The 60948-nt window shown below is 32.4% G+C and overlaps 3 protein-coding genes across 5 annotated transcripts in view; all 3 read left to right on the forward strand.

The window, feature by feature from the left end:
* LOC145314787 (uncharacterized) overlaps positions 1 to 139 on the forward strand; it is a 2891-nt gene extending 2752 nt beyond the window's left edge. The window contains exon 4 of the mRNA XM_080154866.1: positions 11 to 139. Within this exon, the coding sequence (XP_080010992.1) occupies positions 11 to 139 (129 nt within the window). The remainder of the gene's footprint in view (positions 1 to 10) is intronic.
* A 29367-nt stretch (positions 140 to 29506) lies between these two features.
* On the forward strand, positions 29507 to 44894 carry LOC145313483 (leucine-rich repeats and immunoglobulin-like domains protein 1). Of its 2 annotated transcripts, none has more exons than XM_080152920.1 (12): positions 29507 to 29923; positions 35575 to 35653; positions 37110 to 37236; positions 39050 to 39129; positions 39243 to 39336; positions 40876 to 41010; positions 41441 to 41528; positions 43048 to 43079; positions 43316 to 43414; positions 43875 to 43961; positions 44314 to 44391; positions 44757 to 44894. In XM_080152920.1, exons 2-12 carry the CDS (start codon positions 35592 to 35594, stop codon positions 44877 to 44879), a joined length of 1005 nt encoding a protein of 334 aa, XP_080009046.1. In that variant the 5' UTR covers positions 29507 to 29923; positions 35575 to 35591; the 3' UTR covers positions 44880 to 44894. The 2 variants fall into 2 exon arrangements, with proteins under 2 accessions (XP_080009046.1, XP_080009045.1); XM_080152919.1 differs by having other exon boundaries at positions 43316 to 43410; positions 43871 to 43961.
* Positions 44895 to 45110: 216 nt separating this feature from the next.
* LOC145313482 (leucine-rich repeat neuronal protein 3-like) lies at positions 45111 to 58231 on the forward strand. 2 transcript variants are annotated; one of them, XM_080152917.1, is made up of 13 exons: positions 45111 to 45238; positions 45627 to 45759; positions 46030 to 46136; positions 46529 to 46595; positions 46922 to 47032; positions 52663 to 52783; positions 53628 to 53749; positions 54150 to 54283; positions 54735 to 54754; positions 55281 to 55404; positions 55691 to 55757; positions 56670 to 56757; positions 57084 to 58231. In XM_080152917.1, exons 1-12 carry the CDS (start codon positions 45150 to 45152, stop codon positions 56685 to 56687), a joined length of 1113 nt encoding a protein of 370 aa, XP_080009043.1. In that variant the 5' UTR covers positions 45111 to 45149; the 3' UTR covers positions 56688 to 56757; positions 57084 to 58231. The 2 variants fall into 2 exon arrangements, with proteins under 2 accessions (XP_080009043.1, XP_080009044.1); XM_080152918.1 differs by lacking the exon at positions 54735 to 54754 and having other exon boundaries at positions 54150 to 54284; positions 55283 to 55404.
* Positions 58232 to 60948: the final 2717 nt, after the last annotated feature.

The following is a 60948-nucleotide window of genomic DNA, read 5'->3' on the forward strand; positions in this document are numbered from 1 at the left end:
ATTATTTTAGATGCCATTTCGACGGATATCACTTGAGAAACGCTATGGAGTTAACAAATGTCTCCTCTTTCTCAATAATGATATTTGTACAGATAAATTTGAAGTAAAACAGGTAGTTTATGCTATTAGCAACACATAATTCTAATCCTTAAATTAGTTTATTGTTTATTGTCGCTGTTGATATAATTATAATCAAATGCTTTGTTATAATCAAACTGACATTAATTTAAATGTAGGGTAGGGAATCTCCACCCAAATTAAGTCTTGGCAAAAAGTGTTAATTGTTATATCACTGTTATGTCAGACACGCAACATTAATAATAAGACTAGGAGGAATGCCTCGGCTCAAAACATGTACAACCCCTTATTATTCATTGTTAGAACTTTAAGTCCAGGATAGTGCCATCAATATTGTTGCTTATTAAAGCTAGCTTATTTATATTTTGTAGATTCATATTAAAAATTAATTTCGAATATGATGTTTTTTTAAAGTACCCCTTTAAACGTACAAAAAAACGCAATAAAAATATATTTTGTTTGTCATCATTCATTGTTATGAAAAATATTTGTTTAGTATTAAACAAGGATAAAAACATTAATGAAAGCGCAGATATATAAAACAGACAAACGCTATAGATATTTTTAAAGCAATAATTAATGAGATGAAATGTTAGCAAAATTATGCATAATTTAAAATATACATTTTAAAAATAATTAACAAGATATTAATATTGTTTTTAAATGTTGTATGAATTAGCTTTAAAAAACTCCCTTTGTAATAATAATAAACTGACCAAGCTAAATTTGCTTGATTCACTTCACTAAGAGACAAAATGAATTGAAAATGATTGCTAAAATCGAAATATATCTTCATGTCTTAGAATAGTGTATTTTTTTAAAATAGGTTGAAAAACATACCAACTTTAAAATAATAATTCTAACTTGCATTAATTTGCTGTAACAGCGATTGGTTGTTTCCCACAGAATGTCAGTTGAGCATTCAAACCTTATTCCTCATTTTTTAAATAAATAAAAATAAAGGGTTTGAGGCTAGTTTTTGGTTTGTTTGTTTATTACTTAAAGGCAGATTGGGCTATTTTGGGCAATGGGTAACCCTGCAAGGCACCGCTGATAAAGTCCCGCATAAGAAAAAATTCTTATCCCTCCACTTCTTTTAAAATTATTAGAAAACTAATTGGTTGAGGTTTCGGGGCCTAGCACCTAGCTATCCGTTTCGGACGCATAACCTCAAACGAAGAAAGTCTTTTCTTAAAAAAATATTATTGAAATGTGTAGGATCCTTTGTACCAGTAAATATATTTGTAAATGGCAGGTCTTTAAATATGTCTGGAGCACGTATTCTACACAAAATATTTTCATTTTATTGAAAAACAAATTTTAATAATTTTCAGTCGACTGAAAAAAAGGATCTAAAAATAGATTGAACTGAAAGGAACAAACAGTTTTAATTTAGTTGTATTTCTTATCCTATTCTATAATTCTTATGCAAAGTATTAAGTTGCAAATGTACGACGTATATGTATGTTTTGCCTCTTAAACGGCTAGACTGATCATTCCAAGTTTTCCCGTTAAGTTTCTTCATGGTCATGGGAAGGTTTTAGGATTTATAGTTACAGATATATATATATACTAGCGGCTACGCCCCTAGAGGCCTCTAGTGGCACTTTAATTGTGTTTTTTTATATTTAAAATATGTCTATGTTGCGTTTGACGATTATGTTTACGTTGAACTCTCTTTCTAAAATCGAGAACGTAAAAAAATTTTGATTTTTTGTGATTTCTCTTGGGAGGGTGGTGGTACCCTCCCCCAAAATAGTTAATAATCTTCCCGGGACATATGATAATCTATCCCTTTAAGGAGAACCCGATCGGTTCAGCGGTTAGCGAGATCCTTCGGTACAGACACACAAACATACAAACATCCTGTTACTTTAGTATAAGGATATAATATCTACATCATATCTACATCATAGCTTGTTGTATAATATATTTATAGCTAAAGATTAAAATTCTTTTTAAACATTAAAATTTTTTCAAAATATCTCCTCCACTCCATGTTAACTTATCCAATGCAAAAATATTCAATTTGCCATTTCATAAAAGTTTCGAATTTTATGGACTATTACAGAATTTATGATTTGACCAAATTGCCAGTTTACTGGGCTAGGTAGGTAAACTATTGCATAAGATATTATATTACAGTGATTTTTTTCATTTTTTACTGTGCCAGGATCTATGTATAGTCTTTGTAAAAAGGGGGAAATCGACCTAAAATCAACCCGGGACCTTGAAAAGGAGAATTTAGTTATCGATAACTTAACGAACAAATTAAAAATCTTAATACTTTATACAATAGGACATACATAAAGCTTTCAAAAGTAGCTTTGTGTTAAATTAAAATAATCTATTTTTAAGGAATATAATCAATTAAGAAATTGGGGTCAAATCGAGGATTTTGTTAAATTATATGCAGCTGAAAATACAGCTGTTTTAAAGGTATTTATCATAATTAATAAAAAATCATAAAAATAATAATTCATTTTTATCCAGAAGACGTTGAGTAATATACACAGCTTTCTTTCTTATAATATTGCCTTATATATGTTATTGTATGCTTTTTTTCAGGTATTTTATCAAGATCCGTATTACACTTTAGTAGTGAAAGATAGAGAAATGAATAAAATTACACTTTTAGGTGAGTTATTTCATTAATTGAAGGTGTATGGGTTCTTTTAAAAGTCAACCATAACGGAAATCGGAAAATATGTGTCAATTTGTTATATTCATTTCATTAAAATTAAGCTATGGGCCCTATGCCGTCTCTAACATTCCCTACGCCATTTGATCTAAGTTTCAAGATAAATATATAAAAAATTAGGGATATGGGAGAGGTGGGGGTGGAAGACTTAAGATATCTTTAAAATATATGATTTTATGTGATGTGAGAAATGTTACCGTCTATTTTAATAGCTCACAGAGGTGCCAAAGATCAAATTTACTTTCCATGTCATTTAGAATTTTCTTATATGTATAATTATATACTTTTTTGTATTATAAACACTATAAATAAAGCTATTTAGTTTTGATTTATTTAGTATACAAATATAAAATATTATAAAGCAATGAATAATATCATGAACAAGTAACTTAACAATTACAAGTTTATAAAAAAATAAAGAACTAATTGGCTGACTTATAGATAAAAAATTCAGGGGTCCACCGTTTTGGCTTTAGCTGGCTGCGGCTGATAGAGGCTGCCCAATAGCAGCCCGATAAACTACATTTTACCCACAGTTATATTAGATAGACCAACACGTAAATTTAATCCTTGATTAACTTTTAATTAATCAAAAGAACACGAACAATTAAAGCAGGTGAAAAATTAGACCGACTTACATTAAGCAGTATAGAGCAAACTTTGCTTCTAAAAACACACAATTTCCTTAACTTTACTGAAACAAGGATAGGGATTTTAGAGTTAATTTAAAATGAAGAGCTAATCTTTACCTTTAAATTATATTTTACAATCCTATTTATCAAAGCAGTAATATTTATATATGTATCTATCTATGCTTGCATGAATGTTTGTTCAGTAAGTTCTCGGAAAAGTCTGGACCAATAGTTGCATATAGTTGTCAAAAAAGCTTAATGTTTCTACATATAAATTTTATGGTATTTTGAAGAAGTTTGGGCACACACCCATCACAAGATTGAGAATTCTTAAAAGTCAAATTAGGAGAAATTATGAATTATCCCCCTCCCTGTAAAATAGACGAAGTGTATAGAATACAAACAATGTAATTATAACAAAGTTTATACACTAAACTAACATTCTACAAATCGCCAAAATATGCTAATTAAATTCAAATTGTAATTTGAAGTTTTATTATTATGTAGAATACATTTCAATTAATTCATATCTTATTATAAAAGGTAGTAAGCTTTACTTTGTCGTTAGCGAAGGATCTCGCTGACTGCTAAACCGATTTGGTTTTCCATTACAAAGGAGACGCTTATAGATCCAAATTTTTTTTTACTTTATCTTTTTAAATTAATTTTTATTGGGGTTGGGTTGTTTTTCCCCTTCCCACCTTAAGTTCCCCTAGAGGCTTCTAAGGCGTAGCCGCTAGTACATAACTAGATTAAATAAAACTTTTATGAAAAAAAACCTAATTATTTCTTTACATTTTCTATTTGATTATTTTTTAGAGGAATTCTTGAGTTGTTGTTTTAAATGCAATTGTTACAACTTACTCATACCTTAGGTCAATACTGAAGTAGTTATGCCATGTATGCAATACAACATTTTAGAATTATAAGTCAGAGTAAATTCAATGTGATTATATGAATTCAGTAAATCTAAAAACTGCCTCTAGGATATTTGAGTATTTGAATGCAATTTAGTTCCAGGGTTCAGAAAAATTTCTTAAGATCATCAAAAAGTACGAGCAACTTTTAAGTCTTAATAGTTTACTTATTTTCTGCTATATATTTAAATTTACTATTCTTTCTTTAAATACTTTTTATTTATTCATTTCTAAAGTTCATGGTTATCCTTGTTTTTAGTATTTTTTTTTTAATTTTGAATACTTTAAAATAAAGAATTTCTATGAAAACTAAAGATATAACTAAAAGAAATGCAGTATATCTAAGATACAATAGAAGATATTTATAGTTAAAGTTTTATCGATTTATTGGCGGTTAGAAATGTAGAAATGGTTTCCTTAGTGCATCTCAACATTAAAATTTAGTTAGGATGTTAAGAATTTACTTTTTTATAACTTGCTTTGTGGGTTTTTTTGTTTGTCCTTGTTAACATAGAACTTTCTTCGAGTATTTTGTCAAAATTTCGTGTTGTTATTTGAATAACATTGTTTTGTATATGGTATATAACTGTCTAAGTTTTATAATAGCTTAGTTTTTATTATTAAACCAATACCCCAAAAAAACAAGATATTAAAAAGAACTACGTCTTCTTTTTCTTCTCATTAAGGTAATCCTCCTGTTCACGACATTGATATAAAGTGGATAATCTTTGAAAAACCAATTAACCAAGCCAACCCAATTAAATGTATTTTTTCTTTAATAATGATCAAGATTGCTAACAATGAAAAGGATGCCAATGCAGCCATTCCATTAGGACTTGATTTTAGAGATTACAATAATTTTGTCATTCAAAAGTTGTTTCAAAAAGTTTAAAACACATCATGCTTCATGCTTAAAATGGACTTATTCGAATATAGAATTGCTACGCTTTATAAATCGAACTTAATCTTGCAGTAATCATAATGCAAAGGTTATAATCGATAGGACATGCCTAAATTTACACACAAAAAAGAGCTTTTCGTTATGTAAGTACGTTCGGATGGACGTGCGTACAGAAAGCTTCTCTTTTGAAAACTAATTGATATTAGTAAACTTTCAGTATGTTTATCTAAATAGGTATCTACTTGTAAAATAAAGTTTGGTTGTTAATAAAACTAAAAGTTGAGTGCATTGTTTCATTGTCAATGCCAAGGTTATGGGTAATATAAATTAACAAGAATAAACTTATGCCAGGGATATGTAAGTTAGGGAAACAATTTCGCTTAGATTTTTTTTAGTTAAATATAGTTTCATAATATCTATTTTCAATTTAAATTAGCACATAGAATAAAAAAATCATTATCTTTGACTAGAAAAAAAAATCTTCATAAACCCTTCTTAAATAAGGTAGTTTCTACGCGTATGCTCCTAACTTTAAATTATTCTCTTTCTTAAACTTTTTTGAGATGATCGAATGCATGTCTTAGTCCCATCGGGGCATGCTAACTGGACCTTAATCTTGGAAAGAATTAAATATGCATGTCCACATCAAACACATTTAAAAGCCCAAGCTTGACTTTCTAAATTTAAATGGATTGCTATGCAAATCTTTTACTATAATGTGCACAAAAGTTTTTTAGAAAGGTTAATCATTAAACCTCATACTGACAGAAGGACAAACTGCTGGTTTAGCATTTTTACTTACTAATTGTTTTGACATTATAGTTATCTTAATAATCTATTTCGACATTATGGCAATAATAAAATTTGTTTGACATATTATTCATAATGGATTTAAAAATTTTGTTAAAATCAATTTTGAAAATGGGATTTTCGGTATTGTTTTTTTTTCATACGTTTTTATTTCAGGTAACATAGGTGGTTTTCTTGGCCTACTACTTGGTTGTTCTCTCCTATCCATTATTGAAATTGTTTATCATTCAGTTGCAAATATTTTCACCTGTTATAAACCTCATTGTAAATTGTGCTAACTTAGTTTTGCAAGGATTAGTTTATGATGGATAATTATCCCCCCCCCCCCCAAAAAAAATTGTTGCTTTTATGTTTTTCAGGAAAATTGTTTTTTCAAATAAATGTAAATGAAGCGATTCACAATATTTTCAATCCCAACTAGATATGCATACAACTTTCCAATATGAATGTCAGTGTATCTCACATTGACATATCCCTTATAATTCAATAATATTTTTAAAATATATGTATATTAATTTAAATATAATTGTTTGCAGTTTACTTCAAGTGAACATTTCAAAATAGAAATTTAACTTTACAGACGTTTTGTTTGATTTTTCAAGTGTATTTCAATTTTTATTTGTTTCAAAAAATATCTTGAAATACTTAGGTATATTTGTCTATATTTGCTTTTATTTCGAAAAAGATCTAGAATTGACATGAATGAAAATTAATGCAAAATCAGAATAGTTTTCTGAAAATATAGGTATAACAGATTTTAAAAATCTAACTCTATATTTAATACTTACTTTTCCCCCAGGACGGATGAAGTAAGTTACAGAATACTTTTCACAATATGAAAATTTAGACAAAAAAAACAAAAATCCCTTTTTTAAAATGAATTTAATGTATAGACAAAGGGAAAAAGTGATCTTTACAACCAAAAAAGTCTGACATATATATTTATAACAGATAACAAGATAACCTACCATAACTTTAAGTTGTTTTATGTAATATTATTTGAACATGTTTACAGTTTATATTACATATGTTTTCATTTTCAATTTAACATATCCAAAAAATCAAATTTGTTATCAGTGTAGTGGTAGGAATTTGAATTTTCTTCCTTTCTAAAAATCTCTCTCTCTCTCTTTCACTATGCATGCCATTGTATTTGCAAATAGATTTACTACTATTGGACATAATCGTTCTTGTATCCTGTATATCTCTCTAATCGGGATGACCCAGCACATTTTTAAATTTATTATATTCATTACACACAGAGAAAAGTATTCAAAAAAAAATTAATAAAGTTACAAGGAAAACAAAGGTTTAAATATAATTTTACAAAATCCCTCATAAGACGTCATTCGGGATACTTTTTAAAATTTATCTAATTCTTTATAGGCAATATACAGAGCTTCTAAAATACAATTTTTTCTATTAGCAACACTTATGATTTAACCAAATATTTTTCAACCTTTTCTTATAACGGTTTTCCAGAAAAAAGTCCTCCTCTCTGATTTTGATAATATCATGAAAGATTTATTATAATTGTATTTCCATCAAAGGTTCCAAACAATTTAGATACGTCCTCATTTTTTAATTCATACTACAGCGAAGAAGCTACTCTATAGAAAACTGGTGGTTGCGCCCTCAGCATCTTAGGGCTCTCTGATTTCGAAGGAATGGGCTTAATAATAATAGCCTAGAACAATACAAAGACCAAAAATGTAAAAGTAGAATAACCTACAACCCTTACAGGACCCTTGAGAATCTTCCTAAAAATGTTGAACTCAATCGGCTTAGTAGTTATCAATTTCTTAAGCTACAGACAAATAAACCTTAGTACTATACTTAATACTAGCGGCACTTAAAATTTTGTTTTTTGGGAGTGTAGTGGTTCCTTCCCCCAAAATAGTTGTAAACCTTCCCGGGACCTATGAGAAGCTACCCTGTTAAGGAGAACCAGATCGGTTCTGCGGTTTGCAAGATCCTTCGGTACAGACACACAGACATCCTGTTACTTTATCATAAGGATAAAAGGATTTTTATGTTTTGTCGTTGGATGTAGTGGCTTGCACAGCAATTCTACAAGGGTGAAATTTTAAAGGAGTTAAAAAAGGGTAAGTCAGTTTTTTTCCCTTCAAACTTTTTACCGGCCATTTTTTGTGTGTGTGTGTGTGTGCGTCTAACCATTGTTCTTTTTATGTTATATTTTTCTGATCTTATTAACTATTCCATTACCTATTACCTATTGCCAATTTTTGTCATCTTTAGAAAAACATTATACACTGATAAAAGAGAAAAAAATATCTAAATGACAAAAAGTTTTTCTTTATTAAAAGTATGCAAAAGAATGTAAGAAGGTATTCAGATCATTGGATAAAACTTTTTTGGATATTTCCTTGAAGAAGTACAAATCAGGAATATAATACCTACTAATAAAATGATTCGCTGTAGTCCTGTAAAATTAATAATAAGTAGATTGGAAGTATATCTTCTTTTAAAGTTATACACTGGGAGGGAAAGTAAATGTTTGGTTAAATAAATGTACATACATTTTACTCTAAAGTTTACCAACTACATAAGAATAAGTAAGGTTAGAGTATTTATCTTACCTTCTTTTATCCCTCTAACGCTGAAAAATACCACATACATACACTGGTTCTTTGAATGATTTATTATTATACTTAACAATAATTAAATGCATTTTTCTTAGACTATCCGGATTTGACTATTGACTCTTGGTGACGCTTCGGGTACAAGTCCTCTCCACGTCACCTTTGAACATACTCTGCATTTTTTAAATTGCAATGTAACGTGCTTAATCGCCTTGGGTATCAACATCCACCAGACAACCAACCCTTTTATTGAACGACCTTTGTCTGAGAAGTCCTTACTGTGCAGGGTAATAAGTTGCGCCTATTTTGGGCCAAGGCATTTCCCCTACTCTAATTATTTATGTCGTGCATCTGAAGGAACCATTTTTAACGTCTTTAGTTATAATGACTGAGATTCGAACCTATCACCTTCCTGACGACAAGCTGATGTGCTACATGTTGAGCCACGGTCGCGGCTACCCGTTTAGTTAAGATCTAGAAATTTTGGTTCCTTCAAGGCCAAATTTTATGTGACTATGATTTCTGGTCCTTGGGTAAGAATTGAATTAACACCCATCATAAAACAAAATCTTTAATTGTAAATGTACAACCTATGTATTAAGTTACTTACAGAGCATTGATATTTGAGTTGGTTGTCTGCAAAAGTTAGTGCGTTATGACCAGCTTTACAGGTCTAGGTAATTATCAACAATAGCCTGATTCATTGATAAGATATATGGGAATGGGTTTTGCCTATATGCGTCTATATTAAGCGCATTATTTGGTGATCCTCGAGCCCGACACCTCACATAAACATCCTTTTCTAAGCCAACATGGTGTGGTGTTGTTATTTTTTAGTTGGAACAGTCTTTAGAATCTTTCGATAAGAAAATACCAAAACATTGTCCTCTTTGTTAGACAAATTAGTTCTTGCCTTTGCCAAGGGCAGAGACAATCATTCAGAGAAATACTTAAGTAAAAAAAATATATATATTTTATCACTTTGCACAATATAACAATATTTTTTTCTTTAATGAAGTAACATTAGTCAATGAGGTTAAATCTTTCGCATATAATTAATGTTTTTATGTCCGTTAAAAAACATACAATATCATTTATGGATCTATTTCTAACTTTCCTCATAAATGTCTAAGATTAGTGTTTGTTTAAGCGGAGACAAAGGGAATTCTGTCTATGTATATTCTTTCTTTTTTTTATTTTGTGACCAACAATATCTATAATACAAAGTAGAACGATGTCTATCTGTCTGTTTGTTTGTTTGTTTGTTTGTTTGTACCGAAGGATCTCGCTAACTGCAGAACCGATTGGGTTCTTCTTAACAGGGTAGCTTATAATAGGTCCCGGGAAGGTTTATAACTATTTATGAGAAGGGTACCATCACCCTCCCAAGAGAAATCACACGTAGAAAAAAATTAACCCCGCCCCCCCCCCAAAAAAAAAAAAGTATAAAAGATAATATAAAAAATGTGGTTGTGGATGGGACCACCCCCCTCCCCCCAAAAATTTAATTTTACTTTTTTTTAAATCTAAATTTTAAAAAAAAATGGGTTCTGGGATTCAACTTCCCCCTCCTCAAGTGCCACTAGAGGCCACTAGGTTACACGACATTAATAGTCAGAGTAAACTGATTCGATCACGGGTTTCATTGACTTTCAGCCAAAGGTTGTGCAATCAAAGAGTTGGTTGGCTATTGAGTGTTTTAAGGGAAAAAGAGAGATATGCCCCCCCCCCCCCCTCTAAGTTATACCGGGTTGTTGGATCTGACATTAACGTGTCATGGGCATTAGCCTCGCCCGTATGAGGTAACCCCTATTTGTACGCCTTAAGTATGTCAGACTAATGAGTGGATTTTCATTTTTTATTGACCTCTGTATTTGACGCTAAAATAAACCAATCATGAGTCTGCTTGTCAAATATAGTTTTAAAAGTCCGTTTAAAATCGCTGGAGGAAATAAGTTTATTGTTTGCCTAGCAAATTAATAATTTCTAATAATAGATTTTGTAAATTTCTACTATACATTTCTTAACATAACTATTAATTTTGTCTATTATAGTTTGTACACAATGATTAACTGATTGTTTCTGAGCTGCTTCTTTTTGATTGATTAGATCGAGGAAGAGTCTGTCCGAGGTGCAACTACCTGGAGCCGCCACACCATCAGCAGCACCAGCAAAGTCTTCCACTCTACTCTTGAAGGATCTCAAGTCAGCTGCTTCTTTTCACTTTGGTTGGTCTCTCACCAGCTATGATGTCATAAAAAATGTTCCTGTGTCTTTGCTGTTGTATAACTCATTAACGATAACATTAGTTATGTAAATCAGTATGTTTCCCCAAGTTGGACCACTTATAACCAGTCCTAACCTAAATAAATTGAAAATAAGTGAGGGGGGGGGTTAGATATGATTTTTTCCTATGCAAATTCTCTGCAAAGGGTCCTAACCCTCACGGAGCTACCAAGTAATCAAATAAACTAACCCAGCCAACCAAGTAAAAAACAAATAAATAAAATACATTCAACAAGCATTAATGCCTATTTATTAATTGTATTTTTTCAAATGATAACTATAAGTATTAGTAATAATAAAATATCTTCTTTTTATAGTATTCTCATTAAATCCTTTTCTTATATAGCAGGAATGATATATTCCAAAATTAGCAATTTATGTACACACGATTCACTTAATCCAAAGTTTGAAAAGAAAAGAAAAACAAGATCAGATAAAAAAAAATAGTGAAAGAAAGGAAATAAGACCAAAACATTGTAAAAACACTTTTATTAGATAAATTTTCCCATCCAATCAATAAACATTTTTAAAAATATAAAAATCGCCCCTCACTACAACTAATTGTTGATGTAATTAATATAAATATTCATTTGTTCAATGATGGTTGATATAATAATTATCATTTAATGATAATCTTAATCATTTTCTTGTCTACAAATCTTTTTATAAATCTATTATGTACTAAATGTGTATACTGTATATTAATGAAGTGTACATTAAAACCTTTACAACAGAAAGGGTTCATTCTACCAAATATAAATGTTTATTGTGGTATCCGCCGAGGATAAATGGCAGACACCGGAGTTCAATTAGATTACGGCAGTGTGACAGACGTGGACACCTTACTATAGAGAAGCTACGCTTCTCTAGCATTCACTAGATAATAATCAACATCTATTTCAGTTGTCACTTTATTGAAGGTTTAAAGGATACTAAAGCTATATACAACAAACAATAACTACATGGATAGGAATAAATAATCATAACATAAAAGCATTATAATACATATACAATGGTCAGTTTGGGCAATAATGATCCCCCATCCCTGAAAAGGGTGGGGGAGAATTAAGAATACAGTTAACCATAATAAACATGACAGATTCAATCATTAATTTTAAGCATAGGGAGGGGGTTGTCAGACCCCTTCCCCAGGACTCGGGGGAGGGCCATTGACCCTCCACCGAACCCTAGTTCAGGGGTGCCATAGGCATGGCTCACGGTTGCCGAATACCACAACTCTCCCCTCGGAAGGCTGGGAGAGGGTTTCCCTACCAGACTTCCGACAGTGGTTGAGGCCTTCGGTCCGCTCCTTAGGGCTAAGATATATACAAACGATAATGATTCAATGGAATCCTAGTGGTGAGTGTTTTCTCAGGGTTGATGGGCTCCCAGTGTGGGATAGAAGGCAGAGGCTGGCTTTGGTTGGACACGTTGTTCAGCGCCGGCAGGTGTCAGGTTGGCAGGTGGCACAGTTGTTGCTGGGACGGTCAGCAGTGGGGCCTGCTGGTTGTTGTTGGCAGCGGCTGGGGCGCTGGCTGCCAGGTTGATCGTCTGGGCAGCGGCCTGTCCTCCTGAGGGGCCGCGGGGTCTGCCAGAGGGCGGTCCTGGCCTACCTGGGCGGTCATGACCGCTATCAGCTGATTGCATGGACACCATCTCCTCGGCTGCTTCTCGGCCGATGGGGATGGCATCCCAGTCTACTGAAAAGTCCCGGGACTTGGCATGGGTGAGCCTGGCTCTAGCCAGAGCTTTCCTATATAAAGCTGGATGGTACAGGAACACTTGTGACATCGCATTCATGGCTGCTCGGATGCCTCCTTGTGCTGCTGCCAGAGAAATGATGGTTAGGTCCCCCAGCAGTTTGAGGATCAACAGCAGCAAGCACAGTATGGCTGCGCCATCTCCCCACTCGTGGATAGCTTGTCTAAATCCAGCCCAGACATCCAGGGCGGCCTCTCCTTCCTCCGCCAGTCGGTCAATGTTGTAGGACACTATCCCATGGTCTCCTGTGGCCGAACAGCTGCCTTGCTGAACGCAGGAGCCATAGGATAGGCCGGTCAGCATGGCGCTCTTGTATGCTGGGAACGCCAGCAGTTGTTGCCAGTCGTTCAACTCAGCCTGCGAATACAAGCCCCCTGAACTGAAGTCATCCAAGGGCTCTGTCAGCAATTGCTTAGGTGTATCCAGCGGGGGTGGCCTCTTCTTAGGAGCGGGGGTTAACTCTATCCAGCCTTCTTCCGCGTGCACAGTCAGGGGGTAGGTTGAGGAGCAGGGAATCTTGGTGGCGTGGCTACTATATACTCGTGTCACGGCGTCTACAAATCCTGTGGGTTCTACTGGCACTTTGTCCCAACACTCCTTGTGTTCGCGGACAACGTATTTATTGCGTTGGCAGGTCAGCTGCAGCAGGATGTCTCCCCTCAGTACCGAGAACGTGCTCCCCTGGACACGCACCGGGTGGGCCGGGTCTAGTTGCTGGAGCTTCCAGCAGTTGGCCGCTACTTCTTCTGCTGCTGTGCTTTTCATGCTTGTTTCCAGGGTAAACCCAATATAACCTGCATGTATTTGGGCTTGGAGGGGGACGTCAACATCCCTGGCCAACACTCTGGGCAGCGCAGCCGCGGCTGGGTCAGCTGCCACGAACAACGCTGGATGATTGGTGGCATGGGCCTCGAAGTTGCAGTTCACGATCGAGGTGGGGTTGGTCATGTTGATGAAAAACTGGGCCTGATGGTCAACCAGGTATGCATCCATCACTAGGCTGGGCTGGAGGCTGCGGATCAGCCTCAAGGGGCAGTCTCTCCCCAGGTGGTCCCACACGTAGGTTGCTTCCCCAGTGATGCAAGACAGCTCAGAATGGGGACACTCCAGGGTCAGGTGGTCAGATTGGGACTCCACCCGTCCATCCTCTACCACGTAGGTCTCTTCCTTGACCAGCAGCCGTCGCTCCTGGAGCACTAATTCATTGCGGTACAGCTGGCCCTCGAAGTGGACGTCCTCCCCTTCACAACCCACCCCCTCGGGGCTGCTGACGAGGGCGCCCACCATGTCGATGGTGAAGAACAGGGGATGGTTCAGCTGGAACGTCAGTGGCTGGGTCTTGCCTGGCAGCGTGTAGACTCGGTTCCTGGCCAGGTCTCGGCACGCTTCTGGGTCTATCTTGGTTGGCCTCATGAGGGTGGGGACCGAGGTCACCTTGAGGTGACCCCATACCCCACACCTGAACGTCCACTGGGACACGGTGAGCTGGCAACTGTACCCGGTTGTTTCCCTCACCTTGACTTGCTGTAGGACGTGCACTTCATGGCCCAGGGGCACCTCCTGGTGTAGGGGCTCCGTGTTACACATCTTTTCTTTATTGTAGGATGTGACGTGGGTGGGGTTGGCACAATCCCATCCCACCAGGACGTAGCTGGTTGTAGGCCACACGGCTGCCAGCAGGAGGCCCCACAGGACCATCCACCAATGGGAGAAGCTTCCAGGCAACCATCTACCTCGCACGCGCGGCTGGGGATCTTCAGCTCTGGTCACGGCTGCTTCTTGTGGCTGGACACGGCTGGGCTGCTCCTGGCTAGATACAAGTTTCCATTGAGCGTTATCTTTGTGCGGCCGGGGCACCCCGATACCCTCCCCAATGACAGACTGGCAAGCGACTGGCACTTGCCTGGGTGTCGGCTCCCCTAGCCCCAAGTGCTTCCTTCCCTTGTCCAAGGCATGCCCAGTGGCATGGGGCTGAAGTGCATGTGGCACAGGCTCGCCCTTACTCACTCCCCTCCCCTGCCCTAGGAACTCAGGTGCATGTGGCACAGGCAAGTCCTTATTTTCCCAAATTTCAATCTCCCCAGCCTCTGGTGCAGGGGGCACAGGCAAGGCTGGGGTTTTACAATGGCTTGGATACAACACATCTAACAAATTCAACTTATCCTGGTGTTGAGCAGCTGGGTTCCTTCGGCTGGCAGGGGGCTCTGGATGGCATGTAGCTGGGCTCTCCCTGCAGACTGGTGGCGCTGGCTGACTGGGGGTGACGGGTGTCACCCCTTCCTCTGGGGTTGCTGGCTCGTTCCAGGACTCAGGTCTCTCGGTGGCGGCAACGGTTGTCGCCCTAGACATCAGGTTGGAGGCTGGCTTGTTCCAGGATCCAGGTATCTCGGTGGCGGCGACGGTTGTCGCCCCAGGCACCAGGTGGGAGGCGCTGGATAGCACCCCCCCGTCATCCCAGGTGGCGACGCCGGGTGGCGTCCCATACATCGATGCTGAGGCGCTGGCTAGCGCCTCCTGCCTCTCTCGTTCAGCGGCTGCCAGAGCCTCCCCGTACACCGTCTCAGGGACGCTGGGTAGCGCCCCTCCACTCTTGCTGGGTAGGCTCAGTCGGGCAGGTTCCATCATATTGAGGCTAAAAGGCTGGGGCCTCAGAATCTCTGGCTCGGCGATGTTGTTGGGTTGTATCAGCTCTGGCCCCAGGTGATTGAGACTGAAGCCTAGGCCAACCCGGTTGGGTTCAGCCGCGCCGCCCAGTACGTTGATCCTGGCTGGGACAGTCCCAAACTGCGGCATCCCATCGGCTCGGTCCGCAGCTTTGGGGGCGGCTGCTTGCTGCGGTGGTGCTGGGGGCGCGTTCCCTTCCATGTGGGCCACTCTGCTGGGCTTCCCTGGAGGGGCACCCTTATCGGCGGTGCGCCTGCGGCTGGCTACCTGGGCCCAGTCAGCTCTACAATCGGCCGCCGTGTGACCGTCATAGTGGCAACGCTCGCACTTGGCAGAACGGTCACGGCGTGGCTGGGTGCGTCTCTCCTCTAGGCTAACTTCCACAGGCGTCGGGCAGTCTCGAGCTCGGTGGCCTCTCCCCTGGCAGCGGAAGCAGCGACCTGGAACCTTGTCATCTGGAGCGACCTTCCCCATCTGGTGGAGACCCGGAGCCAAGGCGCCAATCTCCATTGGCTCCGAATCATCATATTGGGGCAACTGGATGCTGGCAGATCCAGTCAGCCCGTCGGTAGAGTCCACTAGGCACACACCTTCCTTCAGTTGCTTGGTAATCATGGTGACGGTAAACATGGCCTTACGAGTGTACTCAGGTACACTCGTAATTTCATGTCCCACTGTATCGGTTCTGTCGAGTGTTGCTTGTAATCCCTAAACGCTTGTTTAAGCATTTGGGATTCAAAAGCAGGACGAAATAGCATTTCACACTCGGCCTTGACCTGCTCGTAGGTCAAGGCTTGGCCTGCCTCGCCAAACAGATGGGACGCCATTTCCGCCGCTTGCCCTACCAGTGACAGTAGAAGGGCATTGCGGCGGTTGAGGGAATCATGAGGTGGCACGCGGTAAGCCGCCCATGACATCTCGAGTCTGCGGATATGTGACGACCAGGATTGCTTGGGCGGTCCTCTATACTCCGGCAGATTGCTCAGCATCAGTTTGCGGTACTCGGCTGGTGCCGGCTGAGGGTCATCCTGGAGCCATCCTGGGGCTTGATCACCTCCTGGAGCTTGCGGCTGTTCCATCGGGTCAACGGTTCAACGGCGGGACACAAAGTTATACAGTACTAGAATTGAATGGTCTGTCACTTGAGGCTTTCTAGCCTAACAGCCAACACTGTTTTTATCACTAGGTTGGTAGTTTAGTTACAAAGGTATAGCTTAGCTGTACTTATCACTAGTTGGGTTCTGAGGTTGTAGAATAGGCTGGTAGAGGTAGATAGATGTTGAGGGTCTGAACTGCTGTCAGGAACTGATTGGGTTTTCCTTTATCACACTAGAGCTAGAAGGAGGGAAGCTTGTAATTCTTTATTTGCTAAAAATACCCCTGTTAGATGCTATGGAGTAGCTCCGCTCCGGTGTGTGTGTGTGCGTGCGTGAAATCTCCTGTCCTTGCAACGCGCGTACGCACCATCAAATCGGCGCACACGGGGAAAACGCGCACTTATCCCTCAACTCGCTCTCTCATTGGTCCGCTTTGTCCGTTGAATTTATGATATTTCCGCACTCTGTTGCGCTACCCGTGAATGGCGCTCTGTGTTCCCGGTCGCTAGCCCCACACTACGGACGGACTTAGTCTAGTGTGGGTAGGAAGGGGGAAGCGCGTGAGGGGACGGGGGTAACTCCGTCCGTTCCCCCTGTGAGGGAGGGGGGAGTGTTATAGGTTTGAGGGTAACTGTGTGCTGGTGTAATAGTGCCTTTTCTTCTTAATCCTAGGCTTATCTATTATATCACCCTGATTGTATTTGCCTTCAATGAAGGGGGGCTCCTCCCTTTCCTCTGGAACAAGGGGTGTATTGTTGTTGTGCTGTAGGCTTGAGGTGATTAGATTGTATATCAGGGTCTTTATTATATTACATCTAGCTTCTATTTTTGTCCTTATCACAATTACATAACAGATTTGTTTACTAACCCTGTTCTATTTTTAGCTGTTATCACAATACACAATAAATCCAAGCCTGTTCTATTTTTAGTTTTATCACAACACAGCAATTTGTTTGCCAAGCTTTGCTCATAAATATATTGTTTAGCCATCACACCAGGGTGGTAATCCCTGCAATGTGACATAATATCTGTTTTTCTAGATGGGTGGCTGCGTTGTAGCCTCTCAGGATACTTGGAGTTGACGTAGTTTTTCTCTGTTCTGGTGCACTACACTCGTATGTTGGCTCGCAGCTTGCAGCTATGTGGCGTGTTTCAGCCTATCGGCGGCAGGGAATGTCCCGTCCTGCTAGCGCCGCTGATCCAAATCCGGCTGTTGGCGGCAGGGAATGTCCCGTCCTGCTAGCGCCACTGGTTCGGATCCTGCTATTTCTTGCAGTAAAGTTGGCCTATTTTCAGCCGTTTACACTTATTTGGCTTGTTTCAGCCGGTCCGCAGGCCTGTTTCAGCCCTTTGAGCGCTCAATTCTCCGTTAGATGTCGGCGCTGCTCGCGGTTCTTCGTCAAGTTTCGCTGTCTCGCTTCCACAACTGCCGGATGCAGAGTTAGACTTTGCTGTCCAGGGTGGGTAATTCGGATTGCTTGCGTCAGTTTTGCCAGTTTCACTGCTGGGAGTACCTTAGCCTCAGATGCGCGTCTGCTCTACACTTGTGGTTCGCCGTAATCTCACACAGCTGTCACCAAAAGTTGTGGTATCCGCCGAGGATAAATGGCAGACACCGGAGTTCAATTAGATTACGGCAGTGTGACAGACGTGGACACCTTACTATAGAGAAGCTACGCTTCTCTAGCATTCACTAGATAATAATCAACATCTATTTCAGTTGTCACTTTATTGAAGGTTTAAAGGATACTAAAGCTATATACAACAAACAATAACTACATGGATAGGAATAAATAATCATAACATAAAAGCATTATAATACATATACAATGGTCAGTTTGGGCAATAATGATCCCCCATCCCTGAAAAGGGTGGGGGAGAATTAAGAATACAGTTAACCATAATAAACATGACAGATTCAATCATTAATTTTAAGCATAGGGAGGGGGTCGTCAGACCCCTTCCCCAGGACTCGGGGGAGGGCCATTGACCCTCCACCAAACCCTAGTTCAGGGGTGCCATAGGCATGGCTCACGGTTGCCGAATACCACATTATATCAAATGTAATGTATAATTAAAAGATAGTAGGGATGCTTCGCCCCAATACCTATTTAAACCCCTCTACGTAATAACATGTTTTCAGAGTATGCATTTAATATCTTAAATTTTTGGAGAAAAATTTCAATAAAAATATGTTGCATATTTCTCTCTTCATTGTTTAACAAAATTTTAAAGAGTGTTTTAAAACAATATATGTTGAAATCGATTATTTATCAATTTACGGCATGAGTGTGTTGAATGTTTCACGAGGTCAGTCAGGCATACGGAAATCTCTTATCAAAGAAAAGCTTCGGTTTTGAAAAGAAGCTTTAGTTGAGATCTAATTTCAAAGGATTTTCTGTTTAAAATCTAATGCATATTTTGTTTCATTTTTAGTATTCAAAAATTGTTTCACCTTCGTTGATCTATTTAAATCCTACATTTGATATCAAAAATATTTAAAATTTTGTATTCATAAAAATAACAAGAATAAAAAAGTCCAAAATAGAATGGCTTTTGTTTTTCCTGCGGAAAATACTAAATTAGTTTAAAAAGATATATAAAAGCCTAAAAAGACCCTTTTCTGTAAGATTGTGATTTAAGTTTGTGTGTTATTTATCAAAACCTCAAAAACGGTATTTAAGTAAAGGTCCTTTTTTGGAGCCTGTTGGTTCTGGTGAATAAAAGAGAAAATGAAATGTCATACATTTCAGAGAAATGCCAAAAAAGTGACAAAAGGACAAGGACAAAAAAATCATACAGTAGCTTCGCTCCCCCAAAAAAATATGTGCAAAAAAGTTTTGCATGGTGAATAAAAAGTTTTCAAGCTTTCAACATTGACACACACAGATTCTCACGGAATACGCAAATTTAACCACGTTTTTTTGCCGACAAGGAAAATCAATTTCATAAGTTGAGCAGCCACATTTGAACACAAAATAGTAAATTGTAACTCAGAATATTAGTTTAGGAAGGCTATTTATATATTCAATAATTGTGAAAATTAAATAACAAGGAACTCAACATTAATGCTTTATTGGTATTCTGGATTATGCAATAATAAAATAAAAATAATGTTGAACATTGAAAAAATGTTTAGCAAAGAGAAGAATATGTTTACTGAAAATCAAAATAATGTTGACAATTAAAAAATTTTGCTAAAATTTTAACTGAAAAAGTGTATACTAGGAAAATGACAAGAGAGGCAGTGTTAAAATTACTACATCATATGAGCGAGGGGTATTCTTGGACTGAAAGGTAAAGTAATTCTTTCTGACAACCAACCCCTTGTGTAAGTCCTGTCTGTGCGTGGTACAAGAATGTTCATAGACCAAAGCAGTCACTTCACTGGACTGTAAATTTTACTCGTCCCAAGAGTTTATTAACCACGTTCTCTCATTCTTTACAGTATCAAAAGTTTTTTACCGAATATGATAATCTAAACAATTTTGGGGTATATTCCATTTCGTTGCAACACCCCTTAAGGGGCGTTTCTTTGTATTTTCACAGAAGATTGCCTAACCCTGCGGTGCAATTAAATAACCCAATTAACCTAACATAACCTAACCTAAAATTACCTATCCAAAGCCATTTTGAAAATATGACGAATCGGGGCGATTAAGGGGCGTTGCCACGAAAGGGACTATACCCCAATTTTGTATACATTGTTTTATCCTTTAAGATCCCTGATTAAACAACCCACAACCAAATCAAATCTTTTTTTTAAAGATATTTAAACAATACCATTGTGTCTTAATATACCAATTGTATCTACATGTCTAGGTATCTTTGTGTTTATAGGTACTTGGCCAAATAAATATATCATCCGTGTATAATATATTTAGACATAAACGTGCTCTAACAATTTTGCTAACTTTTGTCTTTAACATAAGAATGTTTTTTTCATTCACAATGATTTAAAACCAAAATTATTGAAGACACTCTATAAGTTGTAACTGTCACAATTATTGACTTTAGTTCAAAATGGACATGGCATAATGGTAGGCTATCGTTCCAAAAATGTAGATACTTTCTTGTGAGTAGAGCAGCTATATTTTAAAAGGTTCTTTTCGTCTATAACTTACTTACAGACCGATATCAAATATAAAATAGATAGTCTTGAAATTAAATTTCGCCTCTAACTGAGAATTAATACTTTTAGGTGTATTAGGGCTGCGCCCCTAACATCAGGTGCTATTATTCAAAGGGGTAAGAAGGGGATAAAAGAGGATTAGATCTAAAAACAAAATAGCCTAAAACCATCACAGGACCAAAAAAGCAGAACAAAATAAGTTCAGTAGTTATCAGGGGAAAGGGAATGTGATTCTGACCAACAATTCTATGTGAAAATTTCCTCTCAACTCCCTGCCCTTTTTTCTCCCCCCTTCTTACCCACTTCCATTTCAGTTACACCAAAAAATTACAAGTCTTACTCCAACAAAATATCTAATTTTCAGCAATTTCAAATGGAATTAATTGGCTGAATAGCAGCCCCTGAGTAGATATAAATATCTTAGGCTTCAAGACAAAATTTACAAAATATATAAAGTTTTTAAGGCTTTAAATTGCACTGCTTCAAAGGAACGTCTAGTAAGCAACCATGCATTTGAAGGGGGGCTATTGACAATAAACATAACAAATATAGAGAAGACATGCATAGACACAAGTGTACATTATATAATGCTATATAGAGGGACAGATAAAGTTATTACAAAAAAAGAATTATAAACAAATTAATCGTTTTAACATGTTGTAATATTATCATGTCAAAAAGATACTTAATAAACAGGGACAAATAAATCCTTCAATGTGTAAGAACTTTTGATTAATTGTTTACAGCATACATTTGTTAGATGACCCTACACTCTAAAAAACTTGCAATCTATGACCTTACTGACTATTTCCTGTAAGTGAGATCTTATTTGACAAACAAGCTAACATATTTCCTCTTATTTATCAGAATATAATTTTTCTCAAACATCTAAAAGTCTGATTTTGCCATAGCATTTATATTTTTTGTTTTCTACTTTTTAAAGAATGTTCGACCCAAGCAAAACATATAAAAGTATGCATATTTATTTTATAACACTATTGCAAAGTATAGTAAACTAGCCTGGACTCGAATTTAACATTTTAATAATATTTATTTCAATGTTGTGGTAGATAGGTTGAGTATACTAACAGCATTACAAGGACAGTTTGTTTTTAAAAATTCCTAAAATTTTATATAGTCAATATAGAAACATCAATTATTTAATAACATAGTTTATTTTCAACCATTTTTTGTAAAGTATACTTTGAATTGTACAATAGCCTGGAATCAAATCTAGAAATTTCTTATTGTAGATCTTAGACCACTTTTGCAAAGTATGTGTGCAATGTATTGTTTATCACCCTAGACCCAAATTAGATAGTTTAGATATTAACTTTTTTACACACGCCATTGCACATAAATAAAGGCTGTATAGATAGAAACTTTATAAAAAATAAAAAAAAATTACTTTTTGACCCACGCTACTGCAAAGATATACCTAATCTGCATGAAAATAAAGCATGCATAAGATAGAAGAGAAGTAGGTCAAATCTTTCTTATATACAGTATACTTGCATATGCTTTTATTCAAACAGGTATTGGTATCTTGAAAGATGATTGGTAACACCGTGGAAATTATATAATCAAATTACCAAAAACGTATATCTTTATCTTAGAAAATATATGATTAACAGTAGAACCTAGTAATAGTGTCTAACTTTTTATCTCTGTGACGTAACAAAAATCCATCTCTTTTTTAGGGGTTTCCTTTCCCACCTCCCCTCTCTTCCTTCGATATTTGTTACGTCACAAAGATAAAAAGTTAGACACTATTACTAGGTTCATAACAGTAACACTCGCGTAAACAGTAGTTCATCCGCTTGTCAGTTGAGCAGCTGATATGCTGGTTTCTCGGCCCAAACTGCGTCGCATATAAAAGTAACAGGATATGTGTCTGGCTGTTCGTGTGTGTGTGACTCTGTTCCTAAGGATCTGCTGAACCGATGTGGTTTTACAATGTAGCCACGCCTTTTCAACCTCAAGTGCCACCTAGATGCATCCAGGGTCGTTGCTGCTAGCGTTAACTATAAAGCATTGAAGAAATAGGTGTAGCTGTAGTACATTATGACTACATACTTACGAGATACAATAGCTACACAATTGTTTTTACATGGATTAATATTCAGTGTCCCAAGTATTTTTGCATATTGAGTAAAACATATTTTGCTTCATTGAATATTATCACCACAATATCTTATGCAATTGAGATATAAAAACCAAAACAAAGCGACTGTGAAATATTTCTTTTATTTTCAAGGTGAATTGAATATTGAATCCTTTTAATAATTGCATACAGAAATAATGTACATCATGTATGTTATTGTTATATCTAAGTAAAATGGTAGCATATCTATTTGCTGTCGGAGTGGTGTCGGGTTCGAATTTGGAACAGCGTCAAACTAGAGGCGTAAAAAATTGTATCGACTGCTGCTAAGTCTGGCGTGTAACACTAATAGTTAGAGAAGGAGGAATGTCTTAGCCCATAGACAGGCGCATTGCGTTACCATGCATAGTTTGTGACAAAGGTCATGCAATCAAAGGGTTGCTTGTCTAATTGATGTTGCTAGACATGATATCCATGGGTGAAAGAGCAACACGTTCAATTCAAATAAATGATTCCCTAAGGTCATTGGACGATTACTTGTTTTGATGAAGCCCAATCTGTACCACTTTTGCACCAATTTTGATTCCTGTGACGTCATAAAATGGGGGAAATGAGAGGATAAGTCGGAAAGAAACCCCTTATTACGTCACAGGAATTAAAAGCCCAATCTTTACCACTTTTGCACCAATTTTTATTTCTGTGACGTCATAAAATGGGGGAGATGAGAGGAGAAGTCGGAAAGAAAACCCTTATTACGTCACAGGAATTAAAAGTGGTGCAAAGGTGGTACAGATTGGGCTTCGTCACTTGTATTAAATAAAAGAAGACCTCGCGCCTCTAAAAATAGGTAATGTATAATATTCTTTTTACTCTAGTTCACATTAACCATGATTTTAAAATAAATCCATTAACACAAACCACTAATACAGGTTTACAAGTTTATAGGAAATTAGTTTACATTATCTACAGGGTCATTCAATATGCTATTTTGTATTTGGTACCTTTTTGCAGACGTTTAAAAATAAAATCGCCTTTGTCTAAGAATCTGAAGGTATACGACCATAAACAATAAATTGATTTACACCCCATTTTAAAAAAAAATACCCTATTTATAAACTTTTTGTAAGTTTGCACAAAGCTACCAATCAATATTCAATTAAAGTACACGAATGAGATAAAGTGTTTTATAAAAATTGAGGGCCAGTTTTACTTACTATGCAATGGTTAAATTTAAGGTTTATTTAAGAAAAATCTTTTACATTCGGTAAGGACTATAACAACACAAAATTTAATGAAAGCGTGATAGAATTAGTATGAGAAAAAAATCTAGTGTTTTAATTAATTCATGCACATAAGTACACATTTTATTACTTTAATAATAAAAAAAACGAAGATTTATTATAATCTTAATATCCTATCTTCTTACTATCTTGCTGGTATTAATCTTTGTAATCTTGGTCTGTCCTGCTGTTTAATTATCAATTTAAGATCCGCATTACATTCTTTATTACTGTCTCATAATTTTTTGGTAGCGTAACTTACATATAACGTGTTTATAAAACTTATCAGTGCATCCAAAACAAGTACATAAAAAGTATCTTATTGTGGAAAATTTTCCTCGATTAATATAAAAAATCATAATCTTAATTCCCATAGATAAAAATAAATTTACATACACTCAATTTATATTTCTAAAGTTCAAAGATCATATAAAATTTTAAAAAGTATATTTGCTATTCTATGAAAATGTGTCGGACGTACACCCGTAAATTAAAAAGACGCAACGTGTCTAAAAGTAGACAAATTTAGAAATACCTTCATGATATGCGTCCATTAACATTCTTGGAGATAAATAAATGATGCCAACTTTTAATTAAATTTTAGCATCATTCTAGAATTTTGTCAGTGCTTAATGGAAAGGAACATGAATAAAAATAAAATAAATACTATCTCAAGGTCTTCAATGTTATGTTTATTCAAATAAAGAAGTGGAAGGGAACTATAAATAATACTGTTAACCATAGTTTTGTAACCACGTTCTTTCATTCGTTGGACTAAAAGCTTTAACTAAATCTTTAATTTGAAGAGTGCATCAATTTCGCCCACTGGATTAATTCTTATGAACCCAGAAAGAAAACCCATCACCTCCACTTGGATCAAAGTCCTTAGAGGCAAAGGCGAAACTAATATTATCTTTTAAAATTATTTTTTCCTAGTCTTTAACACAACTGCAATAATTATTTATTAGGTTGTGCTTTTAATGAGGCTTTATAATATATTATTAAAGTCAGATTAATTAAATACATCTCTGGTCTAAAAAAGTTTTACAGTTTATCTATCCCTTTAATCCTGTATTTATGTAGAGTAATGATGCAAGTTTTATCAACTTTTACAAAGATTTTATAACTTGGCCTAACAGTAAACCTAAATGCAGTCAAGACCTTTTGCATTTTCATAATAACTAATCTAATGTTAGACCTACTTCATATATTATTCTTTAAGAACATTTAAGATATGCACGTGGCGGCGATTGTTTTACCCTAGGGTTTAACATTATCAATGTTTCATATTTTAAATTCTTCAATATTAGAATGACCTTCTCTTGAAACACCCTGTAGTTCTTTTAACTGGATTTTAAAAAGTCTTGTTAAGACCAAGTGACGTCGTAACCTCTTTCTCGTAGTTTAATTGAGGATCAACTTTGATAATTGATCTAGTGAGCAACATATTAGGTCACAACTCAAGTAAGGTTAGGTAAGATATCAAATACCCTTAAAATTTACAGTTAAATGTTTCATTTCTTAGTCCATGATCAAAAATAGAAATTGTAGTAATTATCTAAGCTAGAAATAATCTTTAGGGCTAGGTATGGTCTTTATGCTTGGTTTTGTAACTTTGGCTAAAGTAGAAAGGCAAATATAATTTTTCTTTTCTTTAGACAGAATTAATCAAACTTTTTTTCTTTTCTACATTTTTGCAGTATATGTAGATAAGAAAAAGATTTTTTATCATCCCGCGATATTTTTATTCCTAAAGGAGGCATTAGGAGTAAGATTTATGTCAGTTGTCCTACATCTGCATCCCTGGTTGGTCAGTTTACAAAAACATTGCTGGATTATTACTTTATTGTCCCTGCCAATAATGGATATAGAATAAGTGGATATTGTGACGGGGTAGTTTTTGTCGTTAATTTAGATATTGGTCAATACGTTCCTTCATGGTTAGGGGAGGGGATGGGGTAAAATCTTAATAATGGGGGGATGATATGAGGTATCGTTATATTAGCCAGCTGCGAGAAACATTTTATCAGGGTAAGCGAAAATTTCTAACAATATCCAATCTAATAAATTCTGCTAATGTTTCAATATATTTAAACTTTAAAACATAAATATCAAAAGATTGGAAAGATAATTAAAATATCTATATTGGAAGAGATTATGTGTGTGATATATAGTGATATATGTGGCTATTTCATATCAATGGTTAATTGGTGGACCCAAAATAAATTGACCAATAAAGATTTTATGGTGGGTAGTTGTCCAACCACTTACCCAGGGAGTTCATACATTTTCACTAAATTTTTGTTAAAAAATATGTTTAACAAGCATTAAAATAAAATAAGAGAGCTTTTCTAGTGTCAATACTACAATCAATCTGTCAATTAATTGAGTATACGTGATGAAATGTTTTATCTTTTTATTTTTAATTTTTTTTTTTTTTCTTAATACAATGCGTGTATGTTTTTTGTATGTTATTAATTTATTTTGCTTGATTGTGGAAACATCTTTATATATTGGGTTCACTTTCAACCCAAATGTACTTATCAGATATCAGGAATCAAGGATCAAGATAGTACTTATATCTCTTTTTAGGGGTTCGTGTTACAAATTTCTACATGCCACTGTTAAGAAATATAAATTTTTTAGTATTACCCAAATTTACTTATTATTCAAAGAAACTTAGTTTTACTGAAATAAATATACATATGTTAACTAAGACTATTTATAATTCTGCCAATTCAATATACAGATTTAAAGCTAATAATAATAATAATGAACAAGATTTGATTTATAAAAGAAGAGAGACATGTTTAGTTTTAGATTAAAATGAAACTTGTCAGGATTAAAATATTTTGAACAAATTTGAAAAGGGTAGATAGGAAAGATTTGTAGAACACAATTTGCGAGTTAGAAATACACTTAGGATCATGGGAATCTTGTACCTGAATAAACAAAATATTCACTAAAGAAAACTTTACTATCCCATATAGACGAGTTCAACAATCAAAAGGAAAATCAGGAACTCGGAATAAGGCAATGTATAATGAATAAATTTTCCTCTAAATCATAAGTGGTATATTTTGATAATTGGGAAAAATATAAGAAAAAGGGATGTAGGAACATAGATCAATAAGAGACACTTTGGCAAAAGTGAACACGGAAAAAATGTAAAATTTGTTGTGAATTTACTAAACTGTATAAGACAATGGACGATAAAATGATGTATCGCTTCAATTTTGATAACAAAATTACCTCTTCTGTAAATTTGCAATATTGGTTGAAAAGATTTTGTATATTGCAATTTTGAACCAATCCTATTAGATTAAGGTTTCCAAAGTTATTGAGCCAACTAGTAAAAGAACGAGTTCAAAAAATCTTTGGTAGAAAAAGTATAATATGCAGTCAAATAGGAGAATAATGAAGGTACATCCCGGACCTGTCATTTGTTCAAACATTCTAGTAAAAGTGGCGGCACAGATTATGACGTCAAAAATATTAACCAATGAGAGGCCACTATAAATTTTACCATTGGTCAATTACAGTGTATACTGGCCTCTCATCAGTTATTTTTTTTTACGTCGTAATCTGTGCCGCCACTTTTACTAGTTTCTACAGATTTTAGTACGTAAGGACAAAAAATAAACAAATTGTTTGTCTGCAAAATATCTCTTTTTAAGAACACAGTAATAGTGTCTGACTGATTATGACGTAACAAATTAAATTAGCCAATGAGAGGCCACTATAAATTTTACCATTGGTCAATAACGGCCTCTCATTGGCTAATTTTTTTTGTTACGTCATAATCAGTCAGACATATTACTGTGTTCTCTTTTTAATTATAATGAAAAATGGGGTTAGATGGATTATCTAGATATATTATGTCTATTGATAAATATGAAAACATTGTCGAATGTTTTGCTAAAGTCTAACCTACATTAAGTAACACTACTGAAATAACAGTAAGTCTATAATTTATAGGATCGGCCGCCGCAATCTCATTTAACAGCTCAATTTAGGCTCTGCATTAAAATTGACATTAGCTTCCAACCCCCCCCCCCTCTCTTGTAGATATTCAATAAAATCAAATATTTCATATATTATCCCTCAATTCCTTATCTGTTCTTTTTAATAGTCCTAGTATACTCTCTCGATCAGTCCTTCCAATCTAAAGGCACTTCCAAGCTAGACCCGTCTACATTAGTAATGTTAGTTTTTTGTTTCTTCTACCCTACTTGAGAACACAATCATCTTGTTTAGAACCTGTTCCCTCGTCCCTTTATGTTGTATTGATATTATTATACATAAATCATATCCCCTACTCTCGCTCTTTCCTTTTCTTGGGTTTAATAGAAAATAAAGCATGGATATTTATAGCATTAAATGCCAAGGTATGTATATATTTTCATTGTTAGCTGTGTTTCTTCCATTAGAGCGGCTTCATTTCAACTCTATCAGCCTGTAGGTTATATTTGTCAAATTTTCTATATAAAAAAAAACAAGGCCAGGGTTCGAGCGTGCCATTTAATAATTATGGACTTGGTAAAGTTAAGTAAAGTTTAACAGACCGACTCAATTTATATAGTAGCTTTGCGTTGGTTGCTAGTAAAACAGACCTTAGCATTAACACATACTTTAATGTAAATGTTCTCTTGCATGCTTTGTTTATAACTTTTTTCAATCAGAAAAAAGTAGCCGGGTCCTTCTTAGAGACAAAAAAGAAGAAAACAAGGATGACAACATCCATAAGTAGCGAAGCCCAAAAATTCATGGGTGGGAATACGGTTGTTTTCTTAAAACGACAGGAAATTAAATTTTTATATCCTTAACTTAAAAAATTTGGAAAATCGGACTATATACATAAGAGAAATGGAAAAATAAGGAAAAAACAAAAATAGCCAAAAACCTGCAAAAAGGCAGTCTTACTGTCATGGTTGTTTTCTTTAAACGACAGGAAATTTAATTTTGATATCTATAACTGAAAATTTTTTGGAAATCGGACCATAAACACCAAATATATGGAGAAAAATGTGAAAAATATAAAAATAGCCTAAAACCTGTTTAAAAGTAGTCTGACCGTCATAGTTGTTTTCTAGAAAAGAAAGGAAATTTAATTTTGATTTCTCTAACTGAAAAAATTTTGGAAATCGGACCATAAACACCAAAGATATGGAGAAAAATGTGAAAAATACAAAAATAGCCTAAAACCTGCTAAAAAGCGGTCCGACCGCCATTGATGTTTTATAGTTAATTGTGCTCCTTATTAATAGGAATGTTGTCAAAAAATTTCAGCATTCTATCTTTTATAGGAGCTGAGTAAATCCCATTTCCCCCATAGCGTTACGGACTGACTGACTGACTGACGGACTGACTGACGGACAAAGCGAATTATAGAGTAGCTTCGCTACTAAAAAGAGAATGATAGAGAGGGTTGTGAAGAGAGAAGAATTAGTTGTATACACACCCACACCCACACACACACACACACACACACACACACATACACACAGAATATACTCTTCTATATGCGTTCTCTTGGATTCAGTTTTATCTGAGATTTGCTGCTGGGAGCATCTATGTTAACAATGAGCTCCGTTCAAATCTTGTATCTAGATCGTTATTTGCTATAAAAAAAAAAAAAACTTTTATATACTAAAGACAATTTAAAATAATTAGAATAGACACATAAAAAACTATGTAAAAACAGTGAATTGCTAGAGCCAATCCCCCAAAAAATTACTGCATGTAAAACAAGACAAAAACTGAATGTTATTGTTTGCACTAAGAATAAGTAAGATTGAAAACCAATGGTGAAAAGCAACAATAAACATCAATATGAATATGAAACAAACATTAAACATTAATAAAAAGAAAACCCAACAAGTAAACATTTGAAGTTACAAAAGATTGAGAAATGTTGTTCAGATTAATTGAAGACTTATAACTGCTTTAAAAATTAGGTAAGTTTTAATTCTTAAATTAAATTTGTTTAGATAATATTATTACCAAACATAGTTTTATTAACAAATATAAATATTGAAAATATTAAAATTTCATATACCATTGTACAAAATTTAGCTTTTCTTTTAAAAACGCATGTATTTTAATCAGTCAAAAATGTGTTATTATGCAGATTAAGTAAGAAGTTATAATGTCATCAGACTTTTATTTATTTCAATGACCACTTAATATTAAAGCAATATGTTGATATTTTGACAAAAAATATTTAAAAAATATAATTTTGATATTTTTTAGCACTACACCTTTTTATACTTATTAAACGATGGAATTCAAAGGAAAAACCAGGAAATAATTCTGACATGGAAGAAAATGAAGCATACGACGGACTGATTTGAAAGATAAACATTCAGACGGACTGATATTTTAAATTTAGAGAAGTTTTATCTAAAAAAAAATTGACGGACAGACATACAAAAATTATATATAAAGAAGGTTCTCTTTGATTTTTTTGTTTGTATTAAAGTAAGAAAGTATATTTTCTAAAAATTTCTAAGCAATACCATTGCAAATAATTTCTATTAGTAAGGAGTTCTAAAAGAGGTGGGGTTAGGGTTGACAAATTATTATATTCTTTTCCTCCATGACAAACTTTTTCCTAAATTTCTTAAATCAATCAAAAAATTACCCCCCCCCCCCCCCCTCCAAACGGGCCAACTCGCCCTCATGAAATTATTAAATTTATATTTATTTATAAATGGATGTAAGTAAATAATACCAAAATGACAAAACAATACCATATAAAATGATACTTGGTATAAAATGCATAAATTTTTATGTTTGCATCTTTTTAAAGGTATAAAGGGATAGGCAAATAATCCCTTTAGGTGCATTTTTATCTCGTAGGGTTCAGCTTTCTTCTAACAAAAATTGGGTATAGTCCTTTTCACGACATCCCTCCATAAGGAGCGATTCTTCACATTTTTAAAATGGCTTTTTATAGGTTATTTTAGGTTAGGTTAGGTTATATTGTGTTAGGTGATTGCCCCACAGGGTTAGGTAATTGGCCCCGCAGGGTTAGAGCCCCCCGCAGGGGCTAGAAATAGGAGAAAAGCTACTGTGAAAAATACGAAGAATCTCTCCTTATGGAGGGATGTCGTGAAAAGGACTATACCCCAAAAATTAGTAAAAACCCTTTAATAAGTTTCAATGTAAAGGAGAACCTAACTGTTCAAGCAGTTATCGAGATCTTTCAACGACAGACGGACATTCTATTTTTTTACACAAGACTTGTATAGTTGCTTCGCCTCTTTATCAAGATATATTTTTTTATGATAGTATCTCCATATATTTCTGATGCGCATTACATTGAAATAACCATTTGCAAACATGGTTATTACACTCACTGTTTTTTTTCTTGGGTTTTCTAGTATATTAATGTCACAGCAAAATTACAATTCGGGCTTCCCACATTTTGTACTGTGATGAATTTGAAAGAAATACTTTAGAAATAGGTATCAATAATTTACAATTATCCTTTACTTTGAAAAAACAAATAACTGACAAATTTTGGATTCTTTTCTAAAAAGTTTGAAAATGAGTTCATTGACCCAAAAAACCTAAATTTGCTGTATTTGCAAGGATGAAAACTTCCTTAAAGCGCAGTTTTAAAAACGAAAATCAAAAATTGAGCTTAATATGCAGATTTTTTTAAATACAAATAAGTGATTAAAATATAGTTTTCTGATTTATTTCATTGTGATATTGTTACATCCTACTTCTTGCTGACTTTTATGGTTCAGAAAATATATTCGTAAGATATTCTTTGGTAAATTTCACCCAAATTTTGTTTGGTTTGTTGTATCTTTTAAGTTTTTGTTCATCCATAATTTGATTATTATCAAGAATTAATGATTCTGTATAATATTGTATTTTGATTACACACAGTTTATTCTATTTAAATGTGTTTAGAAAAACAATATGAAAAAAAATGCAGAATACTTGATTCAATAGTTATGTGTGTACTACACTTTTTTCTATACTCCTAAACATTGAAAAACACCGACACCAAACATACAGAAAGTAACAACTACATTGAAAAGAAGAGCACATTATTCTTCAGAAGTTTTTTTAGGGATTTAAGATTAATAGCATTTTATCACTGGGTAAAAAAACTGTTTATAATATGTGTACTTACCTACCAACAAGAAAATATAGATTTGGAACACTTCCTTACTTATACCTTAACCAATACAGGAATGCCCAGAAAAAGTTGAAATCTGAAGAAAAAAACTTAGTATGGCAAAATTCACCATTTTTTATATACCCCTTAGGCAATAAAGACAGATCCATAATGTAGAGCAGATTCACTCTTCTGATCAGGCTATAACGACAAAGTACAATTCTAGCTTGAACAAATACAATATGCATATTGAAGATACTATTATAGATAAAAGATGAACACTCCACATACATATATAAAGACAAGAAAATTTGAATCATGAGTCAGAAAACGGCAAACAGCTATTTAGCCAAAGCTAAAACAAGAATTGTCTTCTCATGAAATCTATAATAATTGAATGGAAATTGACTCAAACACTAGTTGACCCAATACAATTAAAATTTCTGACTAATATGTTCCAATATATTATTCTAACTGATTTTATTTTTTTAAATCAACTTGTTAAGATAATAAAAGTTTATGAATCTTTTTAAGAATAACTTATAAAGAAATATAGTTTTCTGTTCATTCTACAACATTAACTCAATTATTGAGACTGTTTGATCTTATCAATATTCATCTTTTATTGTCCACACTGTTTTTTCTCAATATATGTTCCAGAAACAAATATTCTGATAAGCCAGGTGAAACTGGAATATATGTTCAAGAAACAAATATTCTGGTAAGCCAGGTGAAACTTGAATATATGTTCCAGAAACAAATATTCTGGTAAGCCAGGTGAAACTGGAACATATATTCTAGAAACAAATATTCTGGTAAGCCAGGTGAAATTAAAATATATGTTCCAGAAACAAATATTCTGGTAAGCTATGTGAAACTGGAATATATGTTCCAGAAACAAATATTCTGGTAAGCCTGTTGAAACTAAAATATATGTTCCAGAAGCAAATATTCTGGTAAGCCAGGTGAAACTGGAATATATGTTCCAGAAATAAATATTCTGGTAAGCCAGGTGAAACTTGAATATATGTTCCAGAAACAAATATTCCGGTAATCCAGGTGAAACTGGAATATATGATCCAGAAACAAATATTCTGGTAAGCCAGGTAAAACTATAATATATGTTCCAGAAACAAATATTCTGGTAAGTCAGGTGAAACTGGAATATATGTTCCAGAAACAAATATTTTGGTAAGCCAGGTGAAACTGGAATATCTGTTCTAGAAACAAATATTCTGGTAAGCCAGGTGAAAATGGAATATATGTTCCAGAAACATTTTAATTGAGCTGGAACACGTTTTTTTTAGAAAAATAAAATTCATTAAATCTGTCTTTTTTTGTAAAGAAGTTATTTCAATGTTTAACCCTTTACAAACTTAAACTATAACAAGAAATTTAAAATTGATTTTAATGTGTAAATATCAGATTAGAGAGCTAAAATTAAAGTTAGTACATGAACTGGTTCGATATTCAGGGACTTAATTGATTTAATTAAAGGAAAAATTGTATAATGCTTAATTAAATATTCCATTAGTTTGATTGTACTATGCCTCAAATATAATGCATATCAGTTTAGAACTGCCATAGATAGGGGCACTTTACTGGTTTATACGCCTTGAGCTCAGCTTGTTGTTTACTTTTTTTAAACAAGAGATAAAGTGTTTAAAGCATAATGATTTTCTGTCTCAATAGAAGATGTGCAGACTTTTGATAGGAACCAAAAGAACTTTTGAATTTCTGTTAAAGCATCATTCGCCCTTTATTTGCAAAAATCATGCTTTGTGTCAAAATAATTTAACATTTTTAGGTAATACTATACAATTTCCTTAGCCTTACGTAGATATCAAGGAATACGTAATACTGGCAAAACCTAAATCCTAAATCCTATCCTAGCCTAAAAAAATAAACTGATTTTGCTAAATATTTATATACAAGGCAATTTTGAAGTAAGAAGATTATAATATCATCCCAAAACAGCTAAATTTAATGATCATATTTCAGTAAAGTTCCTTTGCAGTGACAATTAACCAAGCTTTAATTCTAAATTGTTTGATTTAGAGGGAATGGCTTTAATACATTATTAATGACAATAATTATCATGTTAAACCTGACATTAAATCTAATTAATTAAATTGATTCAATGTACTTAAACTCATAATTGAGATGACAAGGAATACAAAATCGAAGCTGAATAACGAACATAGAAATCTCATGTATAAATTCACCAAATAATATGGTCTAATAAGAATTAGAATAAGGCCGAATGTATGTGATCATTTTTTGTTTCTTTTTCATTTCATTTCTTTTAAACATAAAAGCCCTTGTTCAGCTCTCTTACTTTAAAGATTGAAGAATTCTATTATAAAAACCTATAATTTGTCATCATTATTGAAAATCATTATATTTGAAAAATTACAAATTTAGAGCATGTTGTTTTTTTTAAATTATGATAAAGTTGTTATTTACCATTTTTTAAAGAGTTTTCTATAAATAAACCGCCCGATTAGAATTTTTAAAGAGGTTTCTTGGAATGATAAGGAAGATATTATTGTATTGATTTTTACATGTTATAATTAATATTTCTCGTATTCCTTCGAATCCGGTGGATAGGAACCGGTTCTCATCCATACGAAAGAACTATGCCTTCGGCACCTCGGGGCTAAAAAAAACTAGTTTTAATCTTATAATTGTACATTCTATATCCGCGGAAAGCGGTTTATAATACGATGAAAGAAATAACTATTAAAGCTATAAAAAATATAAAAAAAAAACATTTGTCCTCTTTTTGAGAAACTTTTTTTCTACTTGAAAATAATTTGTGAAAATATATGATATCTGTTTTTATCAGATACACACAGACTGATACAGTCAGACATTCATTTTATCATTTTTATATTTCTATCATGCAATATCTATTCAATAAAACTTGGAATCCTTTCTGTTTTCTGTTTTGCAAAGTTATAAATTGAAATACAGTTTTTACCTTTTAGTTGGTCTGAATCCAAATCAATATCTATTAAAGTTTACCTTCACAAATATGTATTTTTTATATTTGTTATTTTGTTTTGTTTTTATTTAAGTTAGGAGATATTATAGAGTTAATATTTAGTTATGTACAGTCTTTTTATTCTCTTTTGATTATATGATTTTTTTATAGTGTAGTTAAATCTTTTTCAGTCTATGTATGATTTTATCCTTGCTATCTCATGTTTTTATAATTTGAGGTGTATACCTTCAAGTAGAGAATTGTTGTGTGTACTGTCTTTTAAAAATCCGTGTTTTCATCCTTGTTTTCTATCAATTGTTCATGTTAGATAGACATGTAGAATGAAATTTGCAGTTTCTGTATTCCTTTTAAATCAACTCTTTGTCGCCTTATCCATCTACTTTTGTTATCAATTGATGATTCCATCATTGTTTGTTTCTAAGGATATTATTATTCTTGTTGTCAATGATTTTATATAATTTTAGGTAGATAAGAAGATACTATGGAGAAAATATTTGTGTGTACAGTCTTTTTACTCTCCTTAACCACCATCCATCATTCCAGGTATAAAAAGATAGGTTAGCAATCTTCCGCATGGTGACAGATGTCTGCAAAATTATAACGTTTTGATTTTATAAAAAGCTACAATAGCAAATATTTAAATCGGAATGGAGTGTTAATAATAAAATTTATAGGAATCTATTGCAGTTCACGGTGAAATATTCCCGGTAACGATTAGAGTTTAATCATAGGTAAAGTTCATAGATTTTTGGAGATAATCATTACCAGGAACATTTTACCGTGAACTGCACTAAATCCAATTTCATTAAAGGGGAAGGAGTGGCTTGGACTTAATTAACATTTGGCAGTTTTGATGGTCTGATAAAATGATAAATTTAGAGAAAGTTACGGCACACCTTGAAAAGATGATAGAATTTTATTATGTGGAGTCCAGATTTTTCATCAATATTCTTTCTTTCATAACCAAGGTTTATTTTCTTTGGGTAGCCATTTTTTATCAGCGCATGTAACTGTATGCTCAATAAATTAGGCTGGTTCAAGATACCTACAACAATATTAGGAATTAAATTAATTTAACCCAACTTAAGCAATTCAAAATAAAGAAAAAAAATAATTTGTCCTTTGTAAAATCTATTTTATTAAAACATAATCTATGTTGAATTCTAATTTTCTGATAGTTCTGATGATAACAAATGTTTTTTAGAATCTTTATAATTCTATTCAAGAAAATTATTTCAATTTGAATCATACATTGTGGTGTGGCAACTTTATCTCCCGACTACCACGCCCCCCCCCCCCCTCTTTCAATACCCAAATATATACAAGCAGATTTTGCACTTTGAAAATTTAAATTTAGAATGAAATCTAATAATTTATAATGTGGCTACTCCCCTTGCAAGAGGTAAACAATTCCTTATACCTATTCCAAAACTTAGATCAACCAAAAAAAAACTAAAATAATTTCAAGACCCAATCCCCAAAACGCAGAATGTAATAGGTTATTTGGTTTACGAAATCTTACTGGGCAGACAATATCTTACTATACTTTCTAATATAAAATAGATTAGAAATACCTGAACAAACATCCATGTTCCACGTTTTTAATTAAATTTCCTCATAAATCCATATTGTTTAATAATGTCTTGATTCAATTATTATACAACTATGAGTAAATATCTATAGAGCCTAAGGCTTAACAAATATAAGGAAATATGAAGAGATATTAGAAATTAAACTAAATTCACTCAAAAGAATGATAATTTAACAAAACATTTTATTGAGCTTTAAGTAGCTTTTGATAGGTTATTTTAGGTTAGATAAATGTTAAACATTACCCCGCCGGATTAGGAAATTGGCCCCCTTAGGGGCTAGAAATAGAAGAAAGCTACTGTAAAACTTCGACGAAACCCGCTACTTCGTTTTCTTTCCATGATTCAAATAATTAATAAAATTTTTACTTAGAATCTGTTATTTTTACTAATGAATTCCTAATTAATAGTCCGCTGACAGGCTCTACTCACAGCGTCCTGAGCCTGGGAGGATGCCTGGAGAACTGTACCTGTGCCACTGGCTTTATAGACTGTGTGGCCCTTGGTATGACAGCTTTCCCTCCTCACTCTGTTCAGGTATACATATTATTTTATTTTATAGCTTCTTTTAAAAAAGATTATTTCTTACAATGATTTGAAGTTTTTTGTTTAAATTTTCTGTGTGACTAGCAAGGCAATTCAGAGTTTAATCTTTACAATTTACTATCTTTAAAAAAGATTGTTTTTAAAATGTGGACAAACATTAATCATTTGATGGTGAATTTATTCATACCATAAGGAAACAAAAACTTACCCATGCCAAAATAGAACGCGTTAGGTAAATTCAAACGAGTCTAGTCATTGAAAGGATCTTAAGTGAAAGACATTTTGATATCTCTGAAATATTTCTGAAAATACAAATAGCGAAGAAAAGATTTAAAATGCAAAACATTTTCTTTTAAAAAGCAGGGAAAGGGATTACAATTGTAGTAATAATTTACAGTTCTTTCTTCTACAAAATAATTAAAAGTTAAGTACAAGTGGAAAATCTTACAGATAAGAATTGGGAGGAAGTTAAATATATCTCTTTTCCCTATATCCCTAAAGTATAGTAGAAAAGAAGAAAGAAACTAGGTAGTAATTGTTATTCTAATCTTGGAGGAAAACCATTAGGCACGAAACTAAATTTGTTAAGCATAAATTAAAGACAGACAACTTTGCAGGGAAGGAGGGAACTATAAATTGCATTAATTTGTATCCAAAGTTTTAAAATCACCTGCTCACATTTATTGGCTCAAACTAATTTTTTACTTTTGTTATTACAAATATTTCAACCCATAATTCAAAAGAAGAGGTATCTTGTTTATCCTGATTGGGGATTTACATTAATTTATTGTTCCTTATCTTATGCTTTAATATCCCTGTAACATTGTATTATAATTGAAAGATAATTTCAAAGAAATATTATATAGGTAAAAAAGTTAGGTTTTATTGTTAACTTTAAAGTTCTTATGTAAAAAAGAGAATTAGACCTGTTTTAAAAACTTAAGCTTATTTTTTATTTCCTAGTATAATTATGGCATCTGTCTAACAAACAAAATAACTACCAGTAAGGCCGAAAGCAAATTTAAATTCAGTGGTGTTTTTTTAACATCATCCCCTATATGAGAAGATAATCATATAAGATATTAAAAAAGTAGATTAGAATTTAAGAAGCAAATAGAGTTACAATATAGGAAATAAATAAGAAAGAATTTACTTTGCTCTTAGAAATAAAACTAATATAAAGATCCAGATAAATACCTAGATATCTTTGTTGTTCTTTTCATTTAATTTTGAAAATGTCTATATTAATATCAAAAGATTTTTTATTTGTGAAAGGAAATTTTTTAGGCTAGATAAATGTAAATTTGTACTTTTTTACCTTATAGTGGAGAATAGATTTAACTTTGACTAAATCTCTGAAAAAAAAAGTATTTTGTTAACCAAAGAAGGATAAACAGTACCTATCAGGGATACAGGGATAATATATGAAAGTTTAATTCCTTTTCCAGCAACAATTTTATCTTGTTAAGTATTAGACTACTTGTGGGATGTTTGATCTGTTTTTCATTATCATATCCCTCAATCCTAGGAGCTGAGTACACAAAACTTTTTTGTAGCATTTATTCTTCAATATTTTTTAATAAAACTTTTTTCTCTTTATCTTAAACAAAAAAGAAGTTGGTTGAAAGGATATCAATTAAAAAGTTTAATATGTTTTAAATTGATTAAATATTTTAAAATTAAAAGTTTTAAAAAACCAAATGTGTATTTGATTGTGCTGATATTGTATTTAACTATTTAAACAAAAAAATATGTAAAGTTTATTTTTAAAGTAAAAATTATTTCATTATTTCAACAATTTTAGGGTTCAGTGTTAAACCTGTCTTACAATAACCTCACCCACCTGGACATGTCCAGCCTCCAGCAGTGGCCAGACCTTACCAGGTGCAGTTTTCATTTACAACCTGCAAAAACATTAAACTTATATCAACTAAAATATAAATTATATTTTTTCAAACTGAAATTTATGTTTTCTCTAAAGAGAATTATACATTTAGGGTGTACCTTGCTCACAACACTATCAAGAGTATCCAGGGTGCAGACCTTACCATCAGTTTAGAACATCTTGACCTGAGTCATAACCAACTCCAGGTAAGAGAATACAGATTTAAGACCCAACAGAGACCTTTAGTCAGGCAAAAATATACAGGTAAAGGACCTTATCAACCTGGAACATTTAGACCTGAGTATTAACCAGATAGGGGTAAAAGAGTCCAAATTCAGGACTTATCAACGATCACTAGTCTTGACTGAAACATCTTGACCTAAGACACAGACAGCTCCAGGTAAGAAAATCCAGGTACAGGACCACATCAATCTGGAACATGTGGACCTGAATATTAAACAATTTAAGGTAAGAGTATCCAGGTACAGGACCACATCATTCTGGAACATGTGGACCTGAGTATTAAACAATTCCAGGTAAGAGTATCCAGGTACAGGACCACATCATTCTGGAACATGTGGACCTGAGTATTAAACAAATCCAGGTAAGAGTATCCAGGTAAGGAACCTAACAGTGTTCATTAATCTTGGCCATTTTGAACTTAGTAATAACCAGCAGCTCCATAAAAGAGTCTCCATTAGTCAGTAATTTAATGACCTTAGTCAAACCCAGATTCTGGTAAGAGCATTCAATTGCTTAAATCTCTTTTTAATCATTAGAATAAATTTTCTTTGCCGTTGTTTAAATTAATTTAGAATATAAAATAATATTAGAGCTAAAATATGCTTTGAAACTATGACAAAAAATGTGCGTTATTTCCCTATTTAATTAAGCGCTCTTTTGTACAAAAAATGCATCAAAAAATTCCAATATAGATAAAAAAAAAGTTGTTCCTGAAGACCAAAATTTCAATTTGATCACAGCATAATATTATCCATGCTTGAACAAAAAGTATATTGTGTTCAACTGCATAAAACCACTGAAGAAATCTCCTATAGAAAAGTGACTTCATACAGCCAAGATTAACTTTTTTACAATATAGGTTCAGGAATATAGGAAGAATAAAAAATATTCCAGTACGGCTTCGAAACCGATTAATATCCGCTGGATTAGCCATACTGAAAAAATATGTATCGTATCGTATTATATCCAGTTTTCTACGGATATAAAAATGTAGAAAAATAATATTTTAAACAGTTTTGTTAGCCCGTGCATTCGGTATATCGGGGCTTACAGTTGGAGGATTCATATCAACTAACTTAAATTTCTTTCAAACAAAATGTCCCCTTATTCTTGACAAAAAAATATTACTTTTTTGGCAATCAAACATAAATATATGGTTAAAAATTGCATTTTCGGATAGAAAAATAAATCTTGTTTTCTGTATATTAATAAAACATAAAAACGAGGACAATCATGTCTGCAAGTAGCTCATCAATGGTAAACTACGAACAGTCTTAATAAACAAAAAGATATTAAAGTACACTTTTGTAATATATTATCAATGTGGCATTTTAGAACAATTATTTAAGGTTATCGCGATTTAGTTTAGTGACCTTCGTTCAGTCGGAAATCATGGCGTTGGACGGACATCCTAACTTTAAAGCTGTTAAAAATAAGAGTTTTGAAAAGTTCTTCCTTTTTTAATTATCGTTGTTTAAATGGTCTAATATTAATATTTTCAGGTGCTTCACGCTTTTGTGTTTACTCAGATTCCCAGTTTACTATTGCTAAATATATCTCACAATAACATCCACACAATTTCCTCCCAAACTTTCTACCTACCCACACTCACAACTCTGGATATATCATTTAATCAGGTAAATTATTTCCTGAATTTTTCCTATTTAAATTTAGAAGATTATTTTACAAACAGTAAGGTTAAAAAAGAATCTTATCTTTGCTAAATTTAAAGATTACATACAAATGTCTGTAAAGATTATAAGTACACTTTTATGAGAGAATCTGAATGATTAAAGTATAGCAAAATGTAATTTATCTGTTATTTTTTAAAAATGAATATAATTACTTTATTTTATTAAATGCTTTGTTAAATTCAAACCTACATTAATTAAAAATTAATTGATTTAAAATATCAACTTTACATCTTTCATTTGAAAATTAAATTTATTTAATGAAATATGAATAAAATGTGTTTGACAAAAATAACCATATTTACAGAAAATTGTTCCTTTGAAACTTTATATTGTTGTTTTAGGACGATTTACTAATTATAAAATCTGTATTTAGATCCAAGAATTATCTGTAGAACTACTTCAGTCTTTCACAAACCTGAGACGCCTTTACTTCAAGTCTAACAGACTTTCAAGACTTTTAGGTAAGCGCCGCAGGGCAGTGGTAAAACGTCCGATCATGCCGCATTGATTTTAAGTGTGAGTGCAAAGACGACCTTCAGATTTACGCGCGAAAATTAAGAAAATTTCAAATTCTGATCACAAAAGATTAGCTAAAAGTAATGGTGTGTGATCTTGAAACGTCGATAACTTGTTATATAAAGAAAATAATATTTATATTCAATTTATTTATTTTTGCAAACACTTGTAAAAATTTTGCATAGTTTTCACGGATAAAGAATAATTGCAAATTAAGGACTGAATATTTTAACTAGCGTTACTGATACTAACAACTATTTTTATAATGTTATGCAGCCTTTAGTCCATGTTCAAAACATTCTATTTATCTTTAAATAATGATTACGTCATACTAAAGTAGAAAACACTTGGATATTGTGGATTACTACATTTGTTAAACTTATAACGTCATTGATTTAATGTGAACGTAAACATTAAGTATTAGAAAAACACGCTAACAAAATATTGCGTTTTTAGAAGCGAACCTACTCTATAATTCAAATTACCAACCAACTGTTTGTCCGTCTATTCATACTTAAAAGGGGAAATTCTTTTTTTATTTATCGCGAATTTACATAAACTCTATAACTCATGTTGTCCATCCGTATTTTTTTACGCTGTGGAATTAAACTTAGTTTTATTAGTTTGCTTATAGGAATTTTCAATGGTGACTCCTATGAACAACGTTAATCTTATTACCTATATGAAAAAGTTTGTGACATGATAAAACATTACAAACTCTAATTCAGCATAAACTGAGGCTTTTATTTTTGGTAATTTTGTAATATTTTGACTCGAAAGAATTACACTCTCTACTCTTTCCATGTATTTTCTTATCGTGGGAGAAACCATTTGAAATTTAGATACTTTTTCTATAAATATCGGCTGCGCCACTAGCATCTGGGGGCTCTGTAAACGATGGGGCAGAGAAAGGCTAGAAAAATAGATAAAAACCATTCCAATACTTGAATTTTAAAAAAAATAGCCAAAACCATCATAAAAACTTTGTGCCGCTTACTTAATATTGAGAACACAATCGGTTCAGTAATTATCTAAATTTTAAGCTTCAGACAAAAAAAACTTATTACTTTATTTGATAGGATAAGGTCTGTCAAAAAAATATTCTTTTTAGTGTTTGCTAAAATTAAAAATCAAGCAATATAGTTCGTTAACTTATACATATTTATTCAGCCAAATTTATGTTAAACTGTTTATTTAAAGGTTTATTTTATATGAAAAGAAAATAGAATTTAATCTCAAAACAAAACTAAATTCTTTTCATAAACTAAATTTATAAAAACAAACTCAAATGGAATTGAATATTATTATTTTAAAAGTGTATTTAAAAAATAATTTTTCAGTCTAAACTATATCCATTTGGTAAACACTAGACTATAGTTTTAAAAAAAATTGGAACTATCTGTTCAAAATAACAGTTAAAGACCCCAAACCTATATTACTAATTTTTTTTTTTTAATTTTTCAGAAGGAAGTTTATCTCATATTGAGGATTTCCAGGTTAGAGGCGTGCACATGATTAAAGTTTAGCTAGATCTTTTAATACTAATGAATACACCCATATGCTTAAGTCACGATGTTCAAATTGATAAAAAAAATGTTATAATGTGATCTTAACTGTATCATCTACTTTTCCTTTGTTTAAACTCCATTTTTTCCTTTTATAATGCCGAATTTATCAACTTTAACTACTACCTACCAAATCTCATTCCTGTGCACGTCTCTGTTTTTCCCAGGTGCTTGATTTCTCGCACAACTTCTTGATGGATATTGAGGAGAAAGCGTTCATTGGCATCAATGTCACACATCTGGACCTTGGATTCAACTCTTTCAGGAATAATATATACGGATTAAGATTATTCTTGATGATAGCATAACAATCTTTAAGTTTCCATTGCAAGACTGGCTTAATCTGTTTGTTTGTTTTTAATATTATTTGAAATCAAATTTGAAAAACATTGTCTTTTTTTACAATATAAGCTAAAAATTAAGACACTGGCTGTTTGTCCCGAAGAATTTCGTTAACCGCTGAATGAACCGATAAGGTTCTCCTTTACAATTTAGCTTCACATAGGTCCTGGAATGGTTTTAGAGGATGACAGACCATCCTCCTAAGAGATATCACCCCAAGAAAAAAGATAACCTAACAATTTTTTCTTAATTTAAAAAAACTAAAATTGAATATGATTGTCGACTCGCCCCCTTCCCCTCCCCTCCCCCCCCCCACCCCTTTTAAAAATATACAACAAGTTCACATAACTATCTCTGTATAATCCAAATATTATTATGAACAGAAAGGTACCAGGGGTACCCCTAAGTAAAATGAGACACATAAGCACCCTAGTTTTGGATGGTCTAATAATGGAGAGCCTTCCTAGTCAGGTACAGTTTATTGATTAGTAAAATGGAAAAAAAAGTTGTACTAAATGATAAAGCAGTTTTCTCACTATGTTTTGGATTTTTAATTTTATAATCCTACCCTTTTTTTCAGTTTCTCTAAATGTGTTATAATGCTCTAATTTCAAGCAATCAAAAACCATCTTTACTAAGACTAGATATACATTTGTTGAGATACTGTAAAATTAATTACAGTATAAATGAAGACGGTTAGACTGTCACACATGCTTAGTATTGCTCACACCTTTAAGTAATTGGTTTAAATGCGATTAATAATAGAATTCTTTTAATCCGAAAAATTGAATATTTTTTCCATGTACTTATTCATCTATTTTAGGCCATAGCTAATATACCAGTAAAATTTCTGTCTGTCTCCTACTGCCAACAGCTAACCCGTCTTTTTGAGAACAGTATCACAGGATTGTTATCAAACCAACCAAGATCATTATATACTCATAGAGAAGCTCAGCTATTTGTCCTTTATAGTTAAAACAATAACAAGGATGATAACAATCATAAACGCAGTGTCCAAACAACGAAATAACCAATCATTAACAAATATGGAAATTATAATTTGCATTAAACAAACGACTCATTTGTAATTTTGTCAGACTTCTATAAAGATGGTTAATGTATGTTTTCTTATTAATACAGGAATCATTCTATATTTTACACCAATAGAACCATTTTAAATTCACCATTTTTGCTTTCTGATACAGATATCGGACTGATGGATACAGAAAAGCTTCGTCTGAAAATATATGTTTGACTACAATGTAAACAGACCTCGTGGGATTGGAAACCGTTACGTTAAATGAAAACCCGCGACTTGTTTATTTTCATCCTGGTGCCGTTTCAAGGAGAGCTGTGTTTTTTTTAGTTAATCGTTTTATATGCATCTGATACATGTTTTAACTTTCCACAAAAAAGTAAAAAGATGTGTGTATGGAAGTATCTAATTTCTGAAGACATTTATCCATGCTATTATAAAGATTGCAGTTATTGGTGGAAAAGTTTGGACATTTCTACTTTTTACAACTAATTTAAAAGTTAGTACCCCAATATTGACAAATGGGAGAATTGGTTAGTAAACATTGTTCCCTACTCCTGTCATAGAGAAGCCTGAAAAAAAAACACAGCTCAAATATATGCAGGGTACCAAACCTGTTGGTGATGTCGCTGACCCACAACAACTTGTCTGCCCTGGAGGATGTGCAGCCATTTATTCCGTCCCTCCGCAATCTTTACCTCAAAGGAAACAGGTAGCACGAATCAGGAAAGTCCAATGGGTGGGGACAGGTGTGATTTCCCCCCCTCCCCCCCCCAAAAAAAAAAAAAATAGGGTATAAATTACATTATATATCCAACTTTTGAATCCTCTTTTTCCACGCCTCCCTCGCCTCCCAATGAAAAGCATAGACTGTGAATTGAATTGATTCCTTCGTCGTTTCCCAATGTTCGATTTTTGGACCAGCGAAAATTGGATTATGCAAAGAAATTTCAGAAGGCTTTTTTCTAAATTAGCTAATTCAATCATCTATATATACTGATGGAAAGTCGTAAATGGATTAAATGAACATGAACAAATAATTATGAAGAAATTTATTCATCAGTAAAGTCTTTGTAATCTTCACAAGAAAAATTATTTAGATTTCGGTGTCACTGTGGTTTAAGCTGGTTGCAGAACGCGATGTCAAAACAGAATTATGGGTTTACCATTGAGGATGGACAGAAAATACTTTGCGATGACAGACAGCTAGTTGACGTTGATCTTAACAGTCAGGTAATGATTATTATTAGTAGCGAAGCTACTATTAAAGTATCAGTGTATCTGTATGTAAACAATCAAAACATTATATGTATATAATTATATATACAATTTATCTCCCAGCTCTTTATAATTATATATTGCGTTGCCGTTCAGTATTTTATTTGTTTTCAAATTCTTTAGAGCTGATCTTTATTTATTTTACTTATTCTGGAAGTAAGCTTTTCATGTAAAAAAGCATAATTATTATTTAAACTAATCTTGTTAAAAACATACGTATATCAGGCTTGCCAACCGTATATCCTGCCCTTATTTGGTGGCAGCTGGAACCAGAGTATTGGGAAGGATGTCACCTGGCTCTGTCAGTTCGTGTCAAACTCTGATACTACCAGGTAAAATTATTAATAAAAAGTTGAAATATTTTTGGGCTATTGGTATATAAAAATACATTTAAAATATCTAAAGTTATTCTTATGCTATTCTGTATTGTTCTTTAGCTTCCCATATCAACTTTGGACTTTTAAGATTGATTTTTAGTATGTAGAAATAATAAATGATTAAATGCCATTCAGCTAATATAAAAAATACTAGGTTTAACAAGCGACCAGTGTTTTTTGTAGATGCATAAAAATTGTTATGGAAATAAATAGGTCTTTTTAAATAGCAGAGAATTTAAAAAATCACTTAGAATAAAATTCTTTAGAAAAATAAAATGAAATGTAAAATTTAAAGTTTCAGCTATTATGGAATATCCATTCCTATTAAATAATCTTTTTGCTACCAGGAGATGGATTCTGCAGGATGGAGAGGAACTTCTTGAGGGTCAGTGCAGGGACAGGATGTGTGTCCAGGTAAATCATTTTGGTTAGTTGTACAGCTACTCTATAGTTCATATGTTCTTTTTTACATGTTTTGACCTGTTTTCTTATTTATAACTTATTCAAAAAGGGGAGAGGTTTTTTTCCAGCCGTAATTTCTCCTTGAATGTTAAGAATACCCTTCCCCAAACTCAATCTGAAAAAAATCTATATGATTTACTGTAAAGAGGGCTGTATCAGTGATATCTTTTGCCACACACAAACATCCAATTACTTTTAAATAGGGATTGTTTAATATAAATACCATATAACAAACTTACAGTATGTCCTTAAAAGAATTTAATTGTTTGATTTTTAAGGATGGATCATTAAATATCCGGTGTCTACATCCCGAAGATGAGGGAACCTATTCTTGTGTAGCAGAGAATCTGCATGGTACTGATGTCAGGAATGTTCAATTGAATGTACAGGTACAAATTTTCTATACTTTACCGACGTATTAGACGCAAGACGTCTAGGGTGGATTCGCTACTGAAATGATTTGAGAGATAAAATAATATGCAATTGTGTCTCGTTTACATTAAATGCTCTTAGAACTTTACTCTCATTCATAATAAGGTTTCTTTGAGCAAAAAAAATAAGCCTTACAAAGTATTATGCTGTAGCTCAAAATTTAGACGATCTTAAAATCGCGCAAAATGTACCAAAAACAGGTGACTTGGTACATTTAAATAACTTTAATTGATTTGGTTTGTACCAAGTTTTCCAAAAAGAAATATGTTTTTACCTGTACCACAACTTTTGGTTGGAAGCCAAATTTTAAGAAAATTTTCTGTAAACTGGACACTGCATAGTACATACATACAAGAACGATTAATATGATATTCAAGCTTCAGCGAATAAGCGATTAAATTAAAAAGCATGAATAAAATTTAAAATTGTTTAGATTATTCTGATCATTTATCTTTGTCTAAGCAACTCATTTCTTTAATTTCAAGATATTTAACATACTGTGTAAAAACTCTTTTTTCATCACAGTTTGGAAATCAGTTAGTATCAAGCTTAAAACCCAATTTTTTTGCTCACAAAATATGGCAATCATTTTTTATCGTTTTTAAAAAACATTGGCTGTTTTTTAAATCAACATAACACTAAATTTAGTACTAATTGTGAATGCTATCAGGGGATTTTATAGGATCAAACTATTCTAGTATTATAAATTTCGTATACATAGGCTTATCTTTTAAACAAAGGTTGTCAAAGTTTACCTAACCTATATACGTGACAAAAACAAGGACACTTTTGTCCATAAGCAAAATCATCAATTTATCAAAGTACAGCAAACTGTTGCAGAAAAGAAATACATAGATTTTGTGACAATGGGGGTGTAGAGGGTTGGACCCCCTATGGGGTTATCCTACTACCTTAATTTACGCCCCAATCATGTACGCATCTGGTTAGATTATTGTTAATTTTTAAGCATGTTCGTTTGTCGTATTTTATTTTCTCAATTTTTATGTGTGGACCTTATATTTTGCATTTTAAATGAAGCTGTATAATTATACGTACGGATAGATGAATTTACTGACACACCATCATTATAGAGAATCTGTAGGTGAAAATACATATATTTATATCAGACTAGACTTTTCTAAATTATTGCCCAGATTTTTGTATGCTATATAGGATACCTTAAACATTATATAAAAATCCCATATAATAAAGTAGTGAGTTGTTAGTCTATATGTGTGTATCTCTAAAACCAATTGAATACAAGACCCAGTTTTTAATCGTGAAGGATTTAGGGTTTTTCAGGATAAGTTGGAATTACTCATGGTAAAACATTAAAAGTTGATCAAAATCATCTATTTTGACTATATTTCGGCTAAAAAAATAGCCATAAAATATGTAGACCAATATTGGAGAAGATTGTTCTAGTTATGTATATATTTCCTTACATGTAAACAATATAAATAAATATAATAGAGGAGTGATTTATCCCCCACACTTGAGGCGACAATATCATAAATTTTCAAAGAAAATAATGCTCAAGTGTTTTGGGGTATTTTATATTTATATATACCTTACAATTCACATTTTCTACGTTAATGGTTTATTCTGCTTCCGTCTTTACAACAGATTAATAGGTAGCAGCTCAAATATGTATAGTTTTCAAGCCTTTTATGTAGATTCCTATAATTCTTATATTTACCATATTCAGGGTTAAATCTAGAAAGCAAAGCAAACAAAACTAATTATAAGAAGGAAGGTAACTGTAAATAACACTGTACAAGCTAAAGCTACGTTACAACAGACTAAGCAATCAGAGCTAGTTTAAGATGTAAGCCAAATAGAGACAAGATTTTTTTATAATAATCTTAGAGTTTTGTAAAACTGACAGGCTTATTTACATTGCTAAACCAGATTATGGTTACTTGTAGGCTAGCTTTGCTACAAAAAAAATCCTAGAAACTTATAAATAACTGCATAATGTGACAAAAAAGTCTATATTGATACATTGAGTAAACAATATACAAAAGGAGGTTACAAGGACAGGGCAATACGAGATTAATACACATACCTCAAATTATAAAAATGTCAATAACTTTTGTGCTTAAATTGTAAGTCTTTACTTATTATGTCTTATTCTTAACTTTGGTTATGGTGTCGAAATAAATATCAGACAAATTAGATTTATCAAGGTATTTCGATTTTATGTCATCATTAACCATTAAATGTAAGGGAGTATCGTGCACATATTTTGCAAGGGGCTTTTTGACACCACTTAACACCCCCTCTACCTGCACATCAATGTTACCATGATCTAAAACTTTTAATAACATTTTGCCTGACCATTTTTCCTCATAATATTTGCAGATGAAAGAAAAAGTAATCTAACTCCATTTTCCTATCCCTGGCATTCAAATACATGTGCAAGGTATACATTTTATACAATAGAAATATTCTTTTTCTATAAATATTTTATTATTAGCTAGCCAAGTCTAGTCGACGACCGTTTCCAAAGCCGTTCAACATTTTGAAATCACAGCTTTATTACACCTTAGGATAGTAATACTCTACTGTGATTATCAGTGAGAGAAAGACTTTAAAACTCTAATGTAGTCAAGTGTATTGTAACATAGCCAACAAGTGATTACCTATAATGTTCCACTGAAAAAGGAAAAAAAATTTACACCAAATAAATATAATAAATCCGCTAAATATTGAATACGAAATGGAAATTGGAAGATTGGTTTTTTTCCCTCCTAAATTGTATGCTTTTAATTAAATGTGTTATTATTTAAATTTGCTGCAATATAGGAACATTGATATTTCTCACCAAATATTACCAGAAACTGGGTAATCAAAGCTTACAATAAAATGTATATTTGTTTGCTTGTGCCATTATAGTGAGTGAGGATCTTTGCTCATTATCAGGCTGCGTAGATCATATGCTCTTTGCAAATAAATTCGTGAAGTATCTTCCTATAATATAAAGTAGTAATAATTTTTGTCAGAAGCTACAACTCTCTAAAATACTGATCCAAGTAGATTGTCCTTTTTAGGAAAGCTTTACAAATGTCTTGGGTTGATTCAGGTTATTTTTCTGACTTCACCCGATCTCCCCTCATAAGGCTATGAGCGAATGTTTTTCTGAGAGTTTACCTAATTTACACATTTTTATTCTTTCTTTTATACTTGATAATCTATACATTTACTCTTATGACCAACTAATAGACAATTCTGACGACACAGTTATGGAATCTCGACGACAAAGATTTTTTTATCCAATCTTGACAAGTGAGGTATTTTTGGAAAGAGGAATATATATAGAAAACGCCTATGAAAATTAGAAAATCCGCAGAAATCATATTTGCAAGTTATTTGCAAAAATCTGCAATGTTAATTTGCAAAGTTAATTTCATGCCTTAAATGACTTATTTAAAAAGAAATCTTTTTATGAAATGTGTTTATCTATAAGTTTAGAACATACTTAAGGCAAAAAAAATTTCTTTAGTGTTACTTTTTTCACCTTATATATGAAAAAAGCAGTTTCTCACATTTTATGATAAAAAAAGGTATAGGAACAAAAAATATGTTTTTTCTTGTTGTAAACACAATAATTGACATAAAATCTATCATCCTAAATGTAAAAATCAGATATAGAATTCTTTTTAGAGCAAAAATAGTGCAAAAAGTAACCAAGACAATTTTGCAAAGGATGAAAATCTGAAGAAAATAGTTCTTTTTTAATTTTGATATACATATCAGATAAATGTATATAAAATTAGTGATCAAAAACTATAAAACAAGTTATAACTTTTTCAACCCTATCATTGATTAAAATGCACTTTTAGGTTAACTTATTACCAAAGTAGCACATAAAAACTCTTTTTATTAAGTTATTAAACAAAATAAATTCAAATCAACAATTAGGCGTTTTTTATAATGCAGTAGACCATTTTGTAGTTGGTTTTTTGGCATTTATTTTGTTTAATTACATCATAAAAAGAGTTTTTATGCACTACTTCAGTAATTCTTAAACCTAAAAGTGCAATTTAATCAATGACAGTGTTGAAAAAACTTAACATGTTTTATAGTTTTTAATCACTAATTTTATATACATTTATCTGATATGTATATCAAAAGCAAAAAGAACTATTTTCTTCAGATTTTCATACTTTGCAAAAATGTCTTGGTTACTTTTTGCACTATATTAGCTCTAAACAAGGATTCTATATCTGATTTTTACATTTAGGATGATAGATTTTATGCCAATTATTGTGTTTACATCAAGAAAAATCATATTTTTTGTTCCTATACCTTTTTTTATCATAAAATGTGAGAAACTGCTTTTTTCATATATAAGGTGAAAAAAGTAACACTAAAGACATTTTTTTTGCCCTAAGTATGTTCTAAACTTATAGATAAACACATTTCATAAAAAGATTTTTTCTAAATAAGTCATTTAAGGCATGAAATTAATTTTGTAAATTAGCATTGCAGATTTTTGCAAATAACTTGCAAATATGATTTCTGTGGATTTTCTAATTTTCATAGGCGTTTTCTATATATATTCCTCTTTCCAAAAATACCTCACTTGTCAAGATTGGATAAAAAAATCTTTGTCGTTGAGATTCCATAACTGTGACGAGAAGCTTCAAAACTAAATTTTATTTGGCCTAAAACATTGATCTTTATAAAGCATTAATCACTAAGCTGGCATCCCTAAAAAGTAAAAAAAAAACAGGGAAAAGAAGAAGAATATATATGTAGAATATATCATCATGTTTCATACAAGATATTTAATCTGTCTAATATCATATTCTGTATGTATTAAAGAAAATGTATACATGACTATATACATTTATAGTTTGAGAGTTTGTCCATCTGTACGATGCTAGTTTTCTTTTTTTAATTTATGGTGTTCATAAATGCAATTTCTCTCTTTTATGATGATTTAGGTTACTTTTGCGTAAAGAATCATTGTTCAGCAAGATAACCTTATTTATTTGAAGTAAAGGCCAGAGTCTATGACAATGTATCCATGATATATGGTAAAACTAAAAAGCAAGTGGAGAAAAAGATATTTAAGAGCTGTTGTCATTTTGTTGTTCTTATAACCAGCTTTATATTTCTAGAATTATTATATTTTTACCTAAAGAGAAACCTCTTTTTTAAAATTTTCTTGCATAAAATAGAATTTTATACGGTTTCTGACATCTGACAATGCCTTTTTAAAGTCAAACTGTTGTTAATTGTATTAGTTCATTCCATACCGATTTTTAAAAGTTCGTTCCTAAACTCCAAATATTTAAAGGCATCGACTTAATATATTTTGAAAAAAGTTAGGGGACCAGTGTATTCCTGAGGTGAATTCTTAAAAAAACTTTTGCCAAAATTATCCCCTTTAAATTTTTAGTTTGCCTCACTGATTTTAGTGGGGCAAACTGATTATAGTGGGGCAAAAGTTTTTTAAGAATTCACCTCTGAGGTAGGATTAAGCAATTTTTTATCATGTCCTGTTAAAGGAATAAATTACTATGTGAATATTCAATGAAGTTTTTTCAATAAATCTTAATGAATAATTTGTATTCAGATGCTGCATATACAAATCTTTCCCCTGACAATAGCTGACACTTTTGTTACAATAAGTTGGAACACGTCCAAGTCTTTGGCCAGAGATTTTATACTCAAGATTCACGATGACCAACAACCAGGTAATTTTTTGTACATTTTGTGTTCTTTAAGGTTTAATATTACCTAATACAAGATGACTAACACTCTGTACAATATATTATTTTCAAAATCTAAGATGACTATTAACAAAGTATTAATTTGTACTTTTTGTGAACAAAAAAATAATTAAAACCACAATCATATGTATTTTATGACAAAAACCTTTGTATTTAGAAATTCAATATATTTCAGAGAAATTAATAGTATAAAAGTGTAACTGTAAAACAATGCATTTTAGCTACTCCATTTTTATTTTTAAAATGCCCTACATTTCCTGAAGCCAATCTTAAACTATTTGATTATAAACATAAAAGTCTCTGCACATGCAAACATTTTTTTTTGACCAACTTAGTCAATTAGTCTACCCTCATCATATATATAAACCTATGCAAGGAACAATGAAGAAACAAAGAGAGAGGAAAAGAATTGTTGTAAAACTTAGTTCTTAATTGAGTTAATTGTTGTTGAGGAAAAAAGTGTTAAGAAACCACATTATAGGGGACAATTGCATTTTAAGTAGTTTTAAAACATTGTTGACCAAAACAAATGCATTTGTAGCTGTTAAATTCAGAACAAAGACATTAATGTTCATAGATAGTGAAATTAAGCAGCATGCAGATTTCTAATATCTACTATTTTCTATTTTTGAAGATGTTCTTTGATTTGCAAAATTTATCATAATACTTGCCAAAGCAGTCATGAAGCAGTTTTCATTTGACCTTTAGGGTACCAATAAAAAGTAATTATAAAATTTCGCATTGCCTCCTTTGATACCAGCTATGATTAAGAGCATTGCGATAGCAAAAACATTTAATCTATTTACAGGTCATTCCTTTGAGATGGGCAACATTGAATCCAGTCTAAAGATGAGTTCCTACACCATACCTGATCTGAAACCTAACCACAAATACAAGATTGCTCTCTGCCTAAAGAAGAATGATTTTAAGGTAAGCTGTGCTTATCCTTATCCCTTAATTTCGAGAGGAAAAAGAGGGGGTGGATTTTTTTCTCCTTGCCTTAACCCTGAAAATGGCCCTAACCCTGTTGGGTTTATGATGGTTTTACCTTAACAATGCGAGACTACCCAGTACTACTCCACCAGTATATTCGATTTATTTTAAAAGCAGGGGGGTTACTATGCACTTTGCTTCTGGCTTCTTAGCTACATAATAAATATTTTTAGAGTTTCTTGATTGAAAAGAAAACATGTATAAAATTCAATAATTTATTAGTTTGTCAAATCGTTTACATACTTTCATTCATTTAACCCATCTTCCCTTGATTGTAACACAACACCTGAAATTTTGAATTATCAACATTTTGTCATGAGTCCATTTTTATTTTTAGATTGAAGTAAGTTCAACGCGAGTGCTAACCAAGGACGAGAACTTTATGAACGGGCTGGGCATAGTTACAGATTACACGAGCATAGCTGTGGTTTCTCTCGTTCTTGTTATCATCAGTGGTTCCTGTATCATACTTAGGAATAACAAACATTTTCAATTTCTATAAAATAATTAAGAACTAGCGGTTACGTCCCTAGAAGCCTCTAGTGACACTTTAAAATGTTTTCTATGCCAGTTAAGTCCTCTGGCGTCACATTAAAATGTTTTTTGGTTTTTTTTTCTTGGGTTGAATTCTCTTGGGATGGTGGTAGTACCCTCCTCCAAAATAGTTATATATCTTACTTGGACCTATGAGAAGCTACATTGTAAGGAGAACCAAATCAGTCAAATTAGGGATATCCTTCGGTACAGACAGACACACAGAACCTGTAAGGATTTCGAAAAGAAAAAAAGATAAATATTGGAGGATATATTTGTTAAAATCAGTTAAACTTTCTAAGATTAACTCTTTCAGTGTGTTATATGTTTAAAATATTGTTTTTTCCTGATAACTTTAATGATTATATTCTGATAATTTTGTTATTTCTAGTGGTTCATGGATTATTCTCAGGAATAACAAACATTTTCACATTTATCCACTGCGTTGTTATCTCTATTCTTTTACCTGTTTTACCTAGTCAGTTTGAAATATTTTTGTATATTTGTCCCAATGTCTCTGTATTTTCCTTTATATATTTTTTCATCGCCATACAACCTTTTTATTGCAGAGACATCAATGCCAAAAACGTTTCTTTCCTTTTATTGCAAACAAAATTACTTTAATCAAATCAATTTAAGCAGTATAAAAATTTGTTTGTATAAGTTTTTAAAAATGTGAAGAAGAAAAATTATTTATTAAACACACTATTATTATTGCCAGTCTCCTGCATGGCACCTGCAAAGCTCATACCTATACCCTATATAACATAACCTAACCTTAGGTGAAACAACAACATACGACCTCCAACCCCCTTTATTTAATTTCAATTTTAAGGGGGTGGGGAAAGGCATTTTGACTAAAAACACCACTTTCCAATGACCAATCTTTTTTATTTAACCACTAATATTTTTGTTTCAAAATGTTTGTTATTTTTCAGTGGTGTAAGAATCTACAAAATTCGGTGCATGGTTGAAACCGACTCCGCCTCTATAAAGCCGATGGTCGGCTCCGCCTCTGATTATTCGAGTATGGGCGTTACAGCTGCTGAATTTGACAGGCAGAGAATAATAATTAATTCAGAAATTTTGTTCTTTATATTATGTGAAAAAAGGCATTACCTTATTATTACCTCGGAGAGGAAGGGGGGAGTTTTAACTAGATATAATTGACCCCTTTAACTTGTTTATTTAATTATTTACAGACAACCAATTTTTTATTATGATCTTTGTCTATATGTTCCAATTTTGTCTGGAAATGATTTAAAATTGTTTTTACACGCCAAGCAATAAAATGAGTTCAATGATAAAAATAAGTATTCTACTTATTATTCTTTGATTATAAAGAGCTGAGAAAAGTAAACTTATGGAGAATGAAATAACATTGAGTACTGGCGATGATTTAAACAATATTGTAAGTCAATTTTAATTTTAACCGTACCCCTTTCTATCTACGAATCTATTCATGAATTAATATATCTGTCTTAATTTCTATAACTTTATATCATTTGTTTTATCTATCTATCTATTTTCCTTTTTCTTTCTTCATCTTTTTTCTTAATGGTCTCTCTTTTTCTCTACACATCCTTCAAAAAAAATTTTAATTTTGAAATTATGAATACAATATTATTATATGTTAAGAGCAAAGAGAGCAGCTAATTATATTTATGTAAATTTAATTATACATAGATTATTTAAAGAGAAAAAAGGAAGTCTTAAAAGAATATATACAATTACGTCCATATATTTTAGATCTCATTACATTAATCAAACATAATTTGGGAACACCTGACTTTTGGGCAAGGGTAGGTAATAACGAGTGGATCTCATGAGTTATAATTTGCTTAAATAAAGAATTTGAGTAGACTATAGTGATGGCTTTGCTAGTGTCTAGTCTTTTTCTTAAATACTAAGAAGCTATTGCTAATCAAGAAATCAATAAATAAAGGGACAAAAAAACTTAGTTTCTTCATAAAGAAAGAAGAAAATATTAATATTATCTAGATAGAAAAATATTCACAATATTTTCTTATCATCAAGGTACTTGTATATCATCTTCAATCCAGCAAAAAAAAAAATATATATACCTGAAAATTAAGTGAGCATTACTCTCACCAATAAGCATTTATTTTCATCCGTTTGTCTGTCTGTCAGTTTCTATTTATGGAAATTGGAATCACATAGCTGCTTTATAAGATATACTTCTTACATTACTTTGCATATTTTTTAGACCAATAAGCATTTATTTATAAATTGTTCATTACTTTATTTTGCTAAAATATTTTTTAGTATCATTGTATGATATTATTAATATCCTTTGTTTTAGGATTTAGTAAGAATATGAGATCAGACACTGAGAGCTTATAATAATCACAATAATAATTTTATTACCAGACAAAACAAGATTAACTCAGGTTTATTGCACAATACAAAAACAATCCTGTTATATGAGTCTTAACCTGTAGAAAAGATCTTAGCAACCACTGGACCTGTTTGATTTACAGAGGAGCTATAGAATAGGTTTTTGTTTATTTATTATGCAGGGTTTCAGAAATGATCATTCGATTACTACGTTTAATTGATGTATATCACTCCAATATTTCTTATTATTATTTGATTATCTTTCAAATATAAAACTCGAAGGGATTATTTCTATTCTAATAAATTCTTTTGGTTTCTAATTTTATTGTTATTCGAAATAATAATTTGAAAAAATACTGTATTGTGTGATATATTTAAGAAAATGGTCACAAAAGAAAAGAAACTAACTCAAAAAAGCAAAAAAAACTACATGAGGAGATTTTAAACTATAGGTGATCTCAAATAAGACTAAAAGCATTAAATTTGTGAAAATAAGAATATAATAAAAATATCAAAACAAATTACGTTGTAATATAGTTATATAAGAGTATTAAACTCAGCTACATAGACAAATATTTTTTAGGACTAAATCATAGAATAAGAAAAATATAGGGAAAAGTTTTGAGTTTGACTGGGGATTTTAAAAAAAATTATATTGCTTTTTCAAACATTTATTTCTTAAAGAAGGGCCAGGGTGTGCTTTCACTTCCGTACTTTAGGATGTTCGAACAGTGTTTTATTACGAATACAAAAAAATAAACAATAGCAAGCATGTAAGAAAACATGTATTTTAGAGAACAAGTTGGATTTAAACGATTTTATGCTGTTTTTATAGGGAAAAAACCCTTTGGAGGTATGGTCTATCTAGATATTAAAATGGTTTAATTTTGATACTTCAGTGAACATTTAATTTTTCAGCTTATTCATAAGACCCAATATCTTAGCAGTTCATTTTGAGAAGGAGGATTGCTTGGTAATCCCAAAGTGCTTAAGTTTTACTTGGCATTTTTAAACGCTTTGAATTTCTCATGATTTAAAAAGTGTGATACAAGTACGTAGGTGAATACACACTCTTAGACGGATTAAGATTATTATAAATTGTAAAGAAAACAAATATAATTAAAACAAACTTTAAATTGTCAAGTCATAATTATAAACTGTATATTTTAGAACTTAAAGTGTTAGAGAATCATCTTTTTTACTGCAAACAATAGCAATAAAAAAATAAATTATATAGTAAAAAATATTAATGCTTTTGTAGAAAAAAAAAATATTTTTTATAATAAAATGTATCAAAAAAGTTCAAATAAATGCATATTAAGTTATTTCAACAAAATAATGATTAATTCAATTTATAGTATTTTTAATTGTATTGTTTAATACTTTTATTTCATTTTGTGGCAATTTTTTTTATATTTTGAACTGTAATTATTATGTAAAAATTGTAAATAGTCTTATTAGAAAAAAATGTGATTAATATTAAAAGTTGTAAAGATAGGTGTATTAATTTTATAATAAAAGTACTTTTGAAATAAGATTTTTTATTAATGTCCTATCAAATCTAAACCTTGTAGGAAAAGTAGCAATACAGGGATCTAAAGAGATAAAACATTGGCCGATATATTGATGTACATTAAGAGATATAAGTTTTCCGGAATTTTAATGTAGGGAGTAGATTTGAAATCTGCATCAAATTTTAAGGATTTTTTATAAAATTCGTTTTTTGTAAAATTCTTTATCTAAAAGCGAAAATACATTTTAAGTTAATTAATTTTGACCAATAGGATAGGTGGATTTTAAACTACCTGCGCTCTAATTGGTTGAATGATGTACGACATCCAATCAGAGCGCAGATTTTTTAAATCCACCAATCACAGATGCCAAAATTAATTAACTTAATTTGTATTTCCGCTTTTAGATAAAGAATTATACAAAAAACGAATTTTATAAAAAATCCTTAAAATTTGATGCAGATTTCAAATCTACTCCCTACATTACAATTCCGGAAAACTTATATCTCTTAATGTACATCCCTAATGCAAAGATAATACACAAAATTACCCCTTCTTTAAATTACAATTAGTGGTTGAAAAGTTAGGACACTAAACTTAATAAACCAATCAATCATATTTCAATAAATGTCCACAAAGTTGTGAGTCAACGAATAAGAAAACGTTATTATAAAACTTTGAAGACTAGTGTAAGAAACAGCCAAATGTTCCCACTTTCCCTGGTGTAAAAATAATTTTCCAATTTAATTTGTTAAAACACTTTAAATTTATATTTGTCTGTGTATTCATGTAAATTCGTATTTTAAAGAACAAGAAGAAATTGTTTTCTTCTACTTTAAAGTTTAATTTAATGAATTTTTTAAGGAAACCTTTTAGAGTAATGAAAATATGATTTCTATGTACTAACTTTAGTCTTTATTGTCAAAGTTAGTTTATAATTCCGGACAATACGATCTTACTCTACAAATGACATTTCTGTCCTTCACTCTGTCAATTATGATATGGTTGGGTAAAAACTATATGGGAAAAGTAAGGTTTATATTGATGAGCCTAATACGAATGGATTTGGATATATAAAAACTTGAATGTTACAAAAACGCAACGGGCTAAAAAAAACTATCCTCTCCTCTATTACTAGATAAGCGAAACACATTCACAGATAAATTCGTTCAAATTCAAACACTCATACGCACACATTCTATAAAGCTAAAGTTGTAAATCCATCAAAGTTGGAGAAAATAAAAGTTTTTTCTCTGCTATTTTGAGTTCTTGTTTCTCTAGGTACCATTTTTTAGTAGCGAAGCTACTGCCTAACTTTAAATTTTTTACTGCTTTCCAATTGCGCTGCTTATTAAGAAATAAGACAAACAAGCTGCAAAGTCATTAATACGTCCAGGTTTGATGTAAGGTTAGGTTTAAGCAAGGATAAGGATAGCTTTATTTAGGATTTAAGCTTCACGTAGGCGCTAGAATTTTTTATTTTATTTCTATTTATGAGGGGAAATTCGTTTTTATGTTGCTAACTTGATGGTTCTAAGGGTTACATAAAAATCTCAAATGTGTTATCGTTAATTTTGAAACAGGCGTGTGCATAGAGATTTGAAAGGGGCAGCTTTATGAAACTGCGGTCATGCAAATTCAATTTCTTTGCTTATCGTAATGTATTTACGGCCCTATACTTTGTATTGCTACTTTTAAAGAATGCTTAAGTTCTTTTCCTTGAACTTATTCTTATTACAATTTTGATATCATAATGTAAAAAGAACTTTTTTTCATAACTTTCAGTTGAAAAAAAGTTGTAATTGAAATAAAGACAATTATATAAATGGACTTTTTAAGTTATCGTTTTCTATAGGGTTAAAGAAGTACAGAATAAATTCAACATAATATCTTTTATAAATTCAGCTCGTCTGACCTCATTATTACCTCTGGGGATGGTTGAGAATAATTTAGATCCAGACATTTATAGTAGGTCTAGAGGCACAACAAAAATACCATTTAGTGTAGACAACCAATTCTTTGATTGCAAATCTTGAGCTTAGAAGTCTTAACTGTGCATTGTATCGAGTTTCGTCCGATTAGGGCCAAGGCATTTCCATGGAGCATCAAGCACAGCTGAAGCCGGTGAAAATATTAATGTGTTATGTATGATGCGTTTTAAGTTTAGATTCAAAACTAACAACTCCCCGTTGATGAGTGGTAGCGCAATGTGTTATAGTACAATAGAATAACAAAAGATGTATTTTTATCTTCTTCAATCTTTAAATGCAAGGCCTTTTCCTTAGTAGGTTCTCAGTGCAGAATATATAGATGATAGTTAAATCTTTTTTGGGGGGGGGCAAATAAGAGTTGTTTGATATTTTAAAAACTATCTGTAAAAAGACGATCTAACCATTAGATTTTATAGATTTTTACTTATAGTTAAATAATTATCAAATATATTCGTCAAGTATTTTGGTAATGTCAAGCTAACATAAATTTACACATTTTGTGGTTTCATACTTTTCTAAAAATCATTTTTAATTCTTGCCTGTAACTATTCTTAAAGAACAAATCTTGTATTATATTTAGAAGCAGAAACACATTAATGTTTCTCCTAATTCATTTCTTATTTAACTGTACACATACATCTTTTAATTAATGGTTTTATTTTTGCGTCCTTTTGAATTCAGCTCTTTTAATTTAGAACAATGGATTAAGTATATAAAGACATATGATAGTAAAGATAGACTC

This window comes from Acartia tonsa, chromosome 3, assembly GCF_053477335.1.
Source record: "Acartia tonsa isolate MP-2025a chromosome 3, ASM5347733v1, whole genome shotgun sequence".
Lineage (NCBI taxonomy): Eukaryota > Metazoa > Arthropoda > Copepoda > Calanoida > Acartiidae > Acartia > Acartia tonsa.

Coding starts and splice junctions, on each gene's coding strand:
- LOC145313483 (XM_080152920.1), top strand. CDS start 35,592: ATGGAGAAAATATTTGTGTGTACAGTCTTTTTACTCTCCTTAACCACC. Junction 37,237..39,049: donor TCCCTCCTCACTCTGTTCAG/GTATACATATTA, acceptor CAACAATTTTAG/GGTTCAGTGTTAAACCTGTC. Junction 43,962..44,313: donor TGGAGAGCCTTCCTAGTCAG/GTACAGTTTATT, acceptor CATCTATTTTAG/GCCATAGCTAATATACCAGT.
- LOC145313482 (XM_080152917.1), top strand. CDS start 45,150: ATGTCGCTGACCCACAACAACTTGTCTGCCCTGGAGGATGTGCAGCCA. Junction 52,784..53,627: donor TCACGATGACCAACAACCAG/GTAATTTTTTGT, acceptor ATCTATTTACAG/GTCATTCCTTTGAGATGGGC. Junction 54,284..54,734: donor AGTGGTTCCTGTATCATACT/TAGGAATAACAA, acceptor TTTTGTTATTTC/TAGTGGTTCATGGATTATTC.